Consider the following 72,089-nt stretch of genomic DNA (forward strand, 5'->3'; position numbering starts at 1 on the left):
TTTTGTGATAATTAGATAATAAGAGGGTTTAATTTATAAAATAAATAAATATAAGGACCAAATTAACTCTTTTTTCGTTGACTTTTAACACCGTTAGTCAATTTGGTATGTGTTTGCTAACGGAATGAACCTCAAGGTACCATTTTGCAAACTTTTAAACCACATGGGTGCTGTTCGAAAATGGGCCAAACCACAAGATTTATTTTTGTACTTTTCCCTAATTTTCTTTTACGTTTTACTCTCTATCTATCCTAATCAATAAACTCATATTTTCATTGATCCACGTCAATAGGCCGAATTTCTCTAATAATGTGTGTCGCCTAAACTCGACGAAAAAGTTAAATAAGGGCCGAATATATAACAGAATCAATGGCTCAGTGGCTCAATGTAGAAAAATAATTTATCAGTGGCTTAATCCTTCAAACATGTAAGGTGCTGTTTGATAAAACTGAAAATTAAGTGCTAAAAAAATAAGTACTGAATTTTAAGTGCTGAATATTATAAGTGCTGAAAATATTGAATGATTTAATTTTTAAAAAAGTATGAGTTGATAATGTTTAACTTAAAGTTAAATATTTTGACTTATCAAAATAAGTGATTTTTAACTTAATTAACTAATTTAAGTGGTGGAAAAACAACCGTTATCAAACGCACTTAAATTAAATAAGTGCTTAACATTTTAATTTAAGCAATTAAGTGCTTTATCAAACAAGGCCTAACTTAATTATGATTTTTGCCAATTTAAACGATGATGAATGAAAAATTAATATTAAAGTAGGTCACTTAAAATAGTTTTATCGAGAATAAAAAAAAGGTATAATGCATTTTTAGCCTATTATATTTGTCCAAAACAATCAATTGAGCTTGTAATTTGAAAAGGTTTCATTTTCCCTCATGTAAACAACAAGTAACTAATTGACTCGCCTATTGGCCATTTGTACTTGCTTAAAATGTACAAAGTTTAACTTTTCTAAAATCTCTTCTTATTGTGGATTTTAGGGGTTCACTGTTCACTTTAAGCAAATATAAAAGATCAATAGAACATTTTTAAAGTTCAAGGGTCAGTTGGCGTTTTAGATCAAATTTAGACGATGCACGATGTATTAAGTCAAGAAAAAATGTTATCTCATCCCACATAGAAGGATCACTTTTTTGGGTTTATAGAGGGATATAGCTTTTACAGAGTTTCAATTAATAAGAAAGTTTAGATACTCACTCGTGCACGAGGGTATAGTTGTATATAGTTGAAGTTCCACTCGATTTGGGATGCACTTGCATGTCATAAACGATGCGAATGCCGAACTAAAATGTAAGTCTTTAGTGTTAGTTTATATTTTTATTTTTTGTGGTTACTTTAGCAGAATTAATTCTCATTTAATGAAATAATTTTTGCAATTAATTTAATAAAATATTTCCGACAATTACTGTTGTTCTAACAAAATACGAATTTTTTTTATCTCTAAAAATCTCTTTGTTTTATCTGTTTTTGCTCCTTATTCGTGTTCCAGTGGTAACTAACTATTCACTATTAGAGTTTGTTTACGTGTTATACTGTATCCTGATAGACTATTATTAATAACGACGAAATTTGTCTTATAGATACTGTTCATACAAGCTTTAAATTGTTCATTTCGAGTTTTATGTTCTCACGAAAGGCTTAAATGTATTTCATACTCTTTCAATTGCTTTTACTTAGTTTTATTTATTTTAATGTAATCTCATGTACTTTTTGTAATTACATTTTAGTATTTTTCTATATTTTTTTCATGTTTTTATTTTTGGACTAATCATATCTAATATAATTTTTCTACTTAATCGGTTCGAGACTCGTCAGATGTTGTATCATCTAACAGTTAAAGTTTACTATGTATATTAGAAGGCGAATGTGAAAGCTGTAATTCAAATGACAAATGATTCTTAACCACTCAAGCCAACCTTAATTCGTTCGTCAACAATTTATTTTGCATTTAAGAGATAAGCTACAAAAATGATTTTATTATTAACGGTCAAAAATAATTTTATCTCATGGTGTTATAAATGGTACACTTGAGAACCTAACATTTACAAGTTACACGAGTTTTTTTTTTTTTTTTTATGGAACGCAAGTTTCAAACATAATTAAAAAAGAACATAAACATTTTATTTCAAGTTATGCACTTATTGTATATCAATTGGTTAAAAAAAATGATAGAACATTTTTACTGTTGAAATACAATTTTTAAGAGTTTCAGATTCCGATAAAAATAAATTAATTAAGAAAATTAGATCCCAAAAATATTCAAATCAAGGAATTAAATTAAAACTGATTTAAGCTAAAAATATTTGTTAAATGTCTTAAACACATAATCTTTAGAAATTAGATCAATGTAAAAGAAAATGTCTTATAAAACATAAATGACTAAAGGCTAAACTTCTAGAATCAATAGAAGAAACCAAATGGAACCAGATGCCTAGAAGCAAAAGAGACGGTCATCTGGCGTTGACCCTGTCACATCACGTATATTCCCCAAACTGGCAACAAGTACAAGCTACAAAAAGCCATGTCCCCTCAAGCTATCTGCGCACGCCTAAGTTATAAACCTCAACATCTCTCTGTGCATAATGTTGGACGAATTCCGCAAGTGCACGATTTCGCTTGTAGTAATAAAAGATATCGATCCGACAGAGAACGTTTAATATTTTGATTAAAAATTATTGTTTTGATTAAATTCATTTTCTCAAGGTTAATAGAAAATCGTTTAATGGTTAAATAGTTTCTGATTCTAATTATGATTGCAACTACAATTATAGTTACAGAGATTAATATCTAGATTATGACTTATTCCAAGGTTAATTTATACTAAGCAAAAACACAACTTTAAACTTTGGTTTGTTTAAAATAGATGTAATAAATTACCAATTGATTCAATTTAAAGGAATTGAACTGTTACCAATCTTTACTTTCGGTCTAAGACTGAAAACCTTAATCAAATTTGGAATCTAAACCTGATTATTCGAATTATCGCAATGACCAAATGTAAATCCGAATTGGCTTAAGTGTTCAATAGAGTTTGCATGAGAAAATACCAAATTGCTTTCTAAATATTTTTACATGAAAACACCGATTAATATTACTTAAAGAAAATCGTTAAATCAAACTTTAAATAAAACAATAGTGAAAATGGAATTGAATTAAAAGATATTATATTAATGTGAGTTATAAACATCACAAGTTTAACAGATAAGAAGAAGTTTGAAAAGCTTTTGACCGAAGTATGAATTCCGGGTTGTCAATCCTTTACTCAACTTCGTAGGTTCGTCACACCGTGTTTCGCCTTCAATTCTGGATCTTCTCGTTGAGTCTTCGAAAACAGCAATCACTCGATCAACTTCGAAGCATAAACTCGACTTGGGTAAGCCTTAATGTAAATAATAAAATCTATAACTTGTATCTCTAATTTTTTGTAATTGAACCACAATTGAACAACAACTAGACAACCATCATACAGAATTCTTCCTCTATTTATAATCTTCCAAAAGGTACGCTGGAGAGACGTGTCCATTGGTGAAGAGTTGCCTCGATCCGAATGAAAGGATACGTCGTTTGGAGAAATAAACATGGAAAAATACACAAACAGCTTCGTTGTCACTGGCAAGATTCATGAATCTCGATAGAGATAAGAGGGCGAAAGGGGAAGAGAGGCGCGCATCTTGCTGCCCAGCGTGTGTCCCTATCGAGATTTTCAGAATCTCGACAGTGACAGAAGCTCTCCTTTCCTCCTTTGCAATGTATTTCAATTCTCGTATGTGACTTTCAATTCTCAGACGTGATTTATGTTGAAAGCTTGATTTCTCACTCATTTTAGCTTTGCCCAAATAATTAACACCTTGCACACAAACAACAAATACTCACGTAAAATCTTTTCAAAATAAAGTAATTAACATATAGTTTACATAAGATTGAACACATTTATGCATGTTAAATTAGGTAACGCCTAAGTTAGAAAGTTAGCAGACTGTACGTCTACTGCTTCAAAAACGCGGCTCAAGACAGAAGATTCCATCCTTCTGTAACGGGAAACTGTTGGACAAAAGGATACAGAAATCAGAAGTTGATGTTGACAGGAGTCGTTTCCCTCCAAACGACTAGTTTGAAATTCAAACGGAACTTCTGTCCAGCCTTTACTATAAATACCAAGACACATGCTCATTGTGAAGTTGACAAAATCACAACCTGCAAAAAGAGATAAAAAAAAGTTTAAAGTGTTCTTAGAGCAATATTTGTGATACACAATCATTGTAATATTTGTGTTCGTCTAAAACGAGATTTAGATCTTCGTTGTGTGCTATATTAGAACTACTTTATGTTCATAGTATTTCAGAAGCTCTGTTATTTGCTTCGGTTATAGGCAAAATAGCTGAGAAATAGATAGTCGAGTGAAATTGTAAAGGGATGTACTTTACAGAGGCTATATCTATTGTATAGAAGTTTGTCATCTACCCGTGAAATAGTGTTTTAGTGGATTAAATTTCGGAAGAAGGTATTTCGATGACTAAACGTAGGCTAAAGGTCGAACTAGTATAAATATGCTGAGTAACTATTTTCTAACTCTTCCTTTGCTGCTTTTGATTATTCATGCTCTAACACTTATCTTCTATGTATATATACTGCTTCTGACTAACTATCACGTAAACTATAATCACTGCCTCATTAAAAGCTTTGTCCAATTGATAAACCGTTGAGTGCACTCTTCCAAATCAGAACCAAGCTCATTAGTCTACATTTGCCGTTGATCTGAACTCGCTTCTGACTTTGAATTTTGTATATGTGCTTAGCAAATAGAAACACGCCAAGTTAGTAGATTTGAAAAATGTTTAAATTAACCAATAGTTTCATTCACCCATTTGGAACTAATCCTATCTCACAATGGACCAATATTTACAATTTTAGAACAAGAATAAAATTTCGCTAATAATGGTCAAAATTGGTTCAATTTGTTGATATTATAATTTTTTTTTTTTGAATTTTTTGTTGTTATTGTTTTTGGTTAGACTGATAGTCATGATTAATTTATATTCGAGTCGGATAAACTTGTTTTGAGAGATGAAGTTCTTTCACCAAATCATTTGATTACACTTTTATTTTTCGTTTAATGGTTAAACTGGTTCAATATTTTAACTATTTGAATTAGGGGTGGACACGGTTCGGTTAACCGGTCCATTAGGCAAAAAAACTAACTGAACCGTTATCAACGGTTTTTTAACCATCCAAACTGAAACCGGTCCATTTCAATCGGTTAATCATACAATTGGTTAACCATTAATTTCGATTAGGTTTTTCGGTTAACAGTTTTTAACCAATTCTCACTAGTTAACCATAAATCAACGGTTAACTATAATTTTTGCCCAAACCTAAATTTTTAAACAATATTAAAATACACATAATTTAAAAAATTCAAACGAAACGAATTCATATAAAAGTTCAGAATTCAAACATAAGTGCCGAACTAAAAAACAATCCATGTTTTATTTTTTATTTTTTCAAAGAACTGTATTTATTTATTTTTAAAGTAAAGCAGTATAATCTATGTTATATATTTATACTAATATATGTTATAATCTATGTTAAAGTATACCAATATCTTATAATCTCTGTTATATAATATATTAATTTTTTTAAATATATATTTATTAAACAGTTCGGTTAACCGTTAACCGCGGTTTTTGAACATGCTAACCCGAAACCAAAACGAAACCGGTATCTATCTATTTTCAACCATTAAGAAAACCACCGGTTCGGTTAACTGCTTTTTTCGGTTCGAATTATCGGTTTTCAGTTTGGTTACCGGTTTGACCGGTTTTTTTTGCCCACCCCTAATTTGAATCAGGTATTTAGTGTGTTACTTTTGTTGTTGCTTATACATGTTAAAAGTTAAATAAATTGTTTAGAATAAAACAAAAGGTTAAGAAAAGAAAAATCAAAGACTTAATTATTTCATGTATAGAGTAAAGATAAAAAAAAATTACTTGTACCTACCAACGGTAAGTTTTGTATATTCTCCCTAAATTTTATTGTGGGAGTTTTGTTTCCTTGTGTACAAATTTTCTAATCTTTAATTTGAATTTAATCACATTATAACATAGTGGAAAAAAATCAAATTGTGAAAAACTGTTGTTGAATTAGGGGTATTTTGGTAACTTTAGCACTTTGCTTTTTGGATTTAGACTTATCAGGATGACCCCACCTCCACCTATTTACTTTCCGTTTGTTTCCGGGCGTGGAGGAAACAATTTCTGCTAGTTCCTTGCCGTTCCCAGAGCCATAGTTCCGTTCTTCACGCGATAATTCGGCGCGTGTACGTATGTTCTCGTGAAAGTTTCGATAAAAATGAGGTTGTACCGTTGTGTAATAGACAGTGCGGCACTGTACAATTAAAATTGAATTGGTTTCATGGGTTTTTACAAAGGGAAAAAATAGGGATCATTTAGAATGCGTCTAAAAAGTGTAAACTGATTTGGCAATATTTTAAAAATGTCTACGGTTAGAGTGATGGAATGTTAAAAATTAATAAAAGTTTATTTTTAGTAATCTTGAATTAAGGTTGTCAAACATTTTTTAATATAAAAAAAATTAATTTACTTAGGGTCCGTCTGTTTTACCTGCTGTTTGTTGTTTCTTGTTACGGTTTGCTGGTTGCTGTTTGAAAAGGCTGCTGTTCCAAAAAGCAGAGATTCCCTGCTTTTATAAAAAACTACTTTTCAACTACAAAAGGCAAACAGGAGGTGTCTAACCAAACACCTTAAACTCTCATTTTCAAAATGAAAAGGCAAACATGAGGTCGAAAAGCAGCTACCAAACACCCCTTTAGAATGCTATTGGTTCATATTTTTTATGATTTTTTCTCTAATTTCATTATTGGTTGACAATATTTATAATTAAATAAAATATATATTAAGTAATGATTTGTGAGATCACTATGACAACTTTTTTTTAAAAAAAAAATTGATGTCTAATCATATATTTATTACGTGTTATTAATGAATGATAAAATAACTTACATGTGAAGTATAAATAACAAAATTCATGATTAAAAAGACTGTCTGATAAATTATTTTTTAAATTAATCTAACTTGACAATATTATGATAAAATTACTATTAAGAGCATCTCCAATAGAGGTTGTCCTAAAGAGTGTCAAAAATTAATACATCATACTAAAATATAATATTTTATAAAATTAAAAACATATTATCTATCGTACGGCTTGGACAAAAAAAATCAAAATATTTCGCCAGATTTATAAATAGTAATCCCGAATTCTATTATTAAATCACAGAAAATATAATTTTTTTAAACAAACTAATATGTAATTGGTGTATAATAAGAAAAAAAAAATATGTGCTTTATAATAATATCTGAAATTGACAAGATCCTGAGATTTTAGAGGCCCGGGAGCGAATTACCAAATGGGGCCCTAATAAATAAGTGGAAATAAAAAAAAAATAAGTAGAAAAGTAAATTGTATAAAAGAATATTACTTAAAAATGACACTTTTCTTGTTACATTTAACAAAATATCTAATAAAAATATTTTATATTGCTTTAAGCACCCAAGTTTTTTTTTATACAAAATTATGTCTATGAGCATTTCTAGAAGTAAATTTCTTAAATTTAATAAATTATGAAATAGTTTTAATAGATTTTATGCTCTTTACGATACAAAGCATGATAACAGAAAAATGAAAAATCAAATTTGAAAATCACATCATTTAACGAGGTTTAGCGCCTAAGTACTTGAAATTGAAAGATTTTGATACATTTTTCCAAAAGTTCTTTTGAAGACCGAGTAAATCAGAATCTGTGAGAGTTTCTCAAAGACAACAAAAAATGCTATTAGTAATTGGAAGTTTCATAGTGAGGTGATTAGAAAACAAAATTGATTATATGGCTGATGAATTGAGGATGTATGATTATATTACTGTTTAATATTCTGTGGGATTGGAGTGTGATGAAAAATGGAGAGATAAATTATAAATTTTTGTTGGGATTGATAGGTGGGAAAGATAATTATAGAAATACTTTGAGATAAATTAGAAAATTGATGCCCAAATTTTTTATTAGTAAATTTGGAAAGAATCCGAGATAAATTAGGAAATTTAGAAAGACTATTTAGTAATTGATGCCAACATTTTTTATTTGGTAAAACTAATTTGGAAAAAATCTAATGCCAACGTTTTTAATCAATTATAATTTTTTTAAAATTTAATCAAATATAATTTAATAGGCACTAATACATTACTATAATTGAGGCTCTTCTTATCCTTGGGCCCTGGGCAGGCGCCCCTCTTGCCCATGCTCATGGACGGGCCTGAGTTAGAGGTAAAATTGCTCTACCAACCTTAGTGGTAAAATTGCACTATTTTAGACGTTAAAGATAAAATTGCTCCTGACGGTAAACGTTAAAGATATTTTTCACCTTATCTTTTTTTTATATTAAGTACTGTACAAATTTTATCCAATCATCTAGATAAAAATATAAATTTGATTTTAAAATTAATTTTGTTTGAAAACTTTAAGGTCAAATTTGTCATTATACCGTTTTTTAGCTAAATAAACTATATTAGTGGAGCGTTTAATTTATAGTTTGGAACAACAAGTGGAATCAAAATCATAGGGAATGAGAATCAGGATCATACCAATTAATATTGACTTCGGTGATTAAGGGATTCTAGACGCTTAAATTAGATATCGAGTTCTACCATACACAAAAAGCTCGAAGACATCGTTCAGTTGTTGTAGCTCGTTGTTGAACTGATTGGGCAGAGGAAAGCTCTTTCTGCAATCGAGCACCCGTGGCATAAGAGGTCTTGTTCAAAGTTTCACCTTTTTGGACTTACACACACTCTGTCTTTAGAGCGTCTTCCTTTTGACTCAATTTACGACAAAGTCGATGAAAGTCCTCCTCATTCTAGGCTAATTCTTGATGAGCCTTCTTGAGGGATTCTTCATTATTTTTACTGGACGTTGTTCAGAGATTCTGCTCCAGCTAAGCTATCTTTTTCACGAAAGTTTCAAACCTCGATGTGGCTTCAAAATACAAAGACAGAGCCTGCCCAAAATAGTTAAATGAGCTTTAGAATAAAACTAAAATGAGGCAGAAGGTTAATATTGGGGAAAAAAGTACATGAGCAAATTGGTTGTGAGAAAGGTCGATAACAGATTCATTAGGTTGCTGATTACATAATGCCTTTTCGATAAGAACCCGAGCTATCTAGGAAAGGCTATGGGTCATGTTCAGCAGATCCAGCTCTAGCTAGTTCGTTTGGAAGCTTTGAACCGCAGTATCTCATATCCTTCCCAGTTGTTATCCTCCGTTCAACGATGATCTTCATTATATATTTTAGGCGATGACAAGAGACTCTATGAATGATCCTTTGGAGTATTTTGTCATCTAGAGTTGCCACAATAAAGGCATCGATTAGAGTTCCACACAACATAACAAAACGAAAAGTAGAAAAGGTATGACGGAAATACGTTATAAGTAGTGTACTTATTGAAAATTGTATGCTCATGCAGATCGAGGGTTATTGGTTAAGGATCACACCAGGCCAATAACGAAGGATGGTTGGAGCTTTCCCCTCTCATGTGGTTCTGACTCCCGGAGGACGAGTTGGGGGATTATAAGCATAAATTCCGGTCTATGTGTGCCCTCTTTTGAGCAGGAACCGCAGGCATCATGAAACCTTTTTTAATAGCATATGCCTTCGTCCTCCTTTGAGTTGTAGGAACCACATTGAGACCCTTCGTGGTGGAAGTTGCAAGCACCACAAGACTTTTTGAAGCATTAGGAACCACTTCGGTCCCCTTCGTAGTGGTTGAAGAGGTAACAACCTTCAATTGTCCCATTGGCTCTGTTTGGGAGCACCATCAACCCTCTTAGAAGGTACCGTTAGTTCATTCTCCAGCAAATGTCCGTAGGCATTAGGTTGAACATGTCCGATGAATTTATTGGCAGTTGGAACCGGGACAACGACACACATTCCATCCGGTACGACCACATATAGAGGAAGTATAGATTGATGAGCACTATGGTAGTAAGTAGAGAATCATCAATGTTTCAGGGCTGTTGAACAACTTTTACATCAAAATATATCTAGTGGGCGCCATATCACAAATCGACTATAGAAGCTTAAGTCAATCTTAACAAGTTGGATCGGATTCAACACAATGCTTGAAACTTATCAATCTCAAACATATAAAAAAAAGGGTAAACTAGAACTAGAGTTGTTAATAAATAAAAATTCATAATTACATCCATAAAACTTCTATGACTTTACAATTAAGTTATTGATTATTTACTTTCAAAATTAAGCTCCAATGTTTTCACGATTTTAATGATAAAATCTTGAATTGTTTTTGACAGAGATTGTTTCTTAATAATTTATTGTTCAACGCATTAATAAATATAATAATATTTAATAATGATGATCCGTGAAACCAAACCGGGCCGAATCATAAACACGGGTCCAACCTATACTTAGGCCCATGGTTCAAGATCAAACGGGCTCCGAATAAAGGAAGCGGGTAAAACGAGTAACCGCCCCGAAATCCTAAACGGAGCATTAAGCCTCCCACTCAAAACAAACGAGACCACGTTTGTAGCCACGTAAGGGACGTGGCCTGGAAAGAGTAACCGCCCCCGGCGGTTACCTAGGAACACTTATAAAAAGGACATAGAAGCAAATGGGGAGGTACGTTTTTTACATCTTTTCCCCACAATACCAGTATCAATTTACCAACCTTCCCATAAAACTGACTTGATCGTCGGAGAGTTTTCCCGAAGATCCTGTCTTCGGTTCTGTTTTGCAGGTAACCGCAGCGAAGATCATCAAATCGAATCTAGCAAGTTATCATTGGTGCGGTGAACATGGACCTTTTTTACCAACATTTGGTTAAAGGTACCCTGAGAACATGTCAGAACCATCACGAACGGCCGGAGTTACAACCAGATCAGCTAGTACGAACTCAAGAGGTCCACGGCAGCCTGCGAGTACACAGCATGTGGTACCCAGCTCGTCGAATCCTTTAAGGCAATTGAGTCCCTTATTGGAGGTCCAAGTGCAAACTGAGATGGAGATGTCTAATAGCGATTTTGTACAAATGGCAGGACAGGTCTTGGCTTCGAATATGAGCCAAGCGGCTGGGGATCGAATGATTAGTTTGTTAACTGCAATACCGCCGTAACGGCTGCCCCTCAAGAACCTGTTGTCATCTCCACACAACAACCAACTATTCCTGCCATATCTACGCTTCCACAGCCATCTCGAGAGCCAAATCAGATGGGTCAGAGTAGTCGCATGACACCACATAGCCATCCAGACCACTACTCACACCAAGATCCTATTATGACGATCCATCCGACCTGGCAGTCATCCCAACCAATGCCAGGAATGCAAGGAATTCTTCCGCTACGACAAACGGAACCCTTTGACCACGGACATTCAGGGTTGATGACGTCTGGAGGGAATATGTCTGGGCGGGAGCATACTTGGAACTATGATCCTCTAACTGGACAGCGGTTAGCCCCACGGCGAGAACAAGTGACGACACAGTATGGCGGGTGGACGTCACCCAGAATTCATCAGCAACGGATGGAAGAAGTTCGGCGGGAACCCAATACTGAATTGGAAGATCAACTGCGAAGCATGATGGAGCGGATGGGATACACACCTAGGGCAAGAGCAGCGGTGCAGAGTGATTCGCCTTTTGCCCCATCATTGCGAGAATTTATTCCAGATCACAGAATAAAAGCACCGGCGATACCTAAATATTATGGGGATCCAAATTCTGACCCTGAGGCGCATGTCAGAAACTATAGAGAGTTGATGGATGTTGCAGGAGCAAGCGAAAGCATAATTTGTCGATTGTTCTCGACCACTTTGGGAGGAGCAGCATCCGATTGGTTTCGATCCCTACCAACTGAATCTATTCACAACTAGAATCAATACAGTCGTGATTTCTGTGCAAAGTTCGTGGGCTGTAAAGCAGTGGATGTGACGGATAGGCAGCTGAAGGAGATCAAACAGAGAAACTATAATTCCCTAAGGGAATTTGTAGTCGCATTCAATGATATTCTGGTGCGGTTACAGAACCCAGATATCGTGAGCATTCGCAAAATCATGGCGGATGGAACCACAGATTGGAGCATGCGGGAGGAAATCATCCGCAATAAACCACGCACAGTGGCTGAACTCATGAAGATAGCAAAAGAATTTATGGAAGTGGACGATGTTAACAGGGCGCATAGAGCTCAAACCCGGCGAGAAAGAGATGCGGCTAGATCCACCTCGGACAATCGCCGCCATCAAGGCCAAGCATATTCTAAGGGTAATCTGGTTCGAAAAAGCGATCGTTCCTTTAAATGGGGGGGGGGGGGGGATATCAAACACCATTGAACACGACTCGTCATGAGGTGTTACTTTGGATTGAGAAAAACCCTCTGAAAAAGGATGTGCAGTTTCCTGAGGTGAAAGGTCGAACCAATTTGGGGCGATATCCTAACAAATATTGCAGGTTCCACAGATTGAACGGCCATGACACGAACGATTGCTATGAATTGAAGAAGGAGATTGAAAAGCTGATTGAGAGAGGCAAACTGAGTCAATTCATTAGAAAAGAAACGATTGATGAGAAAGCAACGCTCCCACATGAGGTAGAAGCAAGGCCAGAAAAAAAGCAGAAAAAGGGGTGATTAACGTGATAGCAGGCGGGATCTATGAGCCTCCAACAAAAAGGGCTCGCCGTGAACAGCGAAAAAGCAACACGCGTAGGGGGGATGCCCTTAATTACTCATTTGCGCGGATCACGGAGCCGCATGCGGATGCTTTGGTGATTACGATGGCCATTGAAGGATGGGACGTTAAGCGGGTCCTTATTGATACAGGCAGTTCTTGCAATGTCATTACTCGAACTGCATTCAACAAGTTGGGAATTAACGACGAGCGAGTGGAACATACGTTCATGGATGTAACTGGTTTTGGAGGTCAATCATCTCAAACAAGTGGACAGGTGGTGTTGGAGACAGAAATGGGCGACAAGAATCTAAAATGGCGAGGTGATCTAGAATTTGCAATTGTTGATCTCCCATTGGCCTACAACATAATTCTGGGGCGTCCGTTCCTATCGGAAACGGAGTCGCTCATCTCAATGAAGCATTTGACATTGTATTTGCCAACACACCAAGGGCGAGTCATTGTTGAAGAGGATCAACTTATATCTCAACAAGCTTATACATTGTCACTTGAACCGAATCCAGATGGAGAGGATAAAGTTGATGAGAAGTTACCGGCTGAAGCGTTAGGAGAAACAGAACTATTCGCCATCTCAAATGATAAGAACGTACGGATAGCGACAGGACTTCCAGAGGAAATGAAGAAAGCCATTACCGAGGTGTTGATCCAATGCGAGTCGGCATTCGCCGCTCCGAATGAAGTGCTGAAGGGGATAAGTCCAGATATAGCAACCCATCGTTTGAATGTGGACAAAGGTGCAACCCCAGTGCGACAGAAAAAGAGAGGACATGCTCCAGAACGGCAGAAGGCGATTGAAAAAGCAGTGGCGGATTTGCTAGAATCAGATGCAATTCGAGAAGTCACTTATCCGGAGTGGCTAGCCAATGTGGTGCTAGTCAAAAATCCAAATGGAACGTACAGAATGTGCGTCGACTTCAAAGATCTGAATAAAGCTTGTCCGAAGGATATGTATCTGCTACCTAACATTGATATATTGGTAGATGGGACTGCGGGATTTGAAGCTTTATCGCTCACCGACGTGAAATCCAGTTACCACCAGATACCAATGGAGAAGGCGGATGAGATCAAGACGTCGTTCATAACTCATCAGGCGACTTATTGCTTCAAGGTGATGCCCTTTGGATTGAAAAATGCGGGAGCAACATATCAACGGATGATGAACAAGATATTTTCAGACAAATCAGGCGAGAACTTCTCGATTTATGTAGATGACATGATCATTAAAAGCAAGAAGATGCAAGACCACCCGCAGGATATTAAAGAAATCCTGGAAGTACTGATCAAATATGGCCTCAAATTGAACCCAGAGAAATGCACGTTTGGAGCAAGAGCAGGAAAGTTCCTGGGTTTCATTGTTAGCGGCAAAGGAGTTGAGGCGAATCCTGAGAAGGTTAAAGCAGTGATGGAGATGAAGACACCGAGGAACATAAGAGAAGTACAGAGACTGAACGGGCGGTTGGTGGCATTAGGGCGATTCATATCATGCTCAGCTAGGAGATGTCTACCTTTCTACAATGCCATCAAAAAATCTAAGTCCTTTGAATGGACGTCGGATTGTCAAGAAGCATTTGAGGGGATAAAGTGATTACTATGCTATCTGCCCTTAATGAGCAGGCCAGAGGATGGAGAAGATTTATTTCTTTACGTATCCGTCACCAGTATGGCGATATGCACGGTGATGGTGCGGGAAGAAGAGGGGCAACAATATCCAGTGTACTATATGAGCAAAGTTTTGAAAGACGCAGAACTTCGGTATTCAAGGTTAGACAAAATGGCCCTCGCGGTGATAACCACGGCGGCTAGGTTAAAGCCATACTTTCAGGCGCATACTATCATTGTGAGAACTGGAATTCCAATGCGAAAGGTACTACAGAAACCTGACGCATCCGGCCGATTAATGGAGTGGTCGATTCGGTTGGGAGAGTTCGATATTCGCTACGAAGGAAGACCAGCTCTAAAAAGTCAAGTACTTGCCGATTTCGTGAATGAGTTCACGTGGGATGAAGACGAATGTCCAAAAGCATAAAAAGAAGAATGGAGTATGTTCACGGATGGGGCATTGTCCACAGATGGAGCTGGACTGGGAGTCGTCATTAAGGGACCGGATGTTATTCGCCTGTACTATGCGGCAAAGTTAACATTCGAAACTACCAATAATTCCGCGGAGTATGAAGCAATGATATGCGGATTGAAGTTGCTTAATGAACTTACACCAGAAAGAGTGGTCATCTACAGCGATTCTAAACTCATGATAAATCAGATCACAAAAAATTATCTGGCGAAACAGTAGGATCTGGTCAAGTACCATCAGGTGGTCGGCAGACTGACGCAGGAGTTAACAAACAAGGGAGTCGTCTGGGAAATGGTGCATGTTCCGAGAGGCCAGAACACAAAGGCTGACGAGTTGGCAAAAGCAGCGGCGAGTAGAGAACCACGGAGTAAAAAAGCATGCAATTTGGAAATAAGGTCAGCACCAGCATTCAAAGTCGATCAGATTATGGTCATCGAAGAGCTGGAAGATGATGAAGATTGGCGGATGCCCATCCGCCAATATCTGGAACATGGAGATTTGCCGGTTGATAAAAGCTTAGCCAGAAAACTAATTGGGCAGTCAGCGAGATACTCAATTCGAGATGGAACTTTATACCGGAAATCATATACATGTCCATGGTTGAAATGTATTAGCCGCAATGAAGGAGACTATGTACTGCGAGAACTCCATGAAGGAATTTGTGGCGCATATGAAGCATCCGCGGCGTTGGCAAGAAAAGTCAAGTTGATGGGATATTATTGGCCAAAGGTGGTGGAGGATTCCCAGAAGATGGTAGCGGAATGTCACAGCTGTCAAATCCATGCGAATGAAAAGCATGTTCCCGGAGCCGAACAAGTCACTATAATGACGGCGTGGCCATTCGCAACATGGGGGATCGATATAGTGGGCCCGTTCCCAGAAACGACAAAGAAAAGGAAGTACTTGATAGTCGCAGTCGACCACTTCAGCAAATGGGTAGAAGCGGAGGCAGTAACCGCTCAAACACCTGAGCGAATGATCGAGTTCTTACGAGAGAACATTATCATGCGGTTTGGAATCCCACAAACGCTTATAACTGATAATGGCACCCAGTTCAACTGTGTAAAATTCAAAGCATATTGCGAAAGCATAGGGATCAAAAATCATTTTTCTTCTGTAAATCATCCCCAATCGAATGGTATGACAGAGGTTACCAACAGGGCCATAATTCAGGGAATCAAGAAGCGGCTAGGCGATAAAAAAACATGTTGGGCGGATGAGATACCTCATATGCTATGGGCATACAGAACTTCTGTAAAGGCAGCAACAGGCGAAACACCTTTCTCGCTGGTTTATGGAGCCGAAGCAGTCCTGCCTGTTGAAATCAAGTCGCCTACAGATCGGATAATTTATTATTGTGACACCCAAAATCCTATCAACATTAGAGATGCATTGGATTCTGTAGAAGAACGAAGAGAACAAGCTTACATGCAAATGGCAGTGTACCGCAATAGAATCAAGAAGTATCATGACAGAAGGGTGCGAAAGGTGATAATCAACGAGAGCGACTTGGTCTTGAAAAAAGCGGATAAAATACAATCCAGAGAAGGCAAAGGCAAATTAGGCGTCAACTGGCTCGGGCCTTACAGGGTATCCAAGAAGCTGGGACCATCGACTTTTGAAATAGAATAAATGAGCGGAAAAAAGCTCCCGCGCACCTAGAATCTAGAGAATCTACGCCTATATAAACAGGCCGAGTAGTTCAGGGAAATGACGAGTACTCTTTTTCCTTTTATGAGTTTTTCCCACTGGGTTTTCTGATAAAAGGTTTTAATGAGGCTTTGATCCCGCACAGTTTGTATACCCATGTAACAAGAAGTCTTTTTTCTTTATTAATAAAGATATTCAATTGTTGCATCATTCGCAAAACCTTATGTTTAATCTTAAACACACATAAATGTGTTGCCTATTAAAGAAAGGCGGATGCATGATTACGCATCATTCGCAAAACCTTATGATTATTTTTGAAAGAAAAATTATAAGGCATAAAATTAAGCGAATAAACGAGTACTCAAAAAATTGCGAAAAGGGTCTGGCCACCCTAATGAAAAACAAAACTAACTACGAAAAATTACAAGTATGAAGTCGGCAAGAGGCAAGGGTCACATACGAAAATAACCGGCATTAAAGCGACGAAAGATAAAACAACAATTGCACATATATGAAAAGCGGCGGCAAGGTCGCTCGGTTGATATATATACTGGCAGTTTGTTACATACAACAGTTCGGATATAAATAAAATTATATTACAGTTTCTTCTCCTTCGCCTCTATTGCCCCCTTCGCCTTCAGCGGCTCCTTCATCTTCTCCTGTGGGATGATCTGCTTCAAGCGAATCCCCAACAATCAAATCAGTAACCGCATCAGAGCGAGAAACATCTTGTGGTGCCCCTCCTTCTACGTTCTGATTTGGGATCTCACAGCTAATTGGAGAATCATGAAAACTCTGCCAATCCAGGAGAAGTACCTCATCCATATCAGCATCCTCGGCCTCCAACTTGTCCCATTTCTCAGCTAAATCCTTTTCAGGAATGGGAACCTTGGGGCGATTAAGTACATGATCTGGATGTCCATGCTCATAAGCCGCATGAATCCGCTCTCCATACCAATAGATGCGAGCACCATCTTCAGCTGTGATCTCCTCGGCCCTCCTCTTTTGCATCTCCAAGGCTTCCTTGGACGAATTCAGATCATCAATGACTTTCTGAAGCTCATCGGACTTAGCCTGGAGGGATTTGAGAGCTTCCTCCTTCTCGCTCATAGCCTTCTGACAAGCACCTTCAAGGACCTTTACTTTGCCTTGGACATCATCAAAAAGCGACTTCTGAGTCGCCAATTCAGTACCAAGGCTTTCCAACTCTCTAGCTCGTTCAGCATCCCTGTAGAGAGCACCCTCCGCGAAATTGATAATCTGCATATAAGACGATACGCGAATAAAAACAGCGAATAGAGACATGCGTTTGAAGGATAGAACATAAGTGGAAAGCAATATACCTCTATAGCTCGCTTCTCAATCCCCTCCATGGCAGTCGGAAGCGGCACCTGTTCGCGCACATGAGAAGCGGAGGGAAGTCGCCCAAGGACATTGCATATGGAAGAAACAATGTCCCTACAGGAAAAGCTCACGGCTTTACCAAAGGTTCTGGTCCACCATCCGCTGATATCAGAAATCGGCTATGGATACACAAGGAGAAGGGTCAGGAGAACAGCGAAAACCGACAAGAGAAAATAAATAACGCAAGAAGAGCGAATAAATTATGATACCTCATGAAATGGGGGACCGCCCTTGGCTTTGGATGGAGTGGACGTAGATGTACCACCGACAGTCAAGGATACGGAGGTATTCTTCTTCCTAGGGCGAGAAGACTCCACATCCACATTACTCTTCCGCTTCCTATTTAAGGGAAGCTCCTCAGAAACAGAAGCGGGGCCCTGTGAAACGGAAGCAATTGGGGGGGAAGCCGCCTCAACAGAAGGAGTCGCCCCCACAGGAGAATTCGCCCCTGCAACAGAAGTTGTTCCCGCCATCCGCTTCTTCCTTCTCGCCAGGGCTTTCGCTTCCCGATCTGCAGCGAGTTGAGATAAAGGATCACCCCTGCAAAGGGTTAAAAGAAGTCATCAACTTGGAAATAAGTTAATAGTACCTTGTACAAAAACGCGATAGGGGATATAGACAACACGATCTCCCTCGCGGTAGGCAATCGCTACTCGGCTTCTTAGCATATGGAATGCCTGATCATATGTCCATACAAAAGGAGGAGTGCTCTTCAAGAACTTTATAATATCGGATTCGTCCTTGCTGGGGTAACCAAAGTTCAAACTCTTTACATTGGGTCGGCCCCAGCAGCGAAGAAAGTTTGGATTCCCTTCATGGAACTTAATGAAGAAATAAGACTTATCCCACTCGCGGATTTTGTTCGACTTCTCATCAAAGCCGTAGTAACCGCTCTGTCGGATGAAAGTAAAGTACTCCCCCGAACTCTTGAAATGATGAAGCTTAGAGAAAATCTTGAGCGAGAGGGGAACCTCCAAACAATCCGCCAAAAATTTATCCAATGTTAAGTCGGCCCATCCGTTGGGATGCAGTTGTCCGGGTGCGATTCCATAACCACCAAGGATGGAAGCAATCTCATCCACCAGCGGATACGTGAAACCGCAGATAATCTGGGCGACAAAAATGGTGAAATACCCCCTTGGGTAGTCGCCCGGCCCTCTATTCTCCCCGGGAATGATGGTTTCCAGACCTTGGAGCCAAGGATACTGCTCCCGCAAGTCATCAATCGTCTCGCGGCAAACTAGGCTTCCCAACCTGTCCTTTTTTGGTAATAAACGGGGAGTTGGGACAGGTGGTGGAATCAACTTCTTAGGGTCAAAACCTAGACCCTCATCAGTTGTATTCGCCAGATGGAGAAAATCGGCGGGATGGGAATCAGACCAAGGAGAGCTGGTTGAAACTTCATCAACCATCTCATCAACCTCATGAGACACCTCGCGAACGTAATTTTCGTCGAACGGTGCGAAATCGAGGTCAGGGTTCGACATATTAACGAAGAAAGACGAGCAGAAATAAGAAAAGGGTCGAACGAGTTACGAGTTGCGGAAAGGAACACTTACATGTGAAAGAGAATACAGAGAAGAACGAACGCTAAAGGGTTGACGCCGGAGAAGAAATGACGGAGAACGAAAGAACCACTTTCGAATTTTGAATATCCAGACGAAGACGAAGAGTCCCCTATAACATATGAAAAGACCCTAAAGGGCTCTTGCCAAACTAAGGGGGAGGCATGTGATGATCCGTGAAACCAAACCGGGCCGAATCATAAACACGGGCCCAACCTATACTTAGGCCCATGGTTCAAGATCAAACGGGCTCCGAATAAAGGAAGCGGGTAAAACGAGTAACCGCCCCGAAATCCTAAACGGAGCATTAAGCCTCCCACTCAAAACAAACGAGACCACGTTTGTAGTCACGTAAGGGACGTGGCCTGGAAAGAGTAACCGCCCCCGACGATTACCTAGGAACACTTATAAAAAGGACATAGAAGCAAATGAGGAGGTACGTTTTTTACATCTTTTCCCCACAATACCAGTATCAATTTACCAACCTTCCCATAAAACTGACTTGATCGTCGGAGAGTTTTCCCGGAGATCCTGTCTCCGGTTCTGTTTTGCAGGTAACCGCGGCGAAGATCATCAAATCGAATCTAGCAAGTTATCAAATAATTTTAATTATAAAATAATAAATAAAAAACGAATATAAAAAAGTATTGTTAAAAATGATATATATTATTAACTTATTAGAAGTGAAATTAATATTTATAGTTTTTTTTTGTTCCAAAAAGTTTAGGTCGCTCTTAAGATCAGGACAATCATAAAGACTAAATTTTGACGGAGTAGGAAATCGAATCTGAAACCTGACAAGTAAAGATTCAACTCGTTACCACTCAGACCAATCCTCATTGGCTAATTAATATTTAGGAATAAAGAATCAAAATAGGCCTATGGTTTTTGAGGAAGTAAATGGTACCAATTTAGATCTCAATAACGGAACGAGATACGTCATTGATATTACTCCGTTAAGTTCTGTCAACCGTACGTGGAGGGAGAAATCAAAACTTAACGGAATAATAGAAATAACATGTCCAATCCGTTCTCAATGCCTAAATCGATATATTTTTTTAATATTAAACCTATATAAATACTATTACTATTTTATACGTTAAGCCTAAATTGATATTTAAAAAAAACCATCAACGTTTGTTAATTTATCTATTAGTTTCCCTCGTAAAACATTGAGTTTTCAAAATTCGGAAATGTTGAACCGGTCGGCTCGACCCGCAGCAATTAATTCCTGAAAGTATAAAAGGAAAAAATTGATATCCAAATTTCTAACGCCTGAATTCATTCCAAGGCGGGAACAGAATTTTATTCCCTCCAATACTCTCTCTCCTCACCACGTGTTTCAATCGAACTCTATTTCCTACTTCAGAATTCCCCAATTCCTCAAATCCCCAAATTTTTCAACCCTGTTTTACTCAATTTACCTAATTTCATGGACACATCATCTGCCGGACAAGTGCCAGTGGTGGTGGAAGCTGCCGCCGGCGAGATCCAGCACCAGGAGAGCAGCAGAGTTCGCCGGCGGATGGTGCAATCTACTCTCATACCGCACAAATCCTCAGCGAACGACTCTAAAGGTGAACAAAAGAACGAGAAAGATTGCAGTGACGAGGTTAAGGATGGTGATGAGGATGAGTGCTGCGGGAGTCAAGGTAATAAGAAGAGAACGCGGAAGAGGAAAGGAACTCCCCAAGTTAAAACTCCTAAAGCTTCTAAGACTAAGAAGGTACAATTTGAATTTACTTTGTATATACTTAGATGATGATCATATTGTAGCTGTTCTCTTTACTACGTTTGAGCAATTGCAATGTCTTATGTCAGTGGTCTGTTACAGTAGGGTTCCTCTGCTTTCTTTTGATGATTCTTCTCTATATTTTGGAATCTGGTCAAGATTAATTGAAAGTAATATCAATGCTAATTTGAGTCAGTTTTATTGCAGTACAGAATCTGAGAGGCAAATCAGGCAATGAAGCAGCATATAGTGATATTTTTTTTATAGAAAATTATAGTTATAAAAACCTGTATAATTCTCAGCGTCCACACTGTTTGCTACTAGTTGTCTTTCCTGTCCCCTTTCAATTGAGAGGATACTGACTGACTTGTTTCCCTGCTTTTTTTTTTTTATAACAGGCAATGGAAGCATCCCCAGAAACAAACTCTGAAAAGGATGCTACACCTAAAAAACCAACACCCAAGCGTGCAGCCAGGAAGAATAGCACACCTAGAAAGAATGCTACACCTAAAAAGAATACAACTCCTAGAAAGAAAGGCACAACGAATGGAAAAAATGCTGTTGATTCGGTAGAGAATGGGGATGCGCCAGTTCAAATCCCTAACCTGAGGTTAGAGGCAAAATTGATGGCTGAGGTTAGTGATTTTGCTTTTGTATATATTGCTAAAATGAATTTGCTGCTGCTTGCTTGAATAGTTGTTACTCCCTCCATTCCCTTATATAGGTCATTCTAGCAAATTAGTTTTTTCCTCAAATATAAGTCATTTTAGGATTCCAAGAACTTTTAATTTAGTTTTTTATTTGTCCAATTTTTTTTTTTTTTTTGTATTGGTACATGTGTTTTTTAATATTCCAATCCCAATAGTGACATGAGAGAGAATTTTTTTTAGTTAACCAATATATTTCTTAATTTGGGTGAAATATCCTAGAATGACTTATATAAGTGAATGGAGGGAGTATTTTGTTTCTTAACATTGATTGATGTGCAAGTACCATTGGTTCTCCGATTTAAAGCTATTAATTGATGAACTGAATCCCCTATATAAAACTCTTGTGATTTCAAAAACTTTGGCACTAAAGTTTAGTTCGGAGTCATTGCATAAATATTGAGTTAATAGCTTTCATAATATTTTGGAAAGCTATAATATTTAGCATTGTTTATTTATCAGGAAAACTCACGTGTATTTGGTGGAAAGCAAATACATCCCTTTTTCCAATTGAAGAATGTGAGCAGCAGATGTGATGATAAAACTACCCAGAGAAAATCTAAAAGCATTACTGTCGGTCCTATTCATGTATTTGAAACAGAACAGGTATGAATCACCAGTTTGCTATGTATGCATTGATGGAGATGTGAAGGGACAGAGCTAGGGCTTTTTGACCAAACCTATACACACACATACGAGTTGAATTTGGTGATAGTATATGCCAGTTTTAATAATTTCAAAGTGTTCCCAACAATCAATGTAGATTCACTGCAGTTATATATTTACTTTTAAATCACCTGCGGTGAAACTTGAATCTTTCTGTGTAGGATGATGCTGCGCCTCTTGATTGGATAAATTGGAAACTCGATGAGGAATCCTTTAACAACAGCAGTTGTACACAAAAAAGTGCTTTCTCATCAATATTTGAATGCACTGTCAAGGCATTAGAGTTTGATCAGTTTCCTCATCTGCTGCATCACTCTGGTATATCACGTCTCAAAGAAAATATGTCTTTGGATGAATCTCAACAAGAATGTCTTGCTGAAGCTTCAGCAGCAGCCGTGTCATCTAATGTGCCGGGGGAGTGCTGTCAGCTTGTTGTGGATGCAAAAGCGGTATGTACTGCAAGTTTATTCCTAATGGTTATTTATTTTCTTTTCATACCACTTTCACTTCTATCTTTTTGGGTTTAATTTTTTTTTTTTACACCATCATGTGGATTAATACTATGAACATTGTCATATTTTAGATTATATATGTGTACTTTGGCAGGATTATCAGGTTAATGAAATAGTTCCTGGTGTTGTAAAAAAATCAGATGAGCGGCAAGGCAAATTTCTGCAAGAAAGGTGAGGTTTATTCAACCTGTTTGTGGCAATCCTAGGTTGAGCCACCTGTATTTTCTTTTTAAATTTATGACCACAGATAACTGACGCATCTAGTTCTTTATACCAGTTTCGATTTGTATACTTGTTTCATTATATACACATAAATTTATTGATTCTTAGGCCTTCAAAAGTCATGCATGGCTGCACATTTCCCTGTGGCGGTGGTTCAGGCCCTTCAGACAATATTTCATGTTCATGTTTTTGTGCAGAATCCCCTCCTGCTGTTTCTATTGTAGTCTGTCATTTGGTGGCACCACCATTTTGTATACAGCTAAAATCTAAGATATGGTCCTTTTTCTTGTGTATCTGCATTGTAGGTTCATGTCATCTCACATTGCGGGTTCTAATCAGTTTGATAACAGACTGTGGACTGATAAGTATCAGCCCAAAATGGCCACAGAGGTCAGATGATTGTCATTGATGCTCTGTATCTTCTTATTCTTTGTCTCTAACATGATCTTCTTCATGTAATATTGGTATACTCAACATTTCTGCAGATATGTGGTAATGATGATTCGGTGAAATTTTTGAGTGAATGGCTTCAAACTTGGAGTAAAAAAGGTCAAAAAGCAAACAAAGATTCCTCTGAATGCAATGGGCAAGATCCTGATTATGATAATTTCCAATGGGATTCTGATTCAGAAAACATTAGCGAGGACACCAATGTCAAGAATGTTCTCTTAATAACGGGACCTGTCGGGGTAACAATAATTATATTTATCTTCCTGCATCATTTTTGTTATAATAGCGTTATAATGATGTTTTACCATGTGATTCTGCTTATTGTGACTTTTGTACTTGGCCTTTAAGTGTCGATAAAATTTCCTTCCTTCCTAAACTATGGATCTCTGATTTTGCATGCAAGTCCAACTCATTCTTTTTGCCTCTCCTGTTTTATGCATATTTCTTTAGCATTGGGTCTTTATTTCGTTGTCGGATGTCTGATACATTGATTCTGGTTTCAGTTCAGGGTAGGTTTTCTTCCTTTCTATTGTGATATGATGATCTGTCTATAAAATGGAATCTCTCTTCTATGCTTGTTTTGCACTTCTGTGTTAGTTTTTCTCTGCTTCAATGCTTAGTATGCTGTCTCTTTTTCAGGACAAAATAACTAGCATATTAATATGTTGTCTTAAATTTTCTATTAATATATATCCGTGCAAACATCTGTTCAACAGTGGTAGTTAAAATGCATGGCTTTCTTACTGCAGAGTGGGAAGTCTGCTGCTATCTATGCTTGTGCTAAGGAACAAGGGTTTAGAGTTTTGGAGGTGCGGCAAGTTAAATTTAGCATATCCTGTTAATCTATATTCTACAATTTTCTTGTCCATAATCTGTGCTTTCTGTACTTCATAATTTTCCAGTAAAACAACTCACTAGCTTTTATGTTTGGGTATGTATCCTTCAAATTTAAAGTCTCAAAGGATAGTATAATAGCCCGTGTGAAACTAAATATATTAATATCTCTACCAGGCCAGTGCATCAGAATGTCGAAATGGAGCTGCTCTGAGGGATAGATTTGGGGTGTTACAGTCACAAGCCACATTAGACTCACAACTTCTTCAATGGTCTGTCAATTTATATTCACTTATTCATCAGTACTACATTTATATTTAATTGTTTTTATGTTATTTTCTTGGCCAATGATTATTTCACCTGCAAAGCTTATAACGTCCTCTACCTCAGTAAATGAACAAAGCAAACGATGAAAAAAAGCATTTTATGATACTTGAGATTTTTCTTGTTCTTCCAGGTCACAGGAGAGTTCCATAGAATTTCAGAGCATGGATGTCACCCTTTCTGATGGGAAAATCTTGCAGCAACTTGGTAGTGAAGTGACTGAAGCAATTCTCATATCAGATGAGGATATTTGTTCTGGAGCTACTGAAAAAACTGATAAGTTGGTTTACAAGGACAACTCAGTTGTCTGTGGTCAAGGTCAAAAACTGCTGTTTCTATTTGAGGATGTTGATATTGTTTTTTCTGAAGACCGTGGTTTTGTTAGCGCAATACAACAAATTGCTGACAGCGTAAAGTGGCCTGTCATACTCACCAGCAATAGTAAGAGGGTTTATTGGTTAAAATAGCTTCATTCCAGTTGCCATTTTGTTCTCTGATAATGCATTTTTTTTCATTGCTAACTCTTGTTGTGGAAATTAACAGGTGACAAGCCTCTTGTTCCGAATAGTTTGGACAGGCTAGAAGTAAATTTTAAAATGCCATTAGGAGAGGAGCTTCTTCAGCAAATAAATATGGTATGTGCTTCCAATACATTCAGTGTTTTCATAATTTTGATTGACTGCCGCTTTGAAGTTAATTATTTTAAGATTTCTAGGTTTGTGCTGCTGAGAAGGTTAATGTTCAACCTCATCTGCTAGAGCAATTAATTGAATATTGTGAGAAAGATATTAGGAAAACGATTATGCATCTGCAGCTCTGGTGCCGGGCTGAGCAATTCAGAAAAGGTGAATCCTGCCTTGCCTCCATGCTTCATTATGTTATCTGGATACATGATTCTGAATGAATTCTGGTGGATGGTTCCTGTTTAGTCACATGTAAAACTTAAATAAAATTATAGAGCAATAGATTTTGCCTAAATTATGATTGAGAATGGAAGTAACGGATTAAGGGCAGTCATGGAATTGAAAGAGACACGTAGTTAGGGGTAGCTGGTGTATGTTATATTAGGGGTTTAGTGTGAGTATTAGGTAAGGAGTATATATAGGTGTTGTATGGAGAGGGAAAGGAAGCTTTTGAAATATTGCGTTATTTTGTGGTCTCTTAGCAGTAGTTTAGGGATGTGGAGATCTTCTCCTTGGATCAGTGTTCTACATTGTTATTTCTCATTTTTATCTTTCTGTTTTGAGCTCTCTAATTGTTCCATTCTTACTGATCTTAGTTCTCTGGTATGTCAAGTTTTTGGATTGTTGTGAGAACTGTATTTTGGAAGTTTCGAATCTGGATGCAGCGATGAATTTAATATTGGATCACTGTGCCGATAATACTTCAGTTGGAAGTTGTAAATCTTGGTAAAACTACTTATAAATACAGTTTGGTGTTTTGGCAGAAAATTCACTGCACAAGTTAAAAATTATCAATACAGTTGGCTGTTGCAATGTAAGTGGTTGAGAATGAGTTGGGTGCAAGATACTCTGAACAGCATCGCTAAAAATGGAAAAAGTAAAGCTTTTTTTTTTATTTATTTATCATATCTTGCTGCTTTTGATGGCACAGGGGTGTATTTTTGGAAGTTTCAGAAGCTTACCCTTTTTCTTGTATAAATCATCGGGTTTCTTGTTTTGAGTTGTTTTATGTGGAGTTTTTTTCTACCTGTAAAGTTCCTCCAAAGAGAGTAAAATATTTGAGGAACCTTTGATTGCAACAAATCTTTACATGCATAAACTGTCTCTTCAACTTGCATCTTTTATAGTACCAAGAACAAGACTGTTTAAATTTTTTCCTTTTGACTGCCTAGGTGAAGTAAAGAGACTTTCTACTCTGCCGCCTTTTGACCTTGAAGCTGGATATCAAATTTTGCCGAAGATGCTCCCTTGGGATTTCCCTTCTCAGTTGTCTGAGCTAGTAGAGAAGGAGATCACTATGTCATTATGCATGATGGAAAATAATTCGATTTTCAAGGCTGTTACAGAAGACATACTTGATACTGAAAATATGCAAGGAAATTTGAAGAAGCGTATTTATGACACAAATAGTATAGAAGCCAAGAAGAAAGCCATGTTAAGCAAGAATTGCTCTGAAAACGATTGCATTGACTTTGTTGGTCTTTATGACACAACTTGTGATCTTTTTGATGTCTCGAGCAGCCCAGTTCCGTACTCTGAGAAAAGCAGCAGGAAAAAACTTGTTGTTATGTCTTCTGATTCTGAAGATGAGTTTCTTAAAGACAGGGTTCCAGCAACTCCTGACAAAAATGCTAGCAAGAAATTATTCCTTGAGGTTGATGATGGATTTCCAGCTCATCATCCATGTGGCGAAAAAATCTTAAGCCCATCAACTGACTTGGTCCTTTGTTCTGGGATAGAGAAACAGGAGGAAAACATTTATCGTTGTTCAGAAGCGAAAAAGTCCAGCTTGCAAGAAAGCTTGAACCAATTAACTGATCTCCGACTTTGCGCTGGTTCAGACAAACTAGAGGAAAACAAATATCAATTTTCAGAAGCAACAATTGACTTAAATGTTAGAGATGCATGTGTATCAGTTGATGTGTCATGTGTGCCAGAATCATCATATGTTCCTGAGACCATAATTAATGACGGGACAAAAGTATTATTTGGTAGGGTATCTTCTGAAATTGTAGAAGAAGCATCAGTGAGCAATGAGTTCAGACAAAATTTGTTGCCCATTGAAGCAGATGATTATTATGAGCCTATGGCTGAATTGCGTAAAGATTATGATTTGTTCTGCGGAATTCGTGATATCAATTCTGTATTGCCTCGTGAAGAAGCAGAAGATTCTCAATATGAACTTGGGCAATCCATTATGAGAGAATCTCAACTGATGGATGAGTGTAGCTGTATAGATTTCAGTAGGAAATTCAAGCTACAAGAAAATTCTAGATCATCGACAAATGCTGATCCGGTACAAGAATCATGGAGAAGACTTCGCAATCAGCATGCAGATCTAAAACAACTTGTTGCTTTAGAACACAAGTCCTCTTCTCAAATTGTAGAGCTTTCTGGTGGGATTAGCCATCTAATTTCAGAAGCAGAACTGTTGCATCCTCGATGCCAATCTCTAGTAAGTATTAACCTAACCATTAAACTTCTGCCAATAGCGTTCTGCATATTGATCCGTGCCGGTATGCTTTTGCAGGATTCCTTGGGATTGCCAGTTAATGCTTCTGAAGAATCAAATGCCTTCAGCTGGTGTGATGAGCAGCTGCAAATGGCATCAACAATTCTGCAGCATGGATTTTGCTTGTATGCCAAAGACATTGCTTCTGTTGGGTCAAGTATCAGCTCTGACAGCAGAGTTGATTTGATCTCGGATGTGCTGTCTTCCGTTGGTAAGATGAAAATCAGTGGCTCACTTGGACAAGATAGAGATAGCAAGGCCTCAAACATTGGGCTGTCAGAGAATGGGTTATTACCAAATAGGTATCATCTTTTTTGCTATTGTCATACTTCCGCAGTTGCATTATGCCACAAATCTAGAGAGTAGGGACTCACTTGAACTGTTGATGTGAATTAGTTTTACAATTAGAGTTCATAATTCATGGTAAAGTTAGATTACCTTGTAAAATGTGCTAAAAAAATCTACTTTTTTTTTTGCTAAAGCTTTTTTTTCTTTTTCTCCAGGACATACTTTTTGTATTGCTTCAATTATATATGCATTTTAGTAGGGATAAATTTTTTAGTAGGGATAAATTACATTTGTGGCCCTTAAACCATAACGTTACTTACATTATGGCCTCTAAACTTCAGTTGTTGACATTAAAATCATTGAACTTCACATTTTGTAACATTAAAGTCCAAATTTAGAAAAATCCATTAAAAAATTAACTAAATCATGAGGGTAAAATAGATATTTGACTGTAATGTTTAGTGACATGGATAAAAGAAGAGATAATGATATAGTCAAACTTGTTCGAGTTATCATTTTGTTAATTTTTTTTACAGATTTTTGTTGATTTGGACTTTAATGTTACAGAATGTAAAGGTCAAGGATTTTTATGTCAAGAAATGAAGTTTAGGGGTCATAATGTTAGTAGTGCTATAATTCAAGGATCATGTATGGATTTTACTCGTGGTTATTAACAAGGTTACTTCGACTAAAGCAAATCATCCCCAACTATGTATATTTTAATAAAAGCAATTAAAGGTTTTTTGGCATATTTTGGACGAAATAAGTGTACGATAGCTCAAAATCTGCTCAAATTGTTGTTGGGAAAGGCATGTATTCTTTTTTTCGTTTTTTTTGGGAAAGCAGTCGTAGAGCCACAGTGCATCTAATTTCTTCTTTGCCATTCAAGTGCTTACTTGGTTGTTTCATGTACTCATGCAGTGAGAATGAGTTGAATTTTGCAAGTATTATTCGGTCCATGGTCCCTTCACGAGCATATACAAGCATTAAAGGATATGCATTGTGCGAATATCAATCTTCTCTAGGACAAATTTCTAGATCAGAATCTTCTCGTTTAACTGATGGTGTTGTTGATACAACAAGAAGACGGAGGTATGCTCTTCAATTCATGTCGTAAATTTGTAACTCATAATTATTATGACCAACATACTACCTCATCTATGTTTCATGGCATAAATTGCACAGACCGTCAGTGAAGTTTGCAGTCTGTTTCACAGAAGTCGCTTAACTTCATTTTCTTTTAATAAAATCACTTAACATTTTGATTTCAATATACTCGTTCTGGCCAATTTGTGGTATAAAGAATGTTGATGTAGAGAGTCAAAGACTATATGCCAACTAAGCCATGTCGGACAAAATGTGATTTTCTTTTTTGTGGCTTAGGATATACCAAGTGGCACACACGTTTCTGTCATATCAGTCATAAAAGTCAGACATATCTGACGTGATTTAGTTGGCATATAGTTAACTGTGTTCCGTGTCTTGTAAATATTCCATGGACTTTTGAACACAAATTGGCCGAGATAAATTTATTAAAATCAAATTTGAATTTCAGTGATTTTATTGAAAGAAAATAAAACTCAGCGATCTTTGTAAAATAGATCCCAAACTTCAATCACTATTGATGCATTTTACCATGTTTCACGGGGAACTCTTCCAATTAATTTAGTTGAAACCTTCTGATGCAGGGGACGGGCTGCGAGAAACTACTTGAGCACCGGCTCACTAATGCTATCAGCTGAGGAAATTTCATTGCTGGGTCAATCTAATGTTTATGGGAAGTTTACATCCCAGTAGATAGAAACACATAACCCTCTGATCAAAGAAAACTAACAGACTGAGCTCAATAACCTCTTCACTAACCAATTTTAGTCGTAGCTTCGTTGCAGCAAGCAACTGTATGGATGTCTTGCAGGACATTGTTCATTTTAATTTGCAGACCGGAGATTAGCAGAGCCGTAGTGGCACTCATCAACGATGAGAGGCAAATATTTTGCCACGCCGAAATCACTTCAATGCAGAAGAGTAATTGTAGGTATTTGGTTGCATGATTTCATCCCTCTATAGCTTTTATTTTGAAAAGCTCACATCAGATTCCTTGATGGCATGAAAATGAAAAACATGACAATTTAATAAAACAGGTTTGTAATTTATTTATTTTATTTGAATTTAATGAAACCAAATTTGTTGCAAATGCTTGTATATGAGTTTAGGTGTCTTCTATGGTTACTTTGTTTTTGACAAAGTAACAATTGTTTTGTGTTTTTTCACCATTGGTCCAATAGTGAAAACACATAAAGTAAGGTTTACTTTGTCAAAAACAAAGTAAACATAGCCTTTCATATTGGGGATTGAGGAAAATATGATAGTGGATAGGGAGGGAAGGAATTTATGTCGCTGACACGATTTGATTTCACACTTACGTATGACGGTTCATGTTAGCTGATCCCGAATCATTTCGGGACTAAGGTGTTGTTGTTGTTACTGCTTGTATATGAATTAGCTGTAGGCTGTGGCTCAATTGACAATCTAGATTTGCTTTCTTTTTTCTTTTGTAATGCTAATTTTAATTGTGTCAAGTGCAAAGAACTATATTTGATTCGGATTGAATTATCGAGTTCAGTGTCGGATGTCAGCACCTGATATTGACACAAAAATTTGTTGCAACTTTTTAGTTGCAATTTGAACAACGATTTTATATATACTCAATCCATACCTGAGCATTAGACTTGGAGATTTTTTAACCAGATTTTATTTGAAAAGAAAAATCCATATATTTGATTCTAACTTTGTTTTCATAATATTTTGTGAGCAATATCGGTTTGAATAAGAAAAACATAAATTAAATTAAAATAACAAAGACAATAACTTAGTAATCTGTAATTAAAATAACAAAGACACGAGGCTCGGTATAGACTTGCCTAGAATTGTGAACTTAATGTTTCCATTCTAATATTACCAAAAAAAAAAATGTTTCCATTCTAATAATGTTTGGTTGTAATTGATAATGCTGTGTTGCTTTTACATGACAATAAAACATATCCTTTATCTCCTCTTGCATTTTCTTTTTCTTTAACATTAAATTAAATTGGTGAAAGTTTGTTGAAACTATTTCTTCCATTCAAATTGAGAAATGCATTGATGACTATTTACTGTCGTAATTAACAGAAAACTCTTTCTCAATCTTGTCACTTATAGCAATCTCATATTGTTCAACAAATTACTTGATTGTGGTACCGTAATTTACATAACCATTAAAATATGCATATATATTCTCGCTTCTTCGGATAGAAACCGTTGCAAAAAAATAGACGCATGTGTTTCTCAGGAATATATTCTGGGATGGAATGGTTTCTACACATTGTAAGAAATTGGAAAGTTGTTTAATCATTGATTGCGCTCTAAACAACGCCCATACTCAAATGCTTTCAAGTTTCTTTCAAAGGCTTATTTGGGAAACGTTGTTATAGACTGTCGTCTTAAACTCACTTATTACTTTATCAAAATCAGCAAAGTTTTTGAACTTTGGGCAATTTGTACATGATGTTCCACATCATAATCATTGAGTTGCGTTAGACATTACATGTCTAATAGCTACTAATGGAGATGTGGGTAGTAGGCGACCTCTAGGGCTTCTTCCGTCTCTGTGTCGGGAATGGTCCTTGAGATCATTCTGACGGTGAAGTTAGTAATCGGATAGAGAGAGAAAGTAAAGTAATAAAGTATGGAGAGAGAATGTGACAGACCTTATAATTGTGTGTTGGAGATCTCTTTATAGAGTTTAAAGGTGCCATTGTGGGCTCATGGGTCTTGGCCCATCCAACATTGGTTTAGTGCCTTAGTGGGCTTGTGTGTGTTGGCCCATAATCCTGATCAGCTACTTTATACTCTTCGATCGATCTGTTAGTATTGCATCGGGTTCTTGTTCCGTTGGTTTAATCCAAGTCGAGAAAAGCCACTTGAAAGTATCAACATTTTATTAGATGATAATGTCCAACCTAATATAATTGATTGCGCATGACGATTGACTCTTATAAATGTTGCAAAAGATATTCTGTTGATAATATATGTTGTGTCAAAGCTTACCATATCAATACATTTTTCAAAAACTACTTTTTAATGCGGATGAATGCACACAATATTTTTCAATCTTCCTTCATCCTTTGTGTGAATCAAGAACAAATTACTTATTGTCTCAGGATCACTTTCATCGAGCCTTAGCTTCCTTCTACTTTCAATAAAATTTCTGCAATCTCTTTGTGAGAAACTCCATTTTCTGGTACACCACTCTAAACTGCAAACACTTTAAAGCTTTTGTACGGTCTAATATGATTCACTTCTAACAGTTCAGCTTAAACTTTTTGGGGACTTGTGCTAATTTTTTTTATCAAATCATTGATATTTTTAATATAATTTTGTATTAAGAAAATATAAAGAGCAATGGATGAACTGAAATGGTGTGAATTTTAAATGGTTGAATATTTAAATCACGTATGCACTCAATATGAAAAAGAGTGGAAATAGATCTTATTACATTATATTAATTTATTTTTTCAATTTAAGTTAATATCTGTATTTAATTAAGCACGACTTAAATTTTCGGGGTCTATGCACAGGAGCTCTTTGCACACCCTTATCTACAGCCCTGACTTCCAATTACCTATCCGCTTGAATACTCAAATTCCTTTGACTCGAAATCAATCTTATCATTTCCGAATGCAACTGATGGCTGTGATAAGAGAGTCAGTTTAGTAACGGTCGAAAGACTATTTTTTTTAATGGTGCACTTTTTAGATTTTTGCTGGCAAATTGTTTTCTCTCCTTTCTCTCTCACATGAGAGTGTCCTCTACACAATGTCGCTTCCTTTCGATCCTTTGTTTTTTTAACTTATCGTATTCTTGGTATGCATGTATACAAACTCTCAAAACTCGGATGTATCATTCTTATAACTAGACACTCGTTCACGTTCGTATTATTATCCGCTTTAGTGTAAGTGTAAATTTTCAGTTAACAAACGATCGTCTTTCAAGTTACCTCCTCTAACATGATTAACATCTTCATCCACATTTTGTATTCATATCTGCTTCAGTATCATCTTCGTTTGACAATAGATCATCTCTAACTGCTTCATCAATATCCATTATCATCTTTTGATGATGGTGCAAACAATTTCTGCAATAAGTTCTTCACATATTGGTTCTCTCTTAAATCATTCGTCTCGATTATAAATATAATAAAACAAATAGTTTGCTTTTCATGAAAATTTTATCCTTTGAATGAACAATGAAAAATTAACAATCAACGATCCAAAATTTTATTCGATTTTATTTAATTGGATAGAGCAAATATTAATTGGATATTGGTTGTGCAAAGTGCTTGGAGGAAATATGTAATAAGACTAGCAATCAAAATCATAGGGTGGTTTAATTTCAATTGTATCAATTTTAGTTGTTCAACACATGTAACCGGCACAAACAAAAACGCGTTTAAAAGAGCCCTTACATAAGCGTAATCCTTATAAACCGCATTGCAAAACCAGTCTTTTGTAACACGCTTTTATTTGTGTCCATTACAAATTACTTTTTTTTTATTATTACTATTATTCTCATTCCTCCATCTCAATTATGAATACAAGTATTAACTGGAAATTGCTGTGTGAAATACTTGGAAGGGAATATGTAGATGTTTTTCATGGACGGAGTTGGAAAGACGCATGGGCAGAGATGTAAGTGTAAATTTCTTCTTTTTACAGATTAAAAACTAAGGCTAATTAATTTATTAGTCTCTATATTTTGACACTCTAACCTTTTTCTTAATGATCTGTTTAGTCCTTCCGTCTGTTTGTTAGATTTTTTTACTGTTTATGACTTTAGAAATGACTAAATTACCCTTTACTATTTACCTTCAAACTTTAGAAGAGGAAATCCAATTTAAAAGAAGAAGCTATTTGTATGGAGAACAAGAAAAAGAAAAAATCCTCCCATCAAAAAAAAAAAGATCCAATGCTTACGAATTTGAACGATTAAAAAAGAAAATCAAGAAGAAGAATACTCAAAGTTGATTTCAGATGCATTAGAGTTTAAAAGAAAGGAAAAGAAGAATGCAAATCCAAATTGACTAACAAAATCTTCATAAGAGTCTAACGGCAGGGGCTAAACAGTTCATCGGAAAAAAAGTTAGAGACTTTATCATGTCATTTTGAAAATATAAGGACTAAAACAGTGTGTTTTGTCAAAATATTGAGACTAATAAATTAATTACCCAAAACTCAAAGGTTCTGTTTATATGTTTTACAAATATTTAGTTTAGAAAAGTAACAGATTTACTTTTTTATTTAATATGATTTTATAATAGGAGCATCTCTCATACTAATCACTCAATAGTTGCAACACATCATCAATATGAGACCGATTTAATGAATTTTCATTCTACTAAAATATTCGTTCTAATGAATTATACTACAACTACACAATCATATAGGTAGGGCTGTAAATTAGGGGTGGGCAAAAAAACCGAACAAACCGGTAAGCGAACCGAAAACCGGTAATCCGAACCGTAAAAAGCGGTTAACCGAACCGGTGGTTTTGTTTTAGGGTTGGGAAATTTATACTGCCTTCGGTTTCGGTTTCGGTTCGAGATCTTTAAAAACCGCGGTTTACGGTTAACCGAACCGTTTAATTTATATATTAAAAAAATAATATAAAACAATAATTATACTATACTTTACAAAATATACAGAGTACAGAATGTATTATTCTTATTTATAAATACAACGTACAAATTATTATTTACTATACATACATAGAACCAAAAGACCTAACAAAAAACCTAATGTAATATTCTTCTGTTCTTATCTTTCATTTTGAAGGAAAGAAAAACCCTAAGCACAGAAAAAAGAAGGCGCCGCCTCCTCCTCCATCCAAAACATTCCATCTCCTTGCATCCCTTCCGACCGATCTCACACCTTCATCGTGCCTCCATCCCTACTGAGCGATCTCGCACCGCCGTCGTTCCTCCATCCTTTCCCAGAGATCTCGCACCGCCGTCCCGATAATCGTCGTCATAGGAATACCAGATCTCGTGAGCAGCGAAAGAGATGTGGCAACCCAACCACCAGTTAGATTAACCACCTACATCAGGAGAGGAAGTGGCTATCAAGCTTTCCTCCACTAAATGAGTTCTTGCCTTCTGGTGGTGTTCTTTCAGTATTGAAATTTTTCCTCTTATTTCAATTTTTAAATTTGAGATTTTTTTTATGGATGGCTGAGTGGCTTAAGGCATTGGTTTGCTAAATCGACATACAATCTTCTTGTATCATGGGTTCGAATCCCATTTCCTTTTTGTCTTTATTCTCTGGTGTTCTGCAAGTTTATTAAGTTTACTGTTTTAATTTGTTTATTCAGATGAAATTGATTAAGTTTTTTTTTTTTTTTTTTGTCTCTGTTTCATGTGTTAATTTATTTGTGAATTTCTTCTCTTCATTCTATGGTATTCTAAAACAAGATTTAATTAAATTAAGTTTATAGATTTACTAATTTATTGCTTTCATCAATGCATATATATTGGAAACTGAATAATTCATATATATACTTTCAATTCATATATACTCGAAAAACATTCGCCAATATTGTCGGATTAGTTTGTTTCTGTATTATTTTAGCAATGATTGACAAGGATAAGATAAAAAAAATTTACGGTAACCGTTTGTTTTGGTTAACCATTACGAAAAATGTGTAAATGGTTAAAAACCGATAACCGAAAAACTTAACCGAAAATATTGGTTAACCATTGATACGGTTAACCGATATTAATGGACCGGTTTCGGTTTTGATGTATAAAAAACCGATAGGTTCGGTTTGGTTAATAAAATACCCTGTTGGACCGGTTAACCGAACCGTGCCCACCCCTACTGTAAATGAACAGAGCCGCTCATGAGCAGCTCGGTGATCGGCTCGATAAAAGCTCGACTCGGTTCGATTTATAAACGAGCCGCTCGTGAACACGATTTACTGGCTCGGTTCGTAAACGAGCTAAACTTGAACAGGCCAAAGCTCGGCTCGAAAGCTCGCGAGCAGGCTCGATTTGTAATCGTTCAAATTCGTAAGCATTGGATCTTTTCTACAAAACTAAAATTTGTTCATAAATGTTCTAATCGAGCTGCTCGCGAGCTTTAGCCCGTTCAAGCTCGACTCGTTTACGAACCGAGCTAATAAATCGTGCTCACGAGCGGCTCGTTTAATTTTAATTTTGGTGACTTAATTTTGCAGAGTTAAAGAATGGGGAAGAGGAGAATAGAGACGAATTAGCATTCTTGAGTATCTGGTGGATGGATGGGGGAACACAACACTCTGCTCTGCACTCTATATATTATATTATGGGCGGTGCTTGCTTATAAAATATAAATATTCTTCTTCCATGAACTTAAATCATTGAAAAAATCTTATGCTTTTGCAGGAGGATATCTTCTTTTTTAAATCTTTATTTTAGTTTCGTTACTTAAACTGAATTTCGACTGCATCACAAAAATGTTTATATTAATTTCTGGAATATGTAAGTTCTTATTTTAATTACTCCCTCTCTTAATAATATAATGTTTTCTCTAATTTATCTCATTTACAGTATAGTAAAATCTCGATAAATGTATATTTTTGAAATCAGAAAAAAATATACATTAAGGGAGATTATTTATTTATCGATCGATAAATCAATATTTATTATTTTATAGATAATTTTTCATTGTAAATGCATACATTGTATGTGGTAAGAAAAATCAAAAGACATCAATTAAAGTATTACTTAAATTAATAATGAACAATGATGATGGAAATAATCCAAAGTCAGATGATAGTTGCGTTGTCGCAAATTTATCGTCAAAAGAGGTCTTTCAAACAATTATCACTTTCTACTTGCTACAACATGAACAAAATATACCAGAAGTTGTCTTTGCACTACAAAAAGTTAAGGATGGTGTTCATTTTGGTTTAGGTGGAAAGAAAAAACAATCAACTATAGATAAAAAATTTCAGAAGAAATGACTTCTAGTTGATTGATTGAAAGATTTTGGTGTATATATATATATATAGTATGTAATTCAATAATTATTAATTTATATTTTCATTGAGCCTTAAGGATTTAAATATTTTTATTACTTAATGCATTTAGCGAGGTTATTACTTTAGTACATTGGCCCAAGTTGGGACCGAAAGAATTTATTATATAAACAAGATTATTACTTTATCAAACATTCATTTATTAAGGTTTAACTGTAGGAGAAATATCGTTATTTTCAGAAATATAGTTATTAAGTTATAAAAGTTAAGAAGAAATATAAGTTTTGCATACAAGTTAGAGATTTAAGAGAGGAGTATTAAAGATAAATTAATTATTTTAATAGTCTCATTAATATTGTACTACTCTATCCATTCCATTGTGTATTTCACACAAATTAAAAAATATATTGATTAAATAAAAAAAACTCATCTCATGTCACTATTGGGGAATAAGCATTGAAATATTAAAAAATACATATATCAATTTGGATATAAAAAAACTAAACTAAAAGTTATTGAAATCCTATAATGATTTATATTTGAGAAAAAAAAAACTAATTTTCTAAAATGACCTATAAAAGAGAATGGAGTGAGTAGTTTTGTTAAAAACCATTAAACAATGTATAAAAAGTAACAGAAAGAGTATTAATTTATGGTGCATAAAATAAAAAATATATGTTTTATATGTTGCACATTGTTTTTGTTCCAACCAAATTTTGAAAGTTGGATTGGAGATAGGTCTCAGTTTTTAAAATACACTTTAAGGACAAGGATAAATTTTCTCATATTTGACACATTGTTATTTCTTTTTTTTGGTAGGCAGACACATTGTTATTTCTCATATAGATAATATAATATAATATATTTATATCATTTCATTATATGGAAAAGCACAATTACAACATAAAAATACTAAAGAATAAAACATTATACAAGTGTCTTCAAAAAAAAAAAAAAACATTATACAAGTAGCTAAAAGAATAAAACTAAAAAAAGTACCATAAAAAAGTACAGTTATGATAAAAAAAGACAAATAAATCTCATACTTTTCTTAAATTTAAACTCGCATTAAAACAGTTGCAAACCAATCGTTATCCTTTAGTATCTTTCGACCAATCGGATCAGAGTATTTTCTACTAATACAATCTCGTAGATCAATGGATCTACATAAAAGATAATACGCTTTCGTTCTTACTAAACCCAAAAAAATATAAATAAAAGAGTTATAGCTGAAAAATACAAATTAGATGGAAAAAAATATGATGAACTGTATGGATTTCAACTAAAAAGAGAACACTGACAAAGAAAAGAATACTAAAAAGTGGGAATAGAAACATAGATGAAAGGAAGAAAAAGGAAAACAATATTCATTCTCCCTCCTCCGAATAGATCTAATTACTTTTGTTATTGATTAGGCTTCACATCTATAACCCAAGGTAGAGTTTGGAAGAAAAAAGGGAAGAAGAAAAGAGAAAATAGGGGGTGAGGGTTTTAGTTTTTAGAGAGAAGGAAAGACATAAAAAAATTTCGGTTTAAAACCTAAAAAAGGGTCATTTATAAATATTATTCCCAACTTAGTAATGGTTGCGAAGTAATTTATTTGAAGGAGTGTTTTTAACTTTCTAATTAAAAGTGGTCCCGTTACAATTACAACGTTGGATAATGGTACAAGACACAAATTTTTTTTTTTTTTTATCTTTTATACCATTACGACAATGCACCGTTATAATGATATTATTTTCAATTATAAAGTTAAAAACAATCCCATTTAAAAGGATTATTTTCCAACTATTACGAAGTGGGTATAATTCCTTTAAATTACCCCTTTTGAGGGTTTAACCCTCTTCTATTGAATTACCTACTATTTAGATTTCAAGCTTTTATCTAAAATTGTTCATCCCATATCCAGCTCAGCTCACTGTTAATTTAGACGGGTTCGGCTCTGCAGAAAATAGAGTCTCATTCACTTGTAGTGTGTCCTTCATCATTTCTATTAATAGAGTTTCTATTCAGTTGTAGTATGTTCTTAATTCATTTTTTATTAATAATTTATTATTTATATGTCTTTTTTTACTATTGGTAAATATAATAATAATTAATCATTTTAATAATAAAATAATAAATAAAAAGTGAATAATTATTTATATTATTAGCAGAGATTTCACTAAGAGCCTCTATGTTCTTATTTATTAAACCAGAAAGAACAAAATAAAACTAACTGGTATAAATGATACGATTGGCCTCCTTGCTTTCTGCTCTGAAAAAATAAGCGCTCCGCTTCTCTTCTGATCTTCTTATCCTTCAAACTTTCTTCTCTTGTGGTTTTACTTTGAGGTAGGGGTGAGCAAAATAACCGGTAACCGATTACCAAACCGATAACCGAACCGAAATTTTAGTTTGGTTCGGTTATTTTAACAATCTGGTTCGGTTCGGTTTTCATTTTAGCTAATTTTGGTAATCGGTTATCGGTTCGGTTAGTGAAAAAAAATATCGGTATAACCGATAACCGAACCGAACTTCATATATAAATATAAAAAATATAATTTTATCTTTATATATATATAAATAAAAAGTCCAACCCTAAAAAATACACTTTTATCTTTGTATATATATATTTTGGTTTAGTAGTCTTTAATTTATTCAATTGTAACTTTTGTACAAGGATATTATTTGAAAACTAATTAAATAAAAATGTAGAAAAAATTAAATATTTTATGTTTTCGGTTATTCGGTCGGTAACCGAACCGAACCGAAAATTTTCGGTTAAATGAAATTCGGTTACCAAACTTGTTCGGTTCGGTTCGGTTATGAAAATAGGGCAAATTTCGGTTCGGTTCGGTTAGTAACCGAACCGAACCAATGCTCACCCCTACTTTGAGGAGGAAGAAATAAGTAAGTCTTTCTTTTTCTTTCTCACACTCGGTTAGAGTTTTTTTTTGTATCTTTTTGTTCTTACCTTTTTTTAGTTGGTGTTCATATATTTTTTCGAATCTTTTTATCTGTGAATTGTATTTGCTCTCTATTATTCTTTTATTTATACCTTTTTCGGATTTAACAAGAGCGAAAAATATTTATTTTATTGATAGATCAATAGATTTATGTAGTTGTAACAAAAGAAAGGACTCACGTCCGAATGTTCAGAATGACTTAAAGGATGAAGTTTGTATTACAGACGTTTTGTGGATTTGGATTTTTAAGAAACATATATTTTATTATTTTTTGTGTTATTTATACCTTTCATGTTTTGTTTTGCTTATTATAACCGTTTTTATCTCATTGTAGATTTTGTAAGATTTGATTTCTTATCATTCTCTTTATGTACTTATTGTATTTTTATGTAAAGAAGCTATATGCATTTTTATTAAAAAAAAAAAAAAAAAGAAATATAAAAATAAAAATAAAATTAAATGATATGAGGGTATATTAGTAAATTGGATATAATAAGAGGAACCGGCGTTTAAACCGGGTTGCAATAATTTGGACGTACGACCCATCTGACACACTTAATCACAAAAAGATAAAAAAAATTACTAGATTCACAAATATTACAATTCACGAGGCCCCAAACTCTGACATTTTCCTTAATTTTGGCCATCCAAATTCATTTTTATTATTTCTTTTTCTTTTTTTCTTATTTAAACACTTTTTAAATTAACTTTTTATTTTAAAAAAAATCATAAAATGTTAATATAAAAGGTGCCTGTACACACTGTCAGGATTCTTACTTTGGCTTGTGAAGAATTGTACTATTTGGATTTTATTCCAATTTGTATTCACCAATTACGAATTTCCCATTTTAGCCTTTCAGGATTTATTTGGTTTCAAGCTATTAAAAAATTGGGTTAAATGCATATACCTACCTAACCTTCCTTAAATTATTAATAAAATTCCACTATAGTTTTAAAAAATATTCAATTTATGTCAATACAACAACTGAAATCTTGTTCTTAAAGGCTACATCAATGCAACTTGTTAAAATTTGAACTACCACTTTTTTTTTTTTTGTGGATAATTCATGTTTGAATAGAACCACATTACAATTTTTTAGAATTCTCAAAGTTATTACAACTTTATATAATGTTATCCTGTGAGAGTTTTAATGGGTATATTACACCCACTTTCACAAATATATATACAAATATATATATATATATATATTTGTTACTGAATTTTACTCATTTTCATAGTATAATTATTAAATTTAAAAACGTAATATAAAAGTCACTTAATTTTACACTTTTTAATATTATAGTACTAAACTTCAATCAACGTTTTAAAATAACCGTTGACTTCAAAAAAAAAAAAGTTAAGAATTAATGATATTCAAAACAACTTTAATTCTTCAAATTTTTCGTTTTGAGATTATTTAAGTGATGTTTGGTTAGAAAGGAGAAAACTCTAAAATGGTGATTTTGGAAAATAAAAAATATGATTTCATGGCAAATGTTATTTTAAATAACTTTAATTCTTGAACATTTCAATTTTGAGACCGTTAACAGTCATTTTTAGGCATTAATAAAAGTTTAGTTGCCATAATATTAAAGTGTAAAATTAAGTGGCTTTTAAGTAGTTACTATTACATGAAAATGAGTAAAGTTTAGTAGCCATTGATGTAATTTACACGAGTTTCAGTATGTGGCTAGTGGAAACCCTAATATAACTTCAAAATAATCTATGTGTCACTTCAATTTGTTTAAATCATCAGTAGCGTCGTAGAGTATCACGTACTACTACGAGTAGACAAACAGATCAGCAATGTCAAATTAAGCAAATTAACGATCGATCATTTAGAAAGTAATATGTGACAATATAAAGTGAGCTTGTTTTGATGTCTGAGATAACACTAAAGAAGATCAATGAGGGGTCTCAGTCCAATCACTCCATTTTGATGCTTAATTCAACTAAGCTAGAGGATGATACTCAAGAGTATGTAGCTGAATGTACAAGAAGAATATTACATTTTAGTATATCTTATCCTTTTTGTTTATAAGAGGATTAGATTGTGTGCGCTAAATGAGCTGGAACCCACATGATAACTACTTAACAATGGAGGTTCGCTATGCATGACCCCGGGTCTTCCTTCACTCGGAATACCTTCTTAGCCACATGTAACATTGAATTATGTACGATATCGGATGTCCTCCCAGAAATCCACAAAATGGAGTTCTTTAGGGATTTATTATAACAGTTGACTGAATGGCAAGTCTCTTAGTTGAAGCGTTGACTTATATTTCGTTGAAGTTTAAGTTCAGCTCAAGCGTGTCATGAAAATATCTTTAGATTAAAGTGATGACGTATTGGTGCATGTCGTCCACTATTCAGGTGAAGTAGGTAGAATAACTGATGTAAGCGTGTAATAATAGTGTTACTTGTTGATAGACCATATGAAGTTGAAATGTGATGTCACTCTTTCTAAATTAACGATCGTTGCCTTTGAATTCCTGAAAGATGTCAACTTGGCGTGTCTTTTCCCTTTGATCAATGTAATTAATGAGTGAGTTCATGGTGTTGTTTTGACCTTTGAGTAACATTGCGACCTTTGAGTTCATGCCTCTCATTCTTTTTTATTTGTTTTCTTTGTTGTGTGGAAGGCTTGCGTCGGAAAAATTCTAAGAAATCACATACCCTTAAAAACTTTGAAGATTCAATTCCCTTTATGAATATTCAGATTATTATCATGGCGCCTCAAAAATTAAAATTTAGTAAAGACGTCGGGAAATTGAAGGAGGGGGAGAAGGTCGATTCCTTTAAACAAATTACTCCGCAAGTTTGGAAGCAACCCTCAACTTTGACTGCTCAAGAGCTCATAACCACCGTGTTTGATTATCCAGAGCTCAATTAATGGAGGCAAGTCTTTCCACCTATGAACAAAGGGTGTGTTCTAGTTTTGACGGGAATATTGATGTATCTACTAGTGAAGTGGGGTTTGAGATTTCACCTTTCGAACGCGATGATCAATGTCTTAAAAGAATCCGATATCTGTTCGTTCTAGATCTCACTGAATGCTTGGCTCGAGATATCCACCTTCATCAAAATATCTGAGGATCTTGGGATTAATTTGAATTGACCTTTGTTTCGATCTTATTAGAGACCCGCAAAGATGATGTCGAGCGATTTGACGTACTAGTGGATGAACACACGCCAAAGAGAATTTTTAACCATCAAAATGCAGAGTACGAAGGACTTCAAGTCGGGATGTTTTTGGCTTAAGAGTGGTGCGAAATCGCGTTCCGCTTGCTCTAATGCTCTTTTTTGGTGTCTTTCTCTTTCATTCTTGGTTCCCTTTGAAGTATTGATCGGACCCAATCTATCTTTTTTACAAAGGATTAAGGTAGCCCGTCCAATTTCATAAAATATCTAGCCAGTCGCATGAGGTTTGGGAACGTTGTAGGTTGTGAGGTTTTGAGCTCTTTGGATAGGTCCTTGCTTCTACAGTTTGATGCCATGGCATCGACAAATTTGTCTATATTAAGGTGTTGAATCTAGAATGCAGTGTTTTAGAACCTTTCAACCTATTCCTGAAGGTTCTCATGTGGTTTCTGAATCAAGTAGTTCAGATATTATATGGTCTTGCTCTCCGGTATTGACATGATAAGGTGTATTATATTCCTTTTATTTATAGAATGATTGGATTGTGTGTCTAAATTAGATGAGCACGTGACATCTGCTCGATGGTAGAGGTCTGCTGTTAACCTGAAACGATTGCAACAGTAGTTCCACAAATCAAGACACAAGACTTGATCAGAATGTGTATGATCTTGAGGTCTTCCTTAATTGATTTATGGCATTGCCGGTTATTGTTGAGGTGGAAAATATCTTATTAGGCCACATATTATACCATATTAGAGCATCTCCAATGGATTATACTTCTAACCACTAAATAGTTATGATACGTCATAAATGTGGAACCAATTTAATAAACTTTCATTATACTAAAATATCCCTCCAATGGATTATACTACTGTTAGACGAGGTGCCGCGGCCTAATCTCCCGGACGGACCGGGGGGTGGACAACCTCATGGCGACGTAAGCGGTGATTGGCGCCGAAAGCAACCAATCGTGGAATCAAGCTACTCGGCAGGACCGGAGCTCGGAGATATGGAAGAGTCGCCACCCACGAATGGGAAAATGAACACCGATCCCTTGCGGGAGACCGGTGTGGGTTCGGGAAACTTGGGTACGAGCCGAGAAGGCTAGCTCCTTTCCGGAGAAAGGCTACTAGGCACCCCGACATCGCCCGGTTATGAACCACCGGCCTCCTACTCAGCATGTTAGGCGATAACGGACTAATCGTATACTTCTTTAAGTTTAAAATTCATTTGAAACCCTTTTCTTTCTCTTTTTAGAAACCATTTTGAGCATATGATATTGAAAAGCCACCTCAGTAAAGAATCACCCATTTATGTTTATACATACACAGAGAGGGAAGAAAGAAATGATTTATTTACAACCGTATTTAAATGTTATGTTGTGTGTTTATACTACACTAACTTATTTCCCCAAAACGAGTTTTATTTACATGGTTCGCACCTTAATCGCCGTTGGAACGATTTAGGAGCGTTTTAAAACATCGTTTGATGAAGCTTACCCGAATCGCCGTTGGAACGACTCGAGTATTTGAAAACGTTTGAGATAAAGAACCTTTTAATAAGAAAACGTGGTTAAACATACAAGTCAATTTCATTTTGTACAAATCCTTTAAGAAAATGATTCAAAAATCTATTATTTGCAAAGAAAACGATTTTAATTACAATGATCCTTTAATCCGCCTTTGGAACGGATTAAGGTTTTAAAACGTGGTGTTTTGAAGACGATTTGGAATATTAACAAGAATGACTCTATTTATTTACATTAGAAAAAAAACTCATTAGTTTAAATAATTCAATTGAAAACTCTCTTTTTGTTATTTATTTTCCCCACTTATTTAATGGACTCTCTAATTGTTATAATTACAACAATAAACTTATTTTAACTAATATTTACACTTAAATAAAGCCCATTTGAAATATGGACCCATGAATGGGCTCAAAGGGTAAAGAAAATAGTTTGTACATACGTATATACATTTAAATCAAAAATAGAATATAAAATAAGAGTTAATACAAAAGAAGCTATATGTATATATAAAAATAATAGGTACAATATATCTATACTTTGAAAATGTGAAAATAATAAGTAGATCCTATAACTAAGAAAATAATTCTTATCCAAAAATAATTTTATTCAATAATCACTAAAATAACCCAAATGTTCCAAAAACTATACATATACATAACTACTATAGTTTTAAATACCAAAAATACCATATGCTAATATATATTAATTATTTCTCAAAATACCAAATAACTAACATTTAAAACATAATCCAAATTAATAAAAAGGAATACATATATATACTTATACTTATATTGTAAAATGGAATAAATAATAATATACAAATATTCTAGAATGATTATATATGCTAAAGTTCTAAAATAATTTAAAAAACATATATTACATATTTATTTATATGTACTAAGGATTAAAAGTTTAAAAGTTAAGAAAAAGGGACTGAAATGGCATTTTTTACATTTTGGCAGATTTACCGACGGAAAATCCGTCGGTAAACAGCATTTAGTGACAGAATAGGTAAATTCCAGCAGCACTCCTAAATGTTTCCAGATTTATTCAAAAGCTTTAAATTAAATCTAATTCAATCGTTTTGGGTTTCCGAACTACCAAAGATGGATCATAGTCGAAAACGGAAATTCCTAAACGACGTTTTTTTTTAATTTCAAAACATTATTTGGAAATTCCTTTTAAATTAAAAACTTGTAATTACAACGTTTTCGATACCCGAACTACCTTTTATCGGATCACGGTTCGTATTGGGACATAAAAAACGAGGTTTTTTATTTTAAAACAAAACCGAATTTTATTTAACACGAAACGAAAATTAAATAAATACGTTAATTAAATAAAATGTGACAAAATAAATAAATGACTAAATGAATAAAACCTATAGCATAAAAATAGAAGAAGAGAATAAATTAAATAAAATAAAGAGTCTAGTCCTCGGATAATACATTGAATTCGGTATCTGATAGTTGAAGCCGATTGATTCCACGAACCACGAGCTCCCGTTTTTTATAAAAAATTTAGTAAAAATTGAACTTAGGAAATTTAGAGATTTTCAATTTTTAGGAAAAAAAATGTTTTTTCCTAAAAAAATCAACTTCCTCTCTCTAGAAAAATATCTAGTGTGAGAAGCTCTCTAAGGATTCCTCCTCCCTCTCCTTTTTCCTCTCCCCTTTTTGCATGGGGATCCGTGCCTTTTATAGGCAAACGGGTCCCCGGACCAATGGGCGACGCCCATTGGGGTTGGGCGGCCGCCCAACCTAGTGTTGGGCTACCGCCCAACATTTGTTCGGCGATCGCCCAACGGCGTTGGGCGAGCGCCCAACGCTAGGTTGGGCGCCCGCGCCCAACCTCCGTCGGGCATTCGCCCAACCTCCGTCGGGCGTTCGCCCGACGTGGTTGGGCGCCCACCCGACGACCCTCGGGGCGTGTCTCGAGCCATCGGGCGTGCGCACCCCGCGGCCGCCGAGCGCGCGTCCCGCGCCGCCGGACGCTCACACGTCGAGGCCGCCGAACGCGCGCTTCGCGCTACCGGACACGTGCGCTTAGCGGCCCACGAGAGCGCGCCCCGTGCCACCGGACCCGGGCATTGCTCGGACGTCGAGAGCGTGCCACTTGCGGTGCGTCCGATGGACGCCGAGCGCACGTCCCGCGCCGCCGAGCGGGCGTTCGACCATTGTCGTCCGCGTGCCGGATGCCGCTAAGCACCCGCGCCGTGCCGCTAATTTTCCTTCGCTTATTATTCTTTATATATTTTTCAAAACTTCCGGAATCAATCGCTTCAACCGTCTTGTTTTCAGGTTTTTGTCACAGGTCCTCCGACTCGGTGTCTACAGTTGCCCCTACTTTTCTATTTTGACAGTGATGTGTGTGTTTCGAAAACGTTTTTTTGCTAACGCAACACATGCAATGTAAAACATATAAAAGTAAAAGACACGTAAAGAGTAGGAGGGAGCATACCTGACCTTTGCGCTGCGCGCTCCGGCGTTGTTCTCTGATTTCTTCAGACTCTGCTTTGGGTTGCACCGTGCTGCCTCTGAATCGGCTGCTGGCGAATGTCCCCCTTTTCGACTCCGGCCTACGTTGGCTGACTGCGATGAGAACGGCTCTAAAGCGATTTGGTCTACGGCGGTGGGGATGATGGCTCAATAGCTACCCTAGTCTACAATCTTCGGTAAAAATGGCTCAAAAGCTACCCTAGTCTGCGACTGCAAGGATGATGGCTCAATAGCTACCTTAGTCTACAATCTTCGGTAAAAACGGCTCAAAAGCTACCCTAGTCTGCGACTGCGAGGATGATGGCTCAATAGCTACCTTAGTCTACAATCTTCGGTAAAAACGGCTCAAAAGCTACCCTAGTCTGCGACTGCGAGGATGATGGCTCAATAGCTACCCTAGTCTACGATCTTATATAAATATGGCTCAAAAGCAACTCCGGTCTGCGACCGTGAGTCAGATGGCTCAAAAGCAACTCCGGTCTGCGACCGGGAGTCAGATGGCTCAAAAGCAACTCCGGTCTGCGACCGTGATTCAGATGGCTCAAAAGCAACTCCGGTCTGCGACCGCGAGTCAGATGGCTCAAAAGCAACTCCGGTCTGCGACCGCGAGTCAGATGGCTCAAAAGCAACTCCGGTCTGCGATCACGAGTCAGATGGCTCAAAAGCAACTCCGGTCTGCGACCGCGAGTCAGATGGCTCAAAAGCAACTCCGGTCTGCGACCGCGAGTCAGATGGCTCAAAAGCAACTCAGGTCTGCGACCGCGAGTCAGATGGCTCAAAAGCAACTCCGGTCTGCGACCGTGAGTCAGATGGCTCAAAAGCAACTCCGGTCTGCGACCGTGAGTCAGATGGCTCAAAAGCAACTCCGGTCTACGACCGTGAGTCAGATGGCTCAAAAGCAACTCCGGTCTGCGACCGCGAGTCAGATGGCTCAAAAGCAACTCCGGTCTGCGACCGTGAGTCAGATGGCTCAAAAGCGGGGATTGTTTCTGGATTTTCTTACAACACTGTTGTCTGTATTTTCTCACTGGAGCTTTCATCTCGGAGGTTCAATGGGAACGTGTGTTAGTCTGAAATGATATAGACTAATGATTGTTCTTCTGTTGACTGTCGTCTGTATTTTGACTGGTGTCGTTGTTCTGTAAAAAATGACTGTGGTCTGGAGTTCATATCTTGACAATGTTGGTCGCTGTCTGGGAGAAATGCAGGCTGAAACGGACTGCAAATCGGAGGTCTGTGCACCTAGTAATTAATTATTTACTTTTTACCTTTATTTCAAATCGTACTTTTTTCACTATTTACGGGAATGCCATTCCCTTTTCCTATATAAGGTGGTGGGGTTTCATTTCAACCCCACACATTCTCTCTCCTCTTTCTCTCACTAGACTTCAATTTGGATTAGTCTCGGGATGGATTTAGATGAATGGAATGGCACTAGAGGCATGGACGAGGTTTACGTAAACCTGGATAGAGTGGATACCTTTCACGACCCTACGACGCATTTGAGCAGGACACGCTGCAACGAGGTAAGTAATTTCTCACTTTTATTCGATTCGAACTCTAGGCTTTAGCATTCCTATACGAACATGATTTGCATGCTAACCCTTAGACTGCCTTAGAGGACTTTAGCTAGAAAACGTGAATTCCTTTATTTACAAGTAACACCTGTTTATTTTTGTAAGAATGCGCGTTATATGCATGTGAATAGTGACACTACGAATTTATGCATGCTAACAGTAAAAACGACGTGAATAGTGAAGACGTGAATAGTGCACGTGAATAGTGAAAACGTGAATAGTGCAAATGAATAGCAAAAACGTGAATAGTAAGACTTAGCTAATGCACGTGAATAGTAAAAACTTAGCTAGTGCACGTGAATAGTAAAAACGTAAATAGTGCACGTGAATAGTGAAAACGTGAATAGTAAAAACTTAGCTAATGCACGTGAATAGTAAAAACGTGAATAGTGCACGTGAATAGTAAAAACATGAATAGTGCACGTGAATAGTAAAAACTTAACTAATGCACGTGAATAGTAAAGCCTAATCTATGCTCCTCGTCACCGCAGACGAGGGTGAATTAAAGAATTGACTAAACCTTACGTGAATGACCCTACAGGAGAGATTTTTACAGAAAATTGGTCCTAACTGACCGGATGTCTCTAGGTTAGAAAATGAAAGAATACCTAGTCTTAACGCGTTCTTATCAATTGCATGCTTTAGGAGCTGTATTTAAATTTTCTTATCTTGTTCCTTTTTAGTTCATTGAGATTTCGGGGACCACCGCCGAGGTTCACTCATGGTATGATAGGCTAGGCGCCGCGGCGAGAGCCCGCGTGCGTGAGTTGGGCTTCGAGCCCTTTATTGTAGCGCTGCCCCGCACCAACGGGGTATGCGATCCTTTTGGCCTACGGGCCTTGTGTGAGCGGTGGGTTGATTCGACCCACACCTTCCACCTTTCCTTTGGGGAGATGACTATCTCGCCTCAAGATTTTTCGCTATTGACCGGATTGCGAGGGAGCAACACTTCCGTCCCTTTCCATTTTGGTATGATGCGATCGTGGGTCGACCCTGCTAGGCTTGCTGCCTTGATTGGACCGGGAGTTCGTCTATGCGCCAAGTCTACTCCGGCGAAGTTTGTTTCCACCGCGAGCCTCTTGAGTAGACGAGATTTTTGCGAGACTGACGATACCGACTTGGCGGTTCGTAGCTTCTTGGTATATGCTCTGAGTGAGACGATTTTCCGCACGAAGGGCGGGAAGGTACATGCGGGCCTCATTCAGGCGCTCAGCGATTTGGATGCAGCGGCTTCCTACGATTGGGCGGGGGCAGGCTTAGCCTTTCTTTACAAGTTTTTGGATCTGACTTGCCGGAAGCGCAAGGACTTCGGTGGTTATACCTTTGCTCTGCTGGTACGTGACGCCTCCTTGACTTATCCGTCTTATCTTCTTCGCATTTTTCACACTCCTAGTCCTCGTTTTTACCGCAGGTGTGGGCGTATGAGAGACACATCCTTCCCAGCCGGTCTCGATCTCGACCGAGAGTACTGAGGCCGCCTTTCATGACTCAGTGGAGGGATTTTGACTTGAGCACCGAGAGGAGTCGGACAGTGTCGCGGCTTCTGGATCGGATCGACTCGCTGACCCTCACACAGGTAGATTTTGCCTAATCATGCTTGGTTTTTTGTTTGAGTCTTTCTGACTTTCTCTTTTTGCATTTTTTTAGATTAAGTTCCGATGGGACGACCTCGACTTCGGCCCTGGTTATACATATGTATCGATGATCCAGGAGCAGCAGTGTGTGCTCACCGGCCCCTGCGTGCGGGCGTGGTATTTAGGGGATCGAGGCATCACCAGAGTTAGGGACGCTCACTGGACGCCGGGCGAGATCCCCTTCTCTATGTTCGCGGTGCGGACCCTGCCACTATCGGTCATTCGTCGGGTCCTGACCCGTCGGTATGTTGGTAGAGCGGTGTGGATTCACGCCGGGGGCCGTGAGCCTTACTTGTCTACTTTGCTGAGCGCGAGGGATGCCCCGGCGGCGGCGATGAAGGTGGATCCGGTGGCGGATGTGTTTTCGAGGGAGGCTGTCGCGGTAGTCTTTGGTCAGGAGGAGGTCCCGGTAAGTGATTCCATTCCCTTTTTATTTTACCCCTTTTATTCATGAGATGTTCAGAGGTTTTATGATGTGTTTTGTTTGCAGGAGGGATCCTGGAGGAGTGCCCACTTATCTGATTTCTTCGACGGCACTCGGGCTCAGACGCTAGTGTGCGAGCAGCCCTACTATATTGGCAAGTCCTCCAGCGCTGCCCGACCGGAGAGGTCTTCCCTAGGCGTGCCTATACCAGACTATGGGAGAGATTATGCTACGATCTGCTATGACGAGTCCGGGGCACCTTACGCGGGATTTGAGGCGGCCCCTCCTATCTTCTCCTCGAGGGTCCCGTTTGATCCCTCGGACGCTTCTCTGACCACGAGAGAGACTTTTACGGATTACATGGGGCTGTCTGGTTATCTCCGAGACCGCCTCAGCTTGCGCTGCACTGATCACCCGGTATGTATCATTACTGTACTTTAGTGTAGTGAAATGTATGCATGTATGTATGATTTATGTAGAGTGATCTGCATACCCACGAGCGGAGACAGAGCGAGCTAGTGCGGGAAGCTGATGCCCGAGTTGGTCATGTGTATCAAGAGAGGAACGACCACTGGTCGGGGATGATGCGACGGGAGACTGAGGGTCGCCTTACCGTCGAGGAGAGGGCGCGTGATGAGTCGATCAGACGCCTTGCTGTAGAGGAGAGAGCACGAGCTGCTGATGAGAGAGCACGAGTTTCTGATGAGAGAGCGCGAGTTTCTGATGAGAGAGCGCGTGCTGCCGAGGAGGCACTATCTGCGGAGCGGGCATCACACCTGAGAGATTTTGAGAACTATTGGGACTTTCCTCCGTATTAGGCTCGTTATGTATTGCTTTGTAGCTTTCATTATTGCTTTGTAGCTTTCATTGTTGCTTTGTAGCTTTTATTAGGGTTTCTCCGATGTATAGCTGATGTATAGGGAGTGGGGTGGATAGTAGGTAGGCTTTTTGTGAAAAGTAGGACAAGAAATGTATAACCCGTGATTCATATTACCATGCATTCGGTAGATTATAATGATTCCAATCATTCTCGTCAGATATATTCATGCCTCTATTTATTTACAAACAACAGAAATACTTAGTCTCTTGTACATTGTTTTTGTAATTGCTCAAGTTATAACTATTGTTACCAGGACCCGCCTTTCGGTTTTCGGATCCCGGCGATTTTTCTCCTCCCCTTTTACTATCCCGGAATTTTTAAATGAGTGCCCTTTCGGGTTTTCACCCATTGGGATTTCCCTTATTGTTGCATAGGTCGCCCTTTGCGGGTTTTCAACCCATCGGGAATTTTTCTTTATTTATTTTTTTTTTTTACGAAAAGTATTTCTTAAGCCTATCCAGGTTGGTAGGTTCGGAGAATTCCATGCCGTCCATTGTGGTTAACTTCACCGCTCCTTTGCTTAGTATCTTCTTTACGACGAATGGTCCTTCCCAGTTAGGCCTGAACTTCCCCCTCGGGTCGGTGTGCGTCACACGGATCTGTTTCAGTACCAAATCTCCTTCTTTGATAGGGCTGGTCTTGACTTTTTTATTGAAAGCCCGAGACATCCTTCTTTGATATAACTGTACATGGTAAAGGGTTTCCATCCTTTTCTCATCAACTAAAGCCAACTGCTCATATCGCCTCTTCACCCATTCCGTTTCGGGAATTTCTGCTTCCACTGCGATTCTCAACGATCGCTTTTCGATCTCAATCGGCAGGACTGCTTCTGTTCCGTATACCAAGGAGAATGGCGTTGCCCCAGTCAAGGTTCTGATTATCGTGCGATAAGCCCACAACGCGAGTGGGAGGTGCTCATGCCAGTTCCGATGTGATTCCACCGTCTTTACGAGAATCCTTTTAAGGTTCTTATTAGCTGCTTCTACTGCCCCATTAGCCTGTGGACGGTACAGAGAAGACCTGTGATGTTCATTGCCATATTCTCGGAAAAGATTCCTTACTTCCCCCTGAAACTGGACTCCGTTATCCGTGATCATGTGATGAGGCACTCCGAACCTGGTGATCAAGTGTTTTTCAATGAACTTTCTCATCTGCTTGGATCCCAGTTTGCTAAACGACTCTGCTTCTACCCATTTGGTGAAATAATCGATGGCGACTGCAATAAACTTATGTCCATTTGAAGCATTAGGCCTTACTTCGCCGATGATGTCAATGCCCCAGGCAGCGAATGGCCAAATAGGTGCTAGCACATGTAGTTCCATGGCCGGAAGGTGACTGCAATCGCCGTGGATTTGACAATCGTGACATTTCTTTGCATACTCGTTACAATCTCTTTCCATGGTGAGCCAATAGAAGCCTTGTCTGATAATTTTCTTAGCTAGTACTGCTCCTCCCATATGGGCTCCACAAATTCCCGAATGTACTGATTCCATTGCCTCGCGGGCTTCTCCCGCATCCAAGCATCTGAGTTGTAATCCATCAACGTGCCTTTTTTAAAGCAAGTCATTGTGGATGACGAACTGACGAGCTAGCCTTCTAATCACAGCTTGATCCCTAGGTTCTGACTCTGCCGGATATGTCCCATCTTTCATGAAGTTCACGATATCGAAATACCATGGTTTTTCATCTGTCCCTAACAGCATTACGTCCTCGTAACATGGTTTGTGAGATCTTCTCAATACCAACGGCTTCGAAGCAAGGTTCTGGGGGTTGTCCCAAACTGACACCAAAGTAGCCAAGGCATCCGCCGCCTGGTTCTGTGCTCGAGGAATATGATAGAAACGACATTCCTTGAATCTTTGTGCCAACCCTTCTAGCTGATCTAGATATGGACGTAGTCTTTCTTCTCTTACCTCCCAGTTTCCTTGTGCCTGTTCAATGATCAACTTTGAGTCCCCCCAGATTTCGACATATGACGCTCCCAGTGCCGCTAATGACTCTAAGCCATAAATGCACGCTTCATACTCAGCCATATTATTGGTGAGAGGGAAGGATAACTTCTTAGCCATCGGGATCCTTTCTCCTTCCGGTGAGGTAAGTAGTACTCCTACTCCGGCTCCATTCGAATTAACTGCTCCGTCGAAGAACATTTTCCACGGTATAACTTCGATTGCGTTCAAGTGCTCATCGGGGAAATCATAACTTATCTCTTCTTCCTCTGCATTCAGGGGCTGATTGGCCAGAAATTCTGCCACGGCCCTCCCTTTGATAACCTTCTTCGTCACATATTCAATGTCAAACTCGGACAAAAGTAACAACCATCTGGCTAACTTCCCCGTCAAGGATGGAGTTCGGTATAGATATTTCACGGGGTCCATCTGAGAAATAATGATCACTTTATACGATTGGAAATAGTGTCGCAGTTTCTTTGTCAACCATACTACTGCCACACATGTCTTTTCGATCATGTTGTACTTGAGCTCATACTCCAGGAACTTCTTACTCAAATAATACACCGCATGCTCCACACCGGTGTCTCCCTCTTGAGCCAACATTGCCCCAATAGATCGCTCCTCAATCGCTACATAGAGGAGAAGCGGCTTTCCTAGTTTAGGCGGTCTCAGCACTGGCGGATTAGACAAATAGCTCCGGACGCTCTCTAAAGCTTGCTGACACTTATCATTCCAAACAGCGGGTTGGTCTTTCATTAGCAACTTAAAGATTGGCTCGTAGATTGCGGTGAGTCTTGCTATGAACCGACTGATATACTGAACCTGCCCCAGAAACCCTCTCACTTCCTTCTCATTTCTCGGCGCCGGCATCTCCTGTATGGCCTTCACTTTATCAAGATCCACCTCGATTCCCTTATTTCCGATTACATAGCCTAAGATTTTCCCCGACGAAACGCCGAAAAAGCACTTCTTCGGGTTTAGCCTTAGCTTGAATTCTGCGATTCGGGCCAAAAACTTCTCGAGCGTGGCAAAATGCCCTTCTCTTGTCTCTGATTTGACCATCATATCATCCACGTAGACTTCTACCTCCTTGTGTATCATATCATGGAACAGTGCTGTGGCCATTCTCTGGTAAGTTGCCCCGGCGTTTTTCAAACCAAACGGCATTACCCTGTAACAGTATGTCCCCCACTCAGTTGTGAACGAGGTTTTCGCTTTGTGCTTTTCGGCCATCTGAACTTGCATGTAGCCCATGAAACCGTCCACATTCGTGTGTAATACACTTGACGCTGCGCTGTCGATCAATACGTCGATATGAGGTAATGCGAACTCATCCTTGGGGCATGCCTTGTTAAGATTTCTGTAATCAACGCACATTCTCACTTTGCCGTCCTTCTTTGCGATGGGCACCACATTTGCGACCCAAGGGGGATAGTCGATTACTTCGATGAATCCTGCTTCTAACTGTTTCTTCACCTCCTCTCTGATCTTATCTGCCCATTCTGGTCTCATACGTCGGAGCTTCTGCTTTACAGGCTTCGCTTCGGGGTAAGTTGGAATGCGGTGGGTTACGATTGATTGATCAATTCCAGGCATGTCTTCGTATGTCCAAGCGAATACAATTTCGTATTTTTTAATTATTCTCTCAAATTCTTTTCTCTCTTCAATAGTTAATGCTTGAGGAATTTGTATAAGTTTAGGATTTTCATACCAAGATTGAAAGTTGACATTTCTATTGTATTGATTTCAAATGCAGGCATGTTATATGAATGAGAATGCATGGAATGATCATGATCGACATCAAGCAAGTAAGCAAAATCAGAATTCATTTCATTGATAGCATGAGTGATTGCATCATCTGACTCAAACAAAGCAGTAATACAATTTTCATCATTAGGGCCTTCGGACTTCTCGTGAATTTTGAAGGTACTAGGCTCATCTCCCGCTCCCGCAGTCGCTTCGATGGTGATGACCTGCTCCTCGGCATTTAAATCCAGCATCATGATCTCCTCGACAAAGCAGCTCGCCTTTCCTTTGCCCCAGTCGGCAACATCATTGAAGATTTCGAACCCTGGCAGAATCTTCCCTTCCGTGCTAACAGCCACTTCCGACTCATCATCAGACTCATCCCAGATGTTGATCGGAACCCTCTGATTGATACCTTCCTCGTCGGAGGAACTTCCCCAAACGTCCACGACCATCAAATCCATTATGTGAGGGACATTCGGATTTATGTAGGAAGGGTCCGACGATCCATACCGAGCCCAGCCAATCAGTTCTTCATAGTCCTTGAGGAACACTCCATTCATTCTTCTAGCCACGAGTGGAATATCACCCTTCCGGATGCACATGAGTTGCTCCTGATCACTCAAGGTGACCCGACAAGAGGCATACTTGAACCTCCATCTTCTAGCATAATCCACAAATGGTTCCTCGGGGAATTGCCTGATCCTTTCTAAATCTTCCAACGACCCTGTCCACAGAATGTACCTCTCATACCTCTGCACAAAGGCCTCTATGAGGGATCCCCAGTCCCCTTTTGTCTTTGCCGCGAGCATTCGGTGCCACATCAAAGCTTCTCCTATGAGTGTCTTTGGAAAATGCTGGACTAACTCACTTCGGTAGAGTCCCGCGTCAAACATGTAGGCACGGAAACAGTTTATGTGATCAACGGGGTTCTCATCTCCCTTATACTTAGACATGGCTGTTACTGCTTCAGGTGTCTCCTCTTCGGATAATGCAGGCATTTCCTCTGGACATTCCCGTGCGGCGTATTTCTTGATGAATCTCTTAGTCATTTTTGCCCAATCTGCTTTAACGTGCATTGGAAGAGACATGTACCACACTAGTGACTCTCCTGCCAGTGAGTTGCAAAACAAGCTCGTGATCTCCCCCTCTTTGAAACCTAGAGGACCCATAGCCGACAGATAAAAATGCAAGTGCTCCATGGGGTCCTTCCCTTCATTATACTTGCTGACAGTCGGAAACAGACGTTTGATAGGCCCAATTTGCATTGCGCTATATTCCCCTGCCCGTATTTTGTCTCTTCGATACTTCATCAAAAACAAGCTTGACACCAGTGACCAATCATGCTTAGTCGCGTCAGGTAGCGATTGAAACCACTTCAAAGGTTCGCCCACCAGCGAAAGATGGAACCATGGAGTGACCTCTTCCACTTTGTATGGCTCTCCAAACATAGCACACATGTATCCATACAAATGAGCTTCGGGGTCTTCTACCCCACTAAACAATTTCAACACATGCATGATCCTCCGAGATGAGACTTCCTCGGTCTCCTCAGTTTCAGTTCTATCATCCATCACTTCTTCCGTTGGCTCCTCTTCCAAAGCCGACACATACAAACCATTTCCCACATTATTCTTCTCATCGGAGTCCAACAACTCCTCTACGTTCTCCTCGAAGGATTCCATCACTACACGTTCTGTCAGACCAATTCCGATCATGCTTACCCTATGATTAGGCAATGGATTACGCCTAGTGGAAGGGTTCGCTGACGAAGGATCAACTATCTTTTTCTCCTCGATTAAATCCTGGATTTCGTGTTTCAACCTCTCGCAATTCTCAATTGTATGCCCATAACTGCTATGGAATTCACAATACCCTCTAGCCTGTATCTGCGGAGTAGGTTGAGCTTTGTTATACGGGGTAAGGGCTTTCAACAATCCCTTTTTCTGCAGACGCTCGAAAACTTTAGCATAGGTCTGATCGAACTTGGCGAACCGCCTCTTTTCAATAGCATTAAGATCAACCACTTTCACTGCTGCGGATTCCATGCTCGCGCTAGGCCCTCCAGCACTATATCCAGACTTCGTCCACTTGGTATAAGCTTTCTTCGGCTCCCCATCACCTTCGACAGTCAAGGCACAACTATACATCTGATTGAAATCCGTAAACGGCATATACCGCAACTCATTCTTGATATACGGCAACGTGTTGCCAACCACCATTCGGATCTGATCCTGCTCGAGCGGCTTTTGTTTCATCACTGCGGCCTTAGCCCTCCATCTTTTCACAAAATCGGAAAAGGATTCCCCAGCATGCTGCTTAGTGCTCTCTAATTCTTTCAAAGTGACCTCCAGCATGGTGTTAAAGCTATACTGAGCGATGAACGACTTTGCTAATTCCTTCCAATCCCTCTTTGTTACCATCGGCAATGCATGAAACCATGTGAGGGCAGCCCCCTCTAGATAGGTGTTAAACAGCCCCAGGACTTGATCCTCAGTCAGGATCGTGTGCTTCATCACAGCAACATACTGATTCATGTGAGCGGTGGGATCTCCAGTTCCATCGAACTTTTTCATGTCGGGGTGCCGAAATTTCAAAGGCAAAGCTGTTGCCGATAAATAATTCTTCAAGTTATAGAAATCCTGACTTCCGGAGCTTCCTCCGTGCAAGTCCTGCACTTCCTGTGTGATGTGTTGCTTCCACTCCTCTTCCTTAGTTTTCTCTTTCTCTAACTGTTTTCGGATATAATCCTGATAATCCTCCTCATTCCCAAAGCGAGGGCCATCGTTCACCTCATTCTCAGCACGCTTACTACCACTCTTGTTGTCCTTCAATGCTAACTCAGCTAGCTGGGCCAAGATCGCGGCCAGCTGATCATTGATATTGTTCACAGAATTCTCCAATTCAGCCACTTTCTCGTCGGTCGCAGACATACTGACGGAAGACTGAGTATACTCGGACGAAGATGATTCCGAAGCCACAACTTCCGATTCAGAACTGTCAATTTGTAACTGGTCAAACTGCCTAACTAGCCGACTGCTCTCTCGGTACCACAATCGCTTAATGATGATGTCTGCGCGAACGGTATCCATTAGTATGTATGCATGATTTTATATGCATGATTCGTGGTGTGTGCGTTTATTTATTTACGGATATATAAGATAAGAAGAACAAACGTTAGTCCTATTTACATGTATCACAACATCTCTCTTCCACCCTTATTCCTCCACACACTCATCGGTCCAGGTCTCTTTTCTAGGATTTTGGTTTTTGGCTCACATTGCGGTCCAGGGGACGCGTGATGCCGTCGATTATTGCGGGAAATTAAATCATTCATCAGACAACACAGTTCGTTTTGACGTATCCACGTTTGGTGACTAAGAAATTGACCAAGTTGGATTGTCCTTTCAGAATAACTCATCTTTTGTCCTTTTGCGAGACGCATTAATTCGGGTTTTGACTCCCTTTGAGCGCATCTCAGTTTTTAAATGTGGTTCGAGTTATTCTTCTAGTTCAATCGTTCGTTATTGTCGATGACTCGTTCCCTTTTGTTTGCGTGGGTTCGTGTCTCGATTTTGGATTACAACGGGATCTTTTGGATCTATCGAGAGACGTAACCACATGTTTATTTAGTGATGGAATCACTTTTGGATTTTATTTTAGGGAACGGACTCATCGCATAACGTGTTTGTTCTTAGCGTCGAGGATCCGTTTGCTCATTTTAGCTACGTGAAAAAGACGGCGAGTCTTATTTTGAGCGCACGGTAACCTTTCGGCTAGCAACAGTTCGTTGTTCTTCCCAATCCACGGGATATATCGTCTTAGTGTGGTTATAGAAAATCAACGTTTCGTTGAATCGCATGCTTATTCAAAGCGAGGACATCACCGTTCTCTTTCCTTTAGGCACGAATTAAGCAAACACGTACATCGGGCCATATTTCTTGCAGTTTTGGTAACGGTCGAAATGATCGAGTCGTTAGTCAAAACCCGCAGTCTCGTCCATATGGCGCAATTATATGGTTTGGCTTAATTCGGCTTTGTGATTTTAAACGGGGTATACACTCGTTCGAGGCACGTACTTAACGACATTGGTTTATTTTCTTTAACTACTCTCGGTATTGATATATATCGTAGATTCGGAATGATTTTGGTCGTTTAGTTTATTTTTCTCTTCTTTATTTTCTTAGTCATCTGTACGGACACATCCATTTCTCTTAAGAACGACACGAGGCATAACGTAAAAGCTCGTCTTTCATTCAGATGGGACGGGCTACTTGTGCGAAACTTTTCGCGTTATGACAGGGTCGTTCAGGACAGAAATGTTCTTCGTTTTCGTTTCGTCTTGATCTCGTTTTATCCCAATTTATTTAAAGAATGTGAATAACGGCTATTGTTAATATAGTCCTTTGTATCGAAATGTAATTATCCTTAACATTAAACCGATTCATACTTAATACGTGCTTACGTCATAACACATTTCCTGAACACGTGCCTTCGTCGGGACACCGAAAGGGACAAGGCGGGTCGCACATGTTCATTCATATGAGATGACTAAGTCGTCTTTAGTTCAAATCGTTTCGATGTTTTAGGGTAATTAGTATGTCGATTCATGAGTATATATTAATGCATCGTCTCATTTTCTTTACATAATTTAGGATTAGACACGTATCATGGCGGTTTGAAAACACGAACTGATTCATTTATCACATCAAAAATAGTAATGGGTAATCCTATGGAAACTTCTAAGGCTACTATATGCTGACACGGCTGACCGCGGGACCTCACAGGACCGCACGGATTCGCCCCTAACGAATGGATGGGGACCCTCTGGCGCCTTACTGTAAGGGGGAACTTACGCTAGCCTCTTTCGAGCGACGAATGGACTCTCGCTAGAGGTTTCGCGGAAATTACCCAAAGGGTTTGCAATAATGCATATGAATGCATACGAAAAGAAGTAAAACGATCCGTCCCCGTTAAGGGCTTAATACACGCCTTTCGGAATCAAATTTCTCGCTTCCCCAGCGGAGTCGCCACTTGTTAGACGAGGTGCCGCAGCCTAATCTCCCGGGCGGACCGGGGGGTGGACAACCTCATGGCGACGTAAGCGGTGATTGGCGCCGAAAGCAACCAATCGTGGAATCAAGCTACTCGGCAGGACCGGAGCTCGGAGATATGGAAGAGTCGCCACCCACGAATGGGAAAATGAACACCGATCCCTTGCGGGAGACCGGTGTGGGTTCGGGAAACTTAGGTACGAGCCGAGAAGGCTAGCTCCTTTCCGGAGAAAGACTACTAGGCACCCCGACATCGTCCGGTTATGAACCACCGGCCTCCTACTCAGCATGTTAGGTGATAACGGACTAATCGTATACTTCTTTAAGTTTAAAATTCATTTGAAACCCTTTTCTTTCTCTTTTTAGAAACCATTTTGAGCATATGATATTGAAAAGCCACCTCAGTAAAGAATCACCCATTTATGTTTATACATACACAGAGAGGGAAGAAAGAAATGATTTATTTACAACCGTATTTAAATGTTATGTTGTGTGTTTATTCTACACTAACTTATTTCCCCAAAACGAGTTTTATTTACATGGTTCGCACCTTAATCGCCGTTGGAACGATTTAGGAGCGTTTTAAAACCTCGTTTGATGAAGCTTACCCGAATCGCCATTGGAACGACTCGAGTATTTGAAAACGTTTGAGATAAAGAACCTTTTAATAAGAAAACGTGGTTAAACATACAAGTCAATTTCATTTTGTACAAATCCTTTAAGAAAATGATTCAAAAATCTATTATTTGCAAAGAAAACGATTTTAATTACAATGATCCTTTAATCCGCCTTTGGAACGGATTAAGGTTTTAAAACGTGGTGTTTTGAAGACGATTTGGAATATTAACAAGAATGACTCTATTTATTTACATTAGAAAAAAAACTCATTAGTTTAAATAATTCAATTGAAAACTCTCTTTTTGTGATTTATTTTCCCCACTTATTTAATGGACTCTCTAATTGTTATAATTACAACAATAAACTTATTTTAACTAATATTTACACTTAAATAAAGCCCATTTGAAATATGGACCCATGAATGGGCTCAAAGGGTAAAGAAAATAGTTTGTACATACGTATATACATTTAAAATGAAAAATAGAATATAAAATAAGAGTTAATACAAAAGAAGCTATATGTATATATAAAAATAATAGGTACAATATATCTATACTTTGAAAATGTGAAAATAATAAGTAGATCCTATAACTAAGAAAATAATTCTTATCCAAAAATAATTTTATTCAATAATCACTAAAATACCCAAATGTTCCAAAAACTATACATATACATAACTACTATAGTTTTAAATACCAAAAATACCATATGCTAATATATATTAATTATTTCTCAAAATACCAAATAACTAACATTTAAAACATAATCCAAATTAATAAAAATGAATACATATATATACTTATACTTATATTGTAAAATGGAATAAATAATAATATACAAATATTCTAGAATGATTATATATGCTAAAGTTCTAAAATAATTTGAAAAACATATATTACATATTTATATATATGTACTAAGGATTAAAAGTTTAAAAGTTAAGAAAAAAGGACTGAAATGGCATTTTTTACATTTTGGCAGATTTACCGACGGAAAATCCGTCGGTAAACAGCATTTAGTGACAGAATAGGTAAATTACAGCAGCACTCCTAAATGTTTCCAGATTTATTCAAAAGCTTTAAATTAAATCTAATTCAATCGTTTTGGGTTTCCGAACTACCAAAGATGTATCATAGTCGAAAAAGGAAATTCCTAAACAACGTTTTTTTTTTAATTTCAAAACATTATTTGGAAATTCCTTTTAAATTAAAAACTTGTAATTACAACGTTTTCGATACCCGAACTACCTTTTATCGGATCACGGTTCGTATTGGGACATAAAAAATGAGGTTTTTTATTTTAAAACAAAACCGAATTTTATTTAACAAGAAACGAAAATTAAATAAATACGTTAATTAAATAAAATGTGACAAAATAAATAAATGACTAAAAGAATAAAAACTATAGCATAAAAATAGAAGAAGAGAATAAATTAAATAAAATAAAGAGTCTAGTCCTCGGATAATACCTTGAATTCGGTATCTGATAGTTGAAGCCGATTGATTCCACGAACCACGAGCTCCCGTTTTTTATAAAAAAATTAGTAAAAATTGAACTTAGGAAATTTAGAGATTTTCAATTTTTAGGAAAAAAAATGTTTTTTCCTAAAAAAATCAACTTCCTCTCTCTAGAAAAATATCTAGTGTGAGAAGCTCTCTAAGGATTCCTCCTCCCTCTCCTTTTTCCTCTCCCCTTTTTGCATGGGGATCCGTGCCTTTTATAGGCAAACGGGTCCCCGGACCAATGGGCGACGCCCAAAAGAAATTGGGCGTCGCCCATTGGGGTTGGGCGGCCGCCCAACAATCGTTGGGCGAGCGCCCAACGCTAGGTTGGGCGCCCGCGCCCAACCTCCGTCGGGCGTTCGCCCGACGTGGTTGGGCGCCCGCCCGCCGACCCTCGGGGCGTGTCTCGAGCCATCGGGCGTGCGCACCCCGCGTCCGCCGAGGGCGCGTCCCGCGCCGCCGGACGCTCACACGTCGCGGCCGCCGAACGCGCGCTTCGCGCTACCGGGCACGTGCGCTCAGCGGCCCACGAGAGCGCGCCCCGTGTCACCGGACCCGGGCATTGCTCGGACGTCGAGAGCGTGCCACTTGCGGTGCGTCCGACGGACGCCGAGCGCACGTCCCGCGCCGCCGAGCGGGCGTTCGACCATTGTCGTCCGCGTGCCGGATGCCGCTAAGCACCCGCGCCGTGCCGCTAATTTTCCTTCGCTTATTATTCTTTATATATTTTTCAAAACTTCCGGAATCAATCGCTTCAACCGTCTTGTTTTCAGGTTTTCGTCACAGGTCCTCCGACTCGGTGTCTACAACTACAATCACTCAATCATGTAGGATCTACTAATTAATTTAATGATATATATTAGTATAACTTTTCATTAACCTCAATACCAAATGTCATGGGGTTATGTCGGAACTAGGCCAAAGCCTCGTGTGGCGCCGAGATTTCTTCGAGTCTCGGTCAGCCAACTTCTACTGAAGGGGTCTATCCCTTTTGAACATCAAGCATCCCATCAATTCGTCTGTCGATATTCCGTCCTGAGGGGACTCCTTGTGGTTAAACCTCGCCTCACAAAGGACCTGCACTATGGGCCAACTTGAGGACCCAAAGTGTCCGTAGGGATTCCACCATCCATCTCCCTTCCCGAAGTCCGGATGTCCAACACTCCTAGTCCCTATTGGACTAGGTTAGATCGCTTAAACCAATCCCAACAACTAGCACAGGAGTTGGCGGAGATCTGATGCCAGATGATCATGTCTGTCCCCTTTTAGCGTTACTTACGCCGACTTGAAACTCACGTTCAATGGACATTGACATGTCTCATTCACCACTCGCCGTCCATCAGACCAATCCTCTTCGAAGCCTTGCTACAGCTCTCGCCGATGATTGGCCCGATATTGTTTCCAAAATCTTCCCCTAGCTCTTGAAAAGTTTAAAGGGTGAATATACGTTTTGTTTGCAAGTAGAAAGTAGTGAATAGTATTATTAAGGGAATCCAAAAGAGTGATTGGAATTTTGCACGAGATGGTAATGTATGATATCAATATGGATAAGTTGATTTGATTGATAATGCAAATGGAAAAGGACAGTTCAATTATGCCTCAATTTTCTGCGGGCTTTACAAACTATTTCCAAATCAACCTTTTTTGGTTTTTCTTTTATCCTTTTTAGATTTTCCGAATCTATAAGAGATTTCGAATGCTTAATAGTACAGTACATAATTTCTACGGAAAAATAAAAAGAAGAACATTTTTAAGTTTCTTACTTTTGGATTTTTATCAATGATGAGGGTTAATTCATCATGGGTATTTCAGCATTTATCCTAATCATATGGCAAATCAGCTAGCCGTTCGGTGTTCGGTTCGATAAAGTTCGATGGTGTTTGGTTCGATTTATTAAATGATCCGAGATTGAGTATGGAAAAACTCGTTCAAAGGTCGCAAGCAAACCGGTTATAGGTTAATGAACAAGTTCAATTATAATGTTTATGAACACGCTCGTGAGCAATTTTGGTTTAATTATTTGTCTAAAAATAGTATTTTTATAAAATAGGAAAATGTAAAATTGTATAGTTTGCCTAAACTTTAGTTTTCTAAGGTAGTTTTATGTTAATTTTTTTTTAAATGAACATAATTAATATGTTGTTTGTAAGTAAAGTTCATGAAGAAAATTAGCGAGTTGTTTAAAAGCAAAGATCGTAAATAAATAAATAAGTAGCTCACGGACAAGATGTTGAGCTCGAACTCATCAATTTTCTGACGAACTAAGCATGAGAAGGTAAAAGTTCGGCTAGACTCGATTGCAACCCTACTTTTTACAGTATAACTTAATTTATATCCTTACCACTTGCATCGTATTAATCCAATATTTATACATGTTTTTGAGATAAAATACAATATATATATATTTCGTTAGAATATATATGTGAATATTATTTGTTTATAGTAGATACATGTTTTGATAGAATGCCTAAGTTTACAACTACATAAATCATAGACTTCTAAAATATATATGTGAATATTATTTGTTTATGATAGATATTATCTTAGTAATATTGTAATTAATTAGTTACCTTATGTATAGCCTAAAATTACTTTATTATATTCAATATTAAGTATAATATAAGATTACTCTATTGTATTCGGTATTAGTTGTTATCTTAAGTATAGTTTAAAATTACTCTATTATATTCTGTATATAAAACTAATTTGGTCAAGAAGATAAACAAGAGATGATATTTTTCATGGTATCACATTCTTATAGTTTTTAGGCCATTTTCTAGCATCCCTCTTATACACCTACCTCTGTCCTTCGATGTCTCTCCCTCTCTCTTCTTCGTCCGTATACCCACCACCATGGCTGAACACAAATTTCATCATGCTCTTATTGTGTTTAATATTAAGAATCAAATCCACCAGCCGACACCACATGCAGGTATTCTAGGCCCCTGCACACAGCAGATCTTTACTGCCAAACACAGTCTTCCCCCACCGACATTGATACCACCATGTACACTCTTACTCTTAATCCTCCTCCTCCTCATGACATAAATTGGTAAATGGACACCGAGGCCACCTCCCATATGACCTCTGCACCAAGTACTCTCACGTTTTATTTTAATTTGAGCAAAAGTAATGGTATTATTTGTGGTAATGGCCAATCAAGTCCAATTCATGGTTACGGGCACACTATCTTGCCAACCTCAACCCCACCATTGGCTTTAAAACATGTCCATCATGCACTTCACATTGTTAAAAACTTAGTGTCAGTCCGTAAATTTACTTCTAATAACTCTGTTTCTGTGGAATTTGACATGTTTGGGTTTTCTGTGAAGGATTTATAAGGTGTGAGAGTCAGGGCGAGCTATATCCTATCACCACCACCATCTCCCAACCGATATAAGAAGATGATGACAATATATTACAGTATAAGAAGATGATGACAACTGATTTTAGCGCCAAGAATAACAGTTGACGAATTCTGTTAGTAAGCTGGATATAATCCAATGAGGTGATTAACATATAAGATTGATGAACTACTTATCATACATTTCATAATCTTTATAAAGAATGAATAAAAAATATAAATAGTTAGTCAAATTTAACTAATGGGAATGATTAGCTAAATATTTTAGGGGTTATCTCACAATGTTGGAGTGTCTCACTTTTTAGGTGCACGTTTGACATTGTTTTCTTTAGCTTAAAAAATAGTTTTTCCAGCTAAAACTTATGTTTGGTAAATGCAAAATTGTTTTCTTTAAAGCTAGAAAATATCTACAAATTAAAAGAAGAGTTTAGTAAATACAAAATTGATTTCCTTAAAAGATATGAAAGCTCGGAAACTGCTTTTAGAGAAAACTAAAATTGTAGTTTTTAGGGAAAAAATTTTTCACAGCTTATGAGGAAAGCTGAATCGTTGGTAACAACAATATCAAATTAATCCTAAATGGCTAATTATGTAAAACAAATGCCATCTTTTATAAATAAAAATATCACATTTCTTTACCAACATATCGATGAATCATAAGTTTTTTTTCGTACTTTTTTCTAAATAAAATATTAAGTGAATTTTTCATTTTAGTTTATTGACTTTTAATAAATATAAATGAAATAAATAAATAATGATATAATTAATATATGAATGGGATCTTACAAATTGGAAGTGATATCAACCATTAGAGACTATACTATCGAGAGATGAAAATGCTTTTATTAACAAAACCCTTTCTATAACTAAGGATACTATTATTTACATTATACGTGAACGTCATGTTATCACTCACTAGTAACATATCAAATACATATAATATTTTGTAAGTCTCATATTGTTCAGATCCTTATCATGTTATATACTTGTTAGATTAAAAAAATACAAACATTTTATCGAATTTAAAAACATTTCGTTCTTAAAATTATTATGAAATTACAAAAAAAAAACTTCTAAAACCAATTGATATGGAGCCATTGATACATGAACATATCAATATAATATTTTTTGGTAATATGGAAGGGTTTAAACCCGAGAAAACAAAAACGGAACAAGAAAAGAAAAAGAAACACAATCATAAGCATAATCATATACGAATCATCCTAAGAAGATATGTACCATAGAAATCTAAAAAAATAACATCTTGAATGCTTTCAGTAGGCACATCACACTCGTGAAAACTCAGAGTCAATTTTCATGCGTAGTTCTCCATCCAATTCGCGGCTCGATTCCCTTCGCGAAGGATATAGACAAGCCGCACATCTCAATCCCTATTATAAAGCTCTCGACATGACGAAACTAAGCAATAAAAGCGGTGCCTATGCTCCGTTCCATTGCTGACCAACCGAATAACGACTAACGAGCCCATCTTAAACACCACCCCGATGATAGAGCCTATCCTAAACATATGTGAGACCAAAGTATAACCCTCGTAACTCATGCCAAAACAGTCGTGCAAACACCAAGATTCACCGCATACCACAATATAATATTTAAATTTGGGCTTAATACATCATTTGCCTCCTGAACTTGTTCAAAATGGTTGATTGACCCCTGAACTTTCAAAATGTCTCGATAGCTCCCTGAACTGCATAAAATATTCAGTTAACCCTCTGAACTTGCATAAAATGCAATCAATTAATCACCCGGTAGTAAAAAAGTAAATTAAATACGGAAGATATGTTGCACGCATCTTAAAAAAGTAAAACGATCAAGATCGGGATATGCGATTATAATATTAGAGAAGAAAATGTTTTATAGTTGAATAAGTAAGAAATTCTTTTTTAACATGTTTTAATATATTTTGTAAAGTATGTAATAACATTCTAAGGTACGTGTAATGTATTTTCCGTATTTGACTTACTTTTTTACAACCGAATCATTAATTGATTACATTTTATGCAAGTTCAGGGGACTAACTGAATATTTTATACAAGTTCAGGAGGCTATCGAGATACTTTGAAAGTTCAGGAGGCCAATCAATCATTTTGGACAAGTTCAGGGACAAATGATGTATTAAGCCTTTAAATTTGTAATGATATATGAAACTAACTTAACTTCTTAATTATTATAAAAACAAAAGAGTTACACCATACTTACTTTATTTTTATTATCATTGGATGAACTTACTTTGTTAAAGTTCACTATAATCCAATGATGAAAAAAACAAAGTAAACTTTACTTTATAGAAAATAAAGTAACACAGAAGTCACTCAAAAGAAAAATAGTAAATTTCAAATAAAACCCCTGTGGTTTCACTAATTTTCAGATAAAGGATTGTGGTTTATTTTTTATCAAAACGAGGATTGAGGTTTCGCACTTGGATTAATGTTATTAAAACCATCTTTAACGACCTGAAAATGAAATTTTTTAAGAATTAAAGTTGTTCAATGTCATATTTTTTATGGAACTACATTTTCGATTTTCGAAAATCATCTTTTTTAGAACTTTCTCTCTCTAAACATTAACTTTCTCTCTCTTTACCAAACATCATCTAAACAATCTCAAAATAAAAAAGTTGAAGAATTAAAGTTGTTTAGAATATTAGTAGTTCTTAAAATATGTTATTTTTGAAGTCATCAAGGGTGATTTTAATAGTATCAATCGAAAAAGTCCTTATTTTGCTAAAGTTGAAAACATTAATCCTCGTTTTGACAAAAAGTAAACCACAGTCCTTTATCTGAAAATTAGTGAAACCATAGGGGTTTTATTTGAAGTTTAACCAAAAAAAATAAAAAAACCTAACTTGTGAATATTTAATATAATATTTAAATTGGGGCGTCTGGCTTTCTGGGTTCTCCCAGAATTTAGGGTTGAGTTCTTCCTTTTCTGCGGAGCTCTGGGCTATTCTTACTGGAATCAATCTTGCTAAAAGGCTGGGTGTTAAGAGGCTCTCTGTGGAGTCTGATAATTTGGAAGCAATCAAAATGATTTCTGAGAATCATTCTATGGGTCTTAACAGTCGCAACCTCATCAAAGCTATTATAAGGCTTTGCTCCTCCTTTGAGTTCGTAGAGTTCAGACACATTTTTAGAGAGCAGAATCGTGTTGCTGATCGCTTGGCGGCGGCGGACCATGAAGGGACGTTAGGCGTTACTACCCTTCCTGTTTCCCCTAGTTTCATCTCTCATCTTCTCTTAGAAGATAGGATTGGGGTTAGCTTCCATAGGCTAATTCCTGTGTAGTTTGTTGTTATTCGTTTTTTTTTCCTTTTCTACCAAAAAAAAAAAAATATAATATTTAAATTTGTAATAAATGAAACTAACCTAACTTCCTAAATTCCAAACATAACTATAACATTTATGATATTATTACCTTATATATTTTCAAAATTACAAACCCATTTTAATCCACATTCCAATAATACAGTACAAAGAATCTTCTCTTTCATCACCATATATGATAGTATAGTATATCAACCCCTCTCTGCAAATTGCTCAACCTCTCTTTCTCTTTCTCTTAGCCCCACTCAGTGATTCCCGTGACTGCAAAAACCTGCACAAACAGATAATAAAAATCATTGCTTTACATCACAATCACTAATCTTTTCTCCATTTTTATAAACCCCTATTTCAATCCCCAAATCCCCCCTTCCATTGCTCACAAACAAAAATGCCTAGCTCAGGTTGGAGATCAAATTCTAGAAATTGTAAGAATAGGTCAAGTGAATTTGGGGGTTCTTTTCTGGAGAGGAAAATGGAGGGATTGAATCAAATGTATTATGGGAATAATGGGAGTAGTAGTAATGGGTTGGGATTAGGAGTGAAGAAGAGAGTAATGGTAGTTGTGGATCAGAAAAGTTACTCAAAACATGCTATGATTTGGGCACTTACTCATGCTGCTAATAAGGGTGATTTGCTTACTTTGCTTCATATTATACCTCCTTATCAGAAGTCTGATTTGGGTTCTTCTGGTTCTGGTTCTGATTCTGATTCTTATCTTGCTAAATCTCTTGGTTCTCTTTGCAAGGCCTGTAAACCTGAGGTATGGCTGTGTTTTTGGTTAAAGATTGGGGGTTTCTGTTGTTTTGATTGTTGGGTTTTGATTTTATGGGGAGATTGCTATGTTGCATAAAAACTCTTCTTTGCTAGCGTTTCCATTTTTCGTATCCACTGCAGTTTCCTTTTCTTTTCTGTTTAAGTCACCATTTTGACAGGTTTCATTAAAAGGGGAAATTTATTTAGTTAACCTTCAAATCCGGGGAATTTGTTGGAAGTGAAATTGCGGTTATTTCAGGGTCTAACCTTGATTTAACCATCGTTTCCATTTAAACTCATTTTTTAAAAAGTTAGCTGAATAACCTTCCTTTAATTAACATTTTCTAACCCCAAAATAAAACAAGCAAACTTTTAATTAATTTTTCTTAGAAATAACGCTTTTCGCATCCGTTCCCTGCAACACAGGAAGATTGTGTTTTTTTAGATGTTTTTTCTCATTGAAGATGGTGGCTTTTTGGTGTTTTGATTCATGGGTTTTATAGATCAAGAAAGAGGGTTTGGATCTTGAGCTTACCTTCTTCTTGCATTGTTTTGAGCTTTAATTGTGGTAAAAAATTTAACCAATAGTATTCAACTTTGATTTTACTAACATTGTTAAAATCGAATTTAAAAATGACTTAAATCGGAGATGAAAATGATATTTTAAACAATTTTACTTTTTTTTTTTATTTTTGATAAAAGAAAAAAAACCCGATTGTAAACAACTTTAATTCTTTAATTCTTATTTGATGTGGTAAACTGTCGTTTTTTGAGGTCATTTATTTGATTTTTGTGTTAGCAAACCATAAAATGGAACGAATTTTATGTCGGGTTTTAAAATTAAGTGAATCTTTTATCCCTTTAATTGTTTCATTAATCAAAGAGTCTTTATTTTCTTGATTAGACAGATCTTGTTGCATCAGTAGTTTCTCATTCTAATGTTCTTTGATAAATCATTCTTGATCTACCACTTTCTAGGGGATAATTTCATTTCCTGTTTCCTTTCTTCATGTATGGTTATTTTCAGTCAATTCATTCATAATTCAACATTTTTCTTTTTCACTTTTTCACTTTTCTTTTGTTCTAATTAAATTTTACAGAGAAAAAAGATAGAGAGATAAGATAAATCTACTGTCTTTTCATTTTTTGGGGATGTTTTTTCAGACACATTTATCTTTTCTGCCTCTATGTTTTTACATTAAAAGAGTTACATGTCAATTCGGGTTGTCGTGTCATGATGGTTTTATGATAATCGTGCTAAACGAGTCGTGTCAATATGTAAATTGTATTATCGTGTCCGTTTCAGGTGGATGTGGAAGCACTAGTGATCCAAGGGCCAAAATTGGCTACAGTAATGAACCAAGTGAAGAAACTAGATGTGGCTGTGCTTGTTCTTGGCCAGAAAAAACCTTCTCCCTTTCTCAACTGGTGGATACTTCAATTTATATCAATTTTACTTTTATCATACAAAACGGTTAAATGTTTTTTTCCGTGGTAGAAATTCTAGTTCGGTTTTACACTTTTTCGTCAATGCAAAACTGAACTAGAATTTCTATCTCGGGACAATAAGAAGTGGAGTTAAAGGAGAGTCTCGGGGTACAATTGAAGCATCTCCGGACCCTCTTACTAAATGGAGAGGGCCGTCTGGAACCACCCTTTTCAAA

The 72,089-nt window shown here is 37.4% G+C and overlaps 2 protein-coding genes across 3 annotated transcripts in view; both read left to right on the forward strand.

Moving 5' to 3' along the window:
- Positions 1-20,760: 20,760 nt before the first annotated feature.
- Positions 20,761-30,604, forward strand: LOC136235803 (uncharacterized). 2 transcript variants are annotated; one of them, XM_066025839.1, is made up of 16 exons: positions 20,761-21,206; positions 21,611-21,847; positions 22,382-22,525; positions 22,747-23,034; positions 23,192-23,268; positions 23,625-23,709; positions 23,805-24,008; positions 24,519-24,578; positions 24,781-24,875; positions 25,061-25,368; positions 25,471-25,562; positions 25,643-25,772; positions 26,783-28,065; positions 28,141-28,424; positions 29,332-29,502; positions 30,099-30,604. In XM_066025839.1, the coding sequence occupies exons 1-16, from the start codon at positions 20,913-20,915 to the stop codon at positions 30,205-30,207; spliced, it is 3,861 nt and encodes a 1,286-aa protein (XP_065881911.1). In that variant the 5' UTR covers positions 20,761-20,912; the 3' UTR covers positions 30,208-30,604. The 2 variants fall into 2 exon arrangements, with proteins under 2 accessions (XP_065881911.1, XP_065881912.1); XM_066025840.1 differs by having other exon boundaries at positions 26,789-28,065.
- A 39,204-nt stretch (positions 30,605-69,808) lies between these two features.
- The window catches only part of LOC136234915 (uncharacterized), a 3,261-nt gene continuing 980 nt past the window's right edge, over positions 69,809-72,089 (forward strand). The window contains exons 1-2 of the mRNA XM_066024411.1: positions 69,809-70,432; positions 71,732-71,853. Of these exons, the coding sequence (XP_065880483.1) occupies positions 70,061-70,432; positions 71,732-71,853 (494 nt within the window). The 5' untranslated portion in view covers positions 69,809-70,060. The remainder of the gene's footprint in view (positions 70,433-71,731; positions 71,854-72,089) is intronic.

This window comes from Euphorbia lathyris, chromosome 7, assembly GCF_963576675.1.
Source record: "Euphorbia lathyris chromosome 7, ddEupLath1.1, whole genome shotgun sequence".
In the NCBI taxonomy this organism is placed as follows: domain Eukaryota; kingdom Viridiplantae; phylum Streptophyta; class Magnoliopsida; order Malpighiales; family Euphorbiaceae; genus Euphorbia; species Euphorbia lathyris.

What these genes read in the sequence shown, in the direction of transcription:
- LOC136235803 (XM_066025839.1), top strand. Translation starts at nt 20,913, where the DNA reads ATGGACACATCATCTGCCGGACAAGTGCCAGTGGTGGTGGAAGCTGCC. An exon ending in AAGGGTTTAGAGTTTTGGAG is followed by an intron (nt 24,579 to 24,780) that starts GTGCGGCAAGTT and finishes TATCTCTACCAG; the next exon opens with GCCAGTGCATCAGAATGTCG. An exon ending in GATACAACAAGAAGACGGAG is followed by an intron (nt 29,503 to 30,098) that starts GTATGCTCTTCA and finishes CTTCTGATGCAG; the next exon opens with GGGACGGGCTGCGAGAAACT.